This window comes from Ixodes scapularis, unplaced genomic scaffold (genome assembly GCF_016920785.2).
Source record: "Ixodes scapularis isolate PalLabHiFi unplaced genomic scaffold, ASM1692078v2 ptg001158l_1___fragment_3__unscaffolded, whole genome shotgun sequence".
In the NCBI taxonomy this organism is placed as follows: Eukaryota; Metazoa; Arthropoda; class Arachnida; order Ixodida; family Ixodidae; genus Ixodes; species Ixodes scapularis.
In genome coordinates this window covers 812,790-884,878 of record NW_024610108.1, presented here as the reverse complement: position 1 = coordinate 884,878, position 72,089 = coordinate 812,790, and the positions used below count along the sequence as shown (strand labels likewise).

Sequence of the window (72,089 nt, the reverse complement as noted above, 5' to 3'; positions counted from 1 at the left end):
ATAAACTAGGCATCGCCGAACACTCATTGTCCGCTCAAAGGTAGCGCTAGAGGTCACAACCAGATGCCAAACTTTCACCCCGATCCGATAACTTAATCAAAAGTTATGTGGTTTTCTGAAAATTTCAATGGGAAAATGGCGGCCGACGGAGTTTTCAAATACATGGGGCTCTATGGCACCAGAAACCGAAAACGGGAGAAAATGGGCTCCATTTTCCCATTGAAATTCTCAGAAAATCACGAATAGCTTTTGACTAAGTTATCAGATCGGGCTGAAACATTGGCATCTGGCTGCGACCTCTAGCTCTACCTCTGGGCGGAGAATAAGCGTTCGGCGATGCCTAGTTTATTTTTGCGGTAAAAAAGACCATGTAAAGTTTCTTTTGTGACACCCTGTATATAACTCTATCAAGGCATCTCTGTGGGTTGGCGCTTCGTTCTGACTGGTTGCATCTATTTCGACGTCGACTCTGAAAAACATTAAAAAAGAACTGTACATTGAAGCGCACATTCTCGTTTACCGTTGACTTGCGAAAGTGACGGTGCCCCATAAAATACTGCGGACCACAACTTCATTGCCGCCATTAGTACGGAAAAAGTCAAACTGCCATTTGAGTCACCAGATGGCACTGAATTCCGGAAAGGGTCTAGTGCCATTGCATAAAATCACATGGGAAAAACTCGTTCTAAGCACGCGACCGTTGGCTTGCAGTGAATACTCATGATCGGCGTCGAGATGATTGGTAGCTTTCAGCAGGTGGAGTTTCTCTATCGATGTTAACAATCAGGGGTGCTATTCTGGGGTGCTATTCTGGGGTGCTATTCTGGTCGCAAACGGGTACCTTTCGAGTTGTGACGTATCGAGAAAGAAGGGGCGGAGCCTCAAACTAGAATGATTCTTGTTTGAGGCTCCGCCCCAACGTTCGGGTTCACGCACGCGGTCAGCTAGAATCTGACGATCCCCCTTTCTTTCCTCCGGGAGTTAGAACGAGCAAATAACGGAGAAAAGGCGACCTTCCGGAAAATGGAAGGAAGCAGAAAAAAATAATATTATCCTTTGATAAAATTCAAAAGATTATTTCAATAATTATGACGTAAATATATATCACCTTGTTTTCTCGAAGTCTTTCGCTACGGTATTTGAAAACAAACATGGCGAAAACCGCGGTAACGACCTTGTGGTGTTTGTGTCTCGTTTGCGTCGTTGCTTTCCCTGCTTCTGCACGATACGGATGGAATTACGAGAAAAAAATATTACGTGAAGGTGCGCTGCGACACCGATCATCCTTTGTGAAGCCGCCGTGAACATAAGCTGCTAATGAAATTTCCTGTTTGCGTGTGAAGCAGACTTCAAATGGATACAGAGCTGACGACGACTCTGTGGGAGTATATGACAAGTCATGAGATCGACGCAGAGTGAAACGGTTGTGAGCATTCTGTGGATGATGCAGGAAAGTTTCTTCGGGCAGTTTTAATAATGCTTTGCTTCTTTGCTCACTGCAGTGATTATGCCGGTATAGTCTCCATAAGCCATGCTCTTCTCTTTCGGCGCTGAAGAAATGCACGCGACGGCATAATCTCGGGCAGTCTTTTTTACTTATTTTTATTTGCAGAATAGCTCGTGCCAAAAAGAAAAAACGGCTTTTACGTTTTTACACGTCCCTACATAGGTACCTCGCTTTCCCTTTGGCTTCATTGCGCGTGACGATTCAACGCCATTTGCCATGGAAACGTTCGTGAAACTAGAAAGCCTCTGTTTGCCGCTAACAGTCATTTTTCGAGTTCGGGTTGTGACGACAAAATGACGTGAGAACAAGAATGCACGGGACTATTTGCATCGTTTTAACTCGAAAACCGTACCCTTGGCGAGTTAAACTCGAAAGAACATGACCGCGATGCTCCTCGGATCGTCCGCGGCTGGGGTTCGACATCCGAACAGTCACTTGATCAACGCGCACACGAATACTTTCGTGCTGTTGGATGAGCCCATTCGGCGGCAGGACCGGGTCGAAGAGCACAGTGAGGTGGCGTTTGACGTCTCCGATGTAACGCTTGGCGAGATGCAAGACTTGGCTTCTATTTGTGCCGGTGTTATGAAGCTTGAAAGTGGTGGTGTTCTTGTGGCTCGTACGGTAGCGGTGCTGAGATAACGAAGACGGTAATAGACCTTTATTCAGCGTTGCCGTGCATTAAGATTCAAAACCTCACCTTGACACAAAGGGAACCACGTTTCCGCGAGCACGGAGGCAGCAGCCAACGGTCTGAGAAAGAATTGTGCCGCCGCCAGGACCGCCAGCGATCGCCCCAACGGCAAAAAAACAAACGACAAGGTCATTGAGGTTTGTGTAGTGCTGACTACTGATTCATCGGACGACAAAGGTGAATGATGTAAAAGGCAACGTAAGTTTGCCAGCGTTTTGCAAAACGAATTCGTTTCGTTAAAAATTTAATTTGTGGAATTCGTTAACGCCTTGAAAGTTTGACGGGGACCGCATTGTGAACGCAGGCTTCCCACAAGTGTTTTCTACAGTGTGTGCTTTGGCTGCATACATATAAAGACAAAAACACTGCGTATATGGTGCATAAAATAAAAGAAATTTCGTTTACCTTGATAATGTTGACTATCTATTGAGTGCTGTTGATAGTAGTGGCGTAGCCAGGAACTTCTAAGGGGATGAAGATGGAGGGGGGTTGAGGTGGCTGGGATGTTCATGACTTGGGTTGCGGGGGGGAGGGTGTCGGAATTTGTGTGTATATTCTAGGGCCCGCCGGATTTGGGGAGGGAAGGAGCGAAGCCCCATAAACCCCCCCCCCCCCTCGCCGCCCCCCCCCCCCCCCTGGCTTTGCCACATAAGGGGAGCATCTTACATTCACTGGCTGCTATAAGCATGTGCATAGCCACTGAGCTCGTACCACAATGGCAAGATAGTTGCTGACATTCTTCACGTTCCGTAGCAGTTTTCTTTAGTACATATGCTCGCTTTTCCTTCGCACATCTACTCTGCCTCCGCTTGTCGTTTATGCTTGATGGTGATAAGCCAACAGTGCGTATTTGCTCTGCATCACAGGCATATTTCAAAAATCCAGCTCACACTACTCTTTAATTTCAATGAGTTTCTGTCACTTTTGAAACGACAATCTATTTAATTGCTATAATAACCTTTACATTAAACACACGTGTGTTGAATGTAGGACAATTCTATTTTTATTGTTTTCTTGGTCACGAAGATGACAACTATCCACAAGACACTGGCTAAATTTCTTGTCTACAGTGGGTAACAATGTTACCAATGTTACCATACTCTGTCAGACTAAACTGCTGCTGTCTAGACAAGTAACGATTTATTTTAGGACAGACCTGTTCGTAGTTTATTGCAGGGCATCGAAAAGTGTTCTTTTGACTTTCCGATGACTGACTTGCAATTCCAGCAGCTTGGCGTGAAAAGGTAAAATATCTAATTGATACAACAAAATGCCATCACCAACCCATCCAGATTTTATTGCGTGATTGACAGTAGCTACAGACCGCAACAAATTGTCAACAGAAGACATAGGAACTAAGCGTGCAGTAACTTCGAAGCGATAGAAACCCTGAAGTTTAAATGTCAACTTACCACCATATTGTTAATGGCAAAGTGGTGTTTGCGGCAAAGTGTTGGAGTCCTTCAGAATGGTGACGGTCTCCTTCAGACCGATGATGACGGTGACGAAGGTTTAGTTAGAGTCTAAGTTTAGTCAACGCACCAGACGACGTTGGTGTGCTTGTCATGGTGGCAACGAAAGCCTTTTTTCGCACATGCCTCAGCTGCCTCGGTCCGGCGTTTTGTCGACCCAACCGTCTCTTCCCAGCCGATTGACAGCGATACTCACGACGGCCGTCACGGCTCTGATCACCATCCACTGGGCATTAGCTAAGTGATCATCGGGGGCAACCGCGCCCTTGTAGTTCCCCGTTGCAAAAAATCTCAGTGCGATTCAATTAGTAGCTGCTGCTCGACGGTCATCATCTCTCATCGTCGCCGTCTCTCGTTGTCACACTGCGATCACACGGTGCTTTTCGACAAGCGGTATTGTCGTCAGAAACAGTCGTCGTGCATCGCGAAGGCAACCGGGAGCTCGCGGAAAACCCGTCATTGTACGCGTTGGTCGAGCCATCGTTGAGCAACAAGCATCGCCGCCATTTTCTACGCACTAGAATCCTGCCCAAAGCTTGTTCCCCTTCGTGCAATAGAAAGAGAGGTTAAAAGCACGACCGCATCACCCCGAACGATCTTGCACGAACGTTGGCTTGCATTGCGCAAGCGCGCCTGCTCGACAGGGGCGTTGAAAGCCCGGAGCACATTCTTGTAGCTCCTACACCCGCACTAGCCCGTACTCATAGTGAAACAGAGAGTAGGGTTTGTCGAGTAATACCGCAGTTAATCTAGTGACGCGACTTCCGCTATGTGCTACGTAGGTCGGATGTGGTCATACGTCACTTTGTCGTCACGGTCCGAACTCGAAGTGCGACAGTTAAGGCAAACGGTTGCTTTCGTGTTTCCCGAACGTTCCCATGGAAACCGCGTAAAATTATCACGCGGGCTGTGGCCAATAGGAGCGCGCGGTTCGTAGGGGGGAGGAGTTTTCGAAAAACACGAACGTGACCGTTTGTGACCAGAATAGCACCCCTGGGGTGCTATTCTGGTCGCAAACGGGTACCTTTCGAGTTGTGACGTATCGAGAAAGAAGGGGCGGAGCCTCAAACTAGAATGATTCTTGTTTGAGGCTCCACCCCAACGTTCGGGTTCACGCACGCGGTCAGCTAGAATCTGACGATGCCCTACGTCGCGGTGACGAGTCCATCCAGTTGGGGCGAAGAAATCCCTGCATTTCCCTCTGTTCTTTTTGTTATATTCTTCCTTTCCTCCGGGACTTAGAACAAGCGAATAACGGAGAAAAAGCTACCTTCCGGAAAATGGAAGGAAACAGAGAAAAATAATATTATCCTTTTATAAAATACGAAAGAAGTTTTCAATAATCATGACGTAAAGTAAATTTAGCTAAGATATCTCAGCTTTTTTCTCGAAGTCTTTCGCTACGGTCTTTGAAAACAAACATGGCGAAAACCGCGGTAACGACCTTGTGGTGTTTGTGTCTCGTTTGCGTCGTTGCTTTCCCTGCTTCTGCACGATACGGATGGCATTTCGAGAAAGAAAATATTACGTGAAGGTGCGCTGCGACACCGATCATCCTTTGTGAAGCCGCCGTGAACATAAGCTGCAAATTAAATTTCCTGTTTGCCTGTGAAGGAGACTTCAAATGGATGCAGAGCTGACGACGACTCTGTGGTAGTATATGACAAGTCATGAGATCAACGCAGAGTGCAACGGTTTTGAGCATCCTGTGGATGATGCAGGAAAGTTTCTTCGGGCAGTTTTAATAATGCTTTGCTCCTTTGCTCACTGCAGTGATTATGCCGGTATAGTCTCCATAAGCCATGCTCTTCTCTTTCGGCACTGAAGAAATGCACGCGACGGCATAATCTCGGGCAGTCTTTTTTATTTATTTTTAGTTGCAGAATAGCTCGTGCAAAAAAAAAAACGGCTTTTAAGTTTTTAGACGTCCCTACATAGGTACCTCGCTTTCCCATTGGCTTCATTGCGCGTGACGATTCAACGCCATTTGCCATGGAAACGTTCGTGAAACTAGAAAGCCTCTGTTTGCAGCTAACAGTCATTTTTCGAGTTCGGGTTGTGACGACAAAATGACGTAAGAACAAGAATGCACGGGACTATCTGCATTGTTTTAACTCGACAACCGTACCCTTGGCGAGTTAAACTCGAAAGAACATGGCCGCGATGCTCGTTAGATCGACCGCGGCTGGGGTTTGACATGCGATCGGTCACTTGATCAACGCGCACACGAATACTTTGGTTGCTGTTGAATGAGCCCATTCGGCGGCAGGACCGGGTCGAAGAGCACAGTGAGCTGGCGTTTAACGTCTCCGATGTAACGCTTGGCGAGATGCAAGACTTGGCTTCTATTTGTGCCGGTGTTATGAAGCTTGAAAGTGGTGGTGTTGTTGTGGCTCGTACGGTAGCGTTGCTGAGATTATGGAGACGGTAATAGACCTTTATTCAGCGTTGCCGTGCATTAAGATTCAAAACCTCACCTTGACACAAAGGGAACCACGTTTCCGCGAGCACGGAGGCAGCAGCCAACGGTCTGACAAAGAATTGTGCCGCCGCCACGACCGCCAGCGATCGCCTCAACGGCAAGAAAACAAACGACAAGCTCATGGAGGTTTGTGTAGTGCCGACTACTGATTCATCGGACGACAAAGGTGAATGATGTAAAACGCAACGTAAGTTTTCCAGCGTTTTGCAAAACGAATTCGTTTTGTTGAAAATTTAATTTGTGGAATTCGTTAACGCCTTGAAAGTTTGACGGGGACCGCATTGTGAACGCAGGCTTCACACAAGTGTTTTCTACAGTGTGTGCTTTGGCTGCATGCATATGAAGACAAAAACACTGCCTATATGGTTCATAAAATTAAAGAAAGTTCGTTTATCTTGATAATGTTGACTATCTATTGAGTGCTGTTGATAGTAGTGGCGTAGCCAGGAACTTCTAAGGGGGTGAGGATGGAGGGGGGTTGAGGTGGCTGGGATCTTCATGACTTGGGGTACGGGGGGGAAGGTGTCGGAATTTATGTGTATATTCTAGGGCCCGCCGGATTTGGGGAGGGAAGGAGCGAAGCCCCATAAGCCCCCCCCTCGCCCCCCCCCCCCTCTCCCCCCCCCCCCTGGCTTTGCCACATAAGTTGAGCATCTTACATTCACAGGCTGCTATAAGCATGTGCATAGCCACTGAGCTCGTACCACAATGGCAAGATAGTTGCTGACATTCTTCACGTTACGTAGCAGTTCTTTCTTTAGTATATATGCTCGCTTTTCCTTCACAGATCTACTCTGCCTCCGCTTGTCGTTTATGCTTGATGGTGATAAGCCAACAGTGCGTATTTGCTCTGCATCACAGGCAAATTTCAAAAATCCAGCTCACACTACTCTTTAATTTCAATGAGTTACTGTCGCTTTTGAAACGACAATCTATTTAATTGTTATATGATGTTCTGTTCATCATGTCATCATACCAACTCGCCCAACTTACTACACTTCTTTAATTGCTATAATAACCTTTACATTAAACACACGTGTGTTGAATGTAGGACAATTCTGTTTTTATTGTTTTTCTTGGTCACGAAGATGACAACCATGCATCCACAAGACACTAGCTAAATTTCTCGTCTACAGTGGGTAACAATGTTACCATACTCTGTCAGACTAAACTCCTGCTGTCTAAACAAGTAACGATTCATTTTAGGACACACCTGTTCGTAGTTCATTGCAAGGCATCGAAAAGTGTTCTTATGACTGTCCGATGACTGACATGCAATTCCAGAAGCTTGGCTTGAAAAGGTAAAATATCTAGTTGATACAATAAAATGCCATCAGCAACCCATCCAGATTTTATTGCGTGATTGACAGTAGCTACAAACCGCAACAAATGGTCAACCGAAGACATAGGTACTAAGCGTGCACTAACTTCGAAGTGGTAGAAACCCTGAAGTTTTAACGTCAACTTACAACCATGTTGTTAATGGCAAAGTGGTGTTTGCGAATTTGCGGCAAAGTGTTGGAGTCCTTCAGAATGGTGACGGTCTCCTTCAGACCGATGACGACGGTGACGAAGGTTCAGTTAGAGTCTAAGTTCAGTCAACGCACCCCACGACGTCGGTGTGCTTGTCCTGGTGGGGACGAAAGCCTTCTTTCGCACATGCCTCAGCTGCCTCGGTCCGGGGTTTTGTCGACCCATCCGTCTCTTCCCAGCCGGTTGACAGCGACACTCGCGACGGCCGTCACGGCTCTGATCACCATCCACTGGGCATTCGCTATGTGATCATCGGTGGCACCCGCGCCCTTGTAGTTCTCCGCTGCGAAAAATCTCAGTGCAATTCAATTAGAAGCCGCTGCTCGACGGTCATCATCTCTCATCGTCGCCGTCTCTCGTTGCGCAGCTGGTCACTCTGCGATCACACGGTGCTTTTTGACAAGCGGTATTGTCGTCAGAAACAGTCGTCGTGCATCGCGAACGCAACCGGGTGCTCGCGGAAAACCCGTCATTGTACGCGTCGGTCGAGCCATCGTTGAGCAACAAGCATCGCCGCCATTTTCTAAGCTCTAGAATCCTGCCCAAAGCTTGTTCCCCTTCGTGCAATAGAAAGAGAGGTTAAAAGCACGAGCGCATCACCCCGAACGATCTTGCACGAACGTTTGCTTGCACTGCGCAAGCGCGCCTGCTCGACAGGGACGTTGAAAACCCGGAGCACGTTCTTGTAGCTCCTACACCCGCACTAGCTCGCACTCATAGTGAAACAGAGAGTAGGGTGTGTCGAGTAATACCGCAGTTAATCTAGTGACGCGACTTCCGCTATGTGCTACGTAGGTCGGACGTGGTCATACGTCACTTTGTCGTCACGGTCCGAACTCGAAGAGCGACAGTTACGGCAAACGGTTGCTTTCGTGTTTCGCGAACGTTCCCATGGGAACCGCGTGGAATTATCACGCGGGCTGTGGCCAATAGGAGCGCGCGGTTCGTAGGGGGGAGGAGTTTTCGAGAAACACGAACATGACCGTTTGTGACCAGAATAGCACCCCTGGTCACAAACGGTCACGTTCGTGTTTCTCGAAAACTCCTCCCCACTACGAACCGCGCGCTCCTATTGGCCACAGCCCGCGTGATAATTCCACGCGGTTCCCATGGGAACGTTCGCGAAACACGAAACCAACCGTTTGCCGTAACTGTCGCTCTTCGAGTTCGGACCGGGAGGACAAAGTGACGTATGACCACGTCCGACCTACCTAGCACATAGCGGAAGTCGCGTCACTAGATTAACAGCGGCATTACTCGACACACCCTACTCTCTGTTTCACTATGAGTGCGAGCTAGTGCGGGTGTAGGAGCTACAAAAACGTGCTCCGGGCTTTCAACGTCCCTGTCGAGCAGGCGCGCTTGCGCAGTGCAAGCCAACGTTCGTGCAGGATTGTTCGGGGTGATGCGCTCGTGCTTTTAACCTCTCTTTCTATTGCACGAAGGGGAACAAGCTTTGGGCAGGATTCTAGAGCGTAGAAAATGGCGGCGATGCTTGTTGCTCAACGATGGCTCGACAAACGCGTACAATGACGGGTTTTCCGCGAGCACCCGGTTGCCTTCGCGATACACGACGACTGTTTCTGACGACAATACCGCTTGTCGAAAAGCACCGTGTGATCGCAGTGTGACAACGAGAGACGGCGACGATGAGAGATGATGACCGTCGAGCAGCAGCTACTAATTGAATAGCACTGAGATTTTTCGCAACGGGGAACTACAAGGGCGCGGTTGCCCCCGATGATCACATAGCTAATGCCCAGTGGATGGTGATCGCAGCTGTGACGGCCGTCGTGAGTATCGCTGTCAACCGGCTGGGAAGAGACGGTTGGGTCGACAAAACTCCGGACCAAGGCAGCTGAGGCATGTACGAAAGAAGGCTTTCGTCGCCACCATGACAAGCACACCGACGTCGTCGGGTGCGTTGACTAAACTTGGACTCTAACTAAACCTTCGTCACCGTCATCATCGGTCTGAAGGAGACCGTTACCATTCTGAAGGACTCCAACACTTTGCCGCAAACACCATTTTGCCATTAACAACATGTTGGTAAGTTGACGTTTAAACTTACGGGTTTCTACTACTTCGAAGTTAGTGCACGCTTAGTACCTATGTCTTCAGTTAACAATTTGTTGCGGTCTGTAGCTACTGTCAATCACGCAATAAAATTTGGATGGGTTGCTGATGGCATTTTGTTGTATCAATTAGATATTTTACCTTTTCACGCCAACCTGCTGGAATTGCAAGTCAGTCATCAGAAAGCCATAAGAACACTTTTCGATGCCCTGCAATAAACTACCAACAGGTCTGTCCTGAAATGAATCGTTACTTGTCGAGACAGCAGCAGTTTAGTCTGACAGAGTATGGTAACATTGTTACCCACTGTAGACGAGAAATTTAGCCAGTGTCTTGTAGATGGTTGTTATCTTCGTGACCAAGAAAAACGATAAAAATATAATTGTCCTACATTCAACACACGTGTGTTTAATGTAAAGGTTATTATAGCAATTAAATAGATTGTCGTTTCAAAAGTGACAGTAACTCATTGAAATTAAAGAGTAGTGTGAGCTGGATTTTTGAAATTTGCCTGTGATGCAGAGCAAATAGGCACTGTTGGCTTATCACCATCAAGCATAAACGACAAGCAGAGGCAGAGTAGATGTGTGTAGGAAAAGCGAGCATATGTACTAAAGAAAGAACTGCTATGTTACGTGAAGAATGTCAGCAACTATCTTGCCATTGTGGTACGAGCTCAGTGGCTATGCACATGCTTATAGCAGCCTGTGAATGTAGGATGCTCCCCTTATGTGGCAAAGCCAGGGGTGGGGGTGGGGGTTTATGGGGCTTCGCTCCTTCCCTCCCCGAATCCGGCGGGCCCTAGAATATACACACAAATTCCGACACCATACCCCCCGCACCCCAAGTCATGAACATCCCAGCCACCTCAACCCCCCTCCATCCTCACCCCCTTAGAAGTTCCTGGCTACGCCACTACTATCAACAGCACTCAATTCATAGTCAACATTATCAAGATAAGCGAAATTTCTTTTATATTATGCACCATATTGGCAGTGTTTTTGTCTTTATATGCATGCAGCCAAAGCACACACTGTAGAAAACACTTGTGTGAAGCCTGCGTTCACAATGCGGTCCCCGTCAAACTTTCAAGGCGTTAACGAATTCCACAAATTAAATTTTCAACGAAACGAATTCGTTTTGAAAAACGCTGGCAAACTTACGTTGCGTTTTACATCATTCACCTTTTTCGTCCGATGAATCAGTAGTCAGCACACCTCAACGAGAAGCTCCTTGAGGTTTGTGTACAAACCTCAATGAGCTTGTCGTTTGTTTTCTTGCCGTTGGGGCGATCGCTGGTGGTCGAGGCGGCGGCACAATTCTTTCTCAGACCGTTGGCTGCTGCCTCCGTGCTCGCGGAAACGTGGTTCTCTTTGTGTCAAGGTGAGGTTTTGAATCTTGATGCATAACAACGCTGGGTGAAGGTCTATTACCGTCTTCATAATCTCAGCGAGGCTACCGTACGAGCGACAAGAACACCACCACTTTCAAGCTTCATAACACCGGCACCAATAGAAGCCAAGTCTTACATCTTGCCAAGCGTTACATCGGAGACGTTAAACGCCATCTCACTGTGCTCTTTGACCCGGTCCTGCCGCCGAATAGGCTCATCCAACAGCACGAAAGTATTCTTGTGCGCGTTGATCAAGTGACCGACCGCATGTCAAACCCCAGCCGCGGTCGATCCGACGAGCATCGCGGCCATGTTCTTTCGAGTTTAACTCACCATGGGTACGGTTGTCGAGTTAAAACAATGCAAACAGTCCCGTGCATTCTTGTTCTTACGTCATTTTGTCGCCACAACCCGAACTCGAAAAATGACTGTTAGCGGCAAACAGAGGCTTTCTACTTAGAATGGATGCTTGGGCGAGTTGGATATTCTAGTTTCACGAACGTTTCCATGGCAAATGGCGTTGAATCGTCACGCGCAATGAAGCCAATGGGAAAGCGAGGTACCTATGTAGGGACGTGTAAAAACGTTAAAGCCGTTTTTTTTGTTTTTTTTTTTTTGCACGAGCTATTCTGCAAATAAAAATAAGTAAAAAAGACTGCCCGAGATTATGCCGTCGCGTGCATTTCTTCAGCGCCGAAAGAGAAGAGCATGGCTTATGGAGATTATACCGGCATAATCACTGCAGTGAGCAAAGGAGCAAAGCATTATTAAAACTGCCCGAAGAAACTTTCCCACATCATCCACAGAATGCTCACAACCGTTGCACTCTGCGTCGATCTCATGACTTGTCATATACTACCATAGAGTCGTCGTCAGCTCTGTATCCATTTGAAGTCTCCTTCGCAGGCAGACAGGAAAGTTCATTTGCAGCTTATGTTCACGTCGGCTTCACAAAGGATGATCGGAGTCGCAGCGCACCTTCACGTAATATTTTTTTTCTCGTAATGCCATCCGTATCGTGCAGAAGCAGGGAAAGCAACGACGCAAACGAGACACAAACACCACAAGGTCGTTACCGCGGTTTTCGCCATGTTTGTTTTCAAAGACCGTAGCGAAAGACTTCGATAAAACAAGCTGAGATATCTTAGCTAAATTTACTTTACGTCATAATTATTCAAATAATATTTTGTATTTTATAAAAATATAATATTATTTTTCTCTGTTTCCTTCCATTTTCCGGAAGGTAGTCTTTTCTCCGTTATTCGCTTGTTTTAACTCCCGGAGGAAAGAAAGAAGAGAACAAAAAGAACAGGGGGAAATGCGGGGATTTCTGCGCCCCAACTGCGTGGACACGTCATCGCGACGTAGGGGGATCGTCAGATTCTAGCTGACCGCGTGCGTGAACCTGAACGTTGGGGCGGAGCCTCAAACAAGAATCATTCTTGTTTGATGCTCCGCCCCTTCTTTCTCGATACGTCACCACTCAAAAGGTTCTGTTTGCGACCAGAATAGCACCCCTGGTCGCAAACGAATACCTTTTGAGTTGTGACGTATCGAGAAAGAATGGGCGGAGCCTCAGACTAGAATGATTCTTGTTTGAGGCTCCCCCAAGGTTCGGGTTCACGCACGCGGTCAACTAGAATCTGACGAGCCGCCTACGTCATGGTGACGTGTCGACGCAGTTGGAACGCAGAAATCCCCGCATTTCCCCTTGTTCTTTTTGTTCTCTTCTTTCTTTCCTCCGGGAGTTAGAACGAGCGAATAACGGAGAAAAGGCTACCTTCCGGAAAATGGAAGTAAACAGAGAAAAACAATATTATCATTTTATAAAATACGAGAAAACAAACGGCAAGCTCATTGAGGTTTGTGTAGTGCTGACTGCTGATTCATCGGACCACAAAGATGATTGATGTAAAACGCAACTTAAGTTTGCCAGCGTTTTGCAAAACGAAGGCGTTTCGTTGAAAATTTAATTTGTGAAATTGGTTAACGCCTTGAAAGCTTGGCGGGGACTGCATTGTGAACGCAGGCTTCGCACAAGTGTTTTCTACAGTGTGTGCTTTGACTGCATGCATATAAATACAGAAATACTGCGTATATCGTGTATAAAATAAAAACAAAATTCGCTTATCTTGATAATGTTGACTATCGAGTGCTATTGATAGTAATGGCGTAGCCAGGAACTTTTGAGGGGGTGAGGGTAGAGGGGGGTTGAGGTGGCAGGGATGTTCATGACTTGGGGTGCGGGGGGATGGTGTCGAAATTTGTGTGTATATTCTAGGGCCCGCCGGATTTGGGGAGGAAAAGGGCAAAGATAAGCCCCCCCCCCCCCACCCCCTGCCTTTGCCACTGGATGATACCATAAGGGGAGCATCTTACATTTTCAGACTGTTATAAGCATGTACATAGCCACTGAGATCGTACCTCAATGGCAAGATAGTTGCTGACATTCTTCACGTTACGTAGCAGTTCTTTCCTTAGTACATATGTTCGCTTTTCCTTCACACTTCACACATCTAGTCTGCTTCCGCTTGTCGGTGGAAGTGATCTGGGCCGGACGCATCTCGCATCGGCTCCGTGAACTTTTCAAGCTTTCAGCGAACCTCTGCAGTATAGTTCCAAATCTTCACCACCAACATGCGGTGGAACGCGAGAGAAACCCCCGGACACCGAATTCTTGGGTGAGCGGGCCGTTTTTTTCTCAAGTTTTCACCGTTTTTCTCGACGAAACAAGGCGCCGCCGTACTCGGCCTCACGCGCCATTAAAAGACAAATGGAGGGCGGCCGTAGCCGCCGCACCGACGACAAGATGGACACTCGAAGCTTCGAAATACCTCTTTTGACTCCCGGAAACGGAGTCGTCGAGGTAGAAGGAGAAGAAATCACTCCGGAGGAGTTTTACTCTGCCGGGGGAGGTTGGATGCCGGTCTTACTCAAGGCCCGAGCAGAAAAGAAAGCTCTAAGCCTAACGGCCGGTTCTTAGCCAAACCGCACTCTTGGTGGGAACAACGGGCGGGACCGCTGAGCTCGAATAAAGAAGGCGCCAAGGCCTCCGAAGCTTCCGGAAAACGATGCGAAAATCGTTTTTCGACTTCGGAGAGGACTAAACGTGCGTCCTCTCCGAAGTCTTGGTCCAACGCAGCATTCAACGCGCGGCGCAGCTCTCATCGGAGAACGCAGGACACGACGCTTTTCGCTTCAACGAGGAACAAAATACGCTCATCGTGAGCACCCCGGCACTCGAAAACGCCGTCAAATACAAAGGAGTGCACTCTATAAGCCTCAAGGGACAAACCTACGAAGTTGTAGCGTACGCAATACCGCCAGACGACACCATAAAGGGCGTAATTCACGGGATACCGGACGAAGACTCCGAGCAAGACGTTCTAAACAGCCTAGTCACGGCGAGGAACCCAAACGTGCTCCACGCCAGACGGATGGGCCGTTCCAAGTCGGCGGTGGTACTTTTCAAGGGCCAGAAGGTGCCGTTCTGGATCATGTACGGCAACGTGGAGTACAAGTGCAACCTGTACAAAAAAAGATCGAAGTATGCGGTACGTGCGGCGGAGTCGGACATCGGTCCGACGTGTGTCCGCGACCGAAAGAGCAGCGGTGCAAGATTTGCAACGCTCTAAACCCGACAGATGGCCACGCGTGCTCCCCGTCGTGCGGCCTCTGCGGCAAGCCTCACCCCACGGGTGACACACGATGCAAGCAGCGTTTCAAGACGCCGTACATCCTGCAACAGCGGCAGTGGGAGAAGAAGAAGAAACAAGAGGAGAGCAGGTTCAAGGAAGAAGACTTCCCGCCGTTACCCAAAGGACGGTCGCGGTCGCGTTCGCGGTCACGGAGCCGAGCTTCCGTGCGGTCAACCTCGCGGCAACGGTCCGGCTCGCGGCGGAGATCGAAGTCCAGGAAGAGGTCCAGCTCCCGACAGCGAGTCAGCTTGGCCGGGGTGACCGACCACAAGGCCTCGGAGAAGAAGAGCAAGGAGGCCAAGACGCAGAACGACAGGTTAGACGAGATCCTTGTCATGATGCGACAACTTCAGGAAGAAAACAAGGCTCTACGCGTGATGGTAGAGAAGTCCGAGAAGGAGAACGCGTGGCTGAGGACACAGCTTCAGCAGAAAAGCAACGAGACGGAGAAGGAACCGGAGAAGGCTTCACCACCCGCGAAGAGGAAGATGGTCGTAAGACCGGGGCAAGAGACGGTCGCATTGGATAAGGCCGAGGCGCCGCTGCAACAGGAAGTTAACAAGCAGGTGGTCGAGCTGATGTGCAACCCCGAATGGCTGACGCAGCTGGCTAGGCACATGGAACAACTACGTACGGCACAAGTCGTTAGAAACCAAGGTGGTGAACAGTAAAAAGTACATAATTTGGCAGTGGAATTGCCGCGGGTTTGGCAAAAAGAGGGGCAACCTACAGCAATACGTGAATAACAAAGAAGAAAAGGAACGACCGGATTTGATTGCTTTGCAAGAGGCGAAACAACTGGCCAAACTGTCGGGTTACAAGTCCTACGGCATGGATACCAAGGAAAAGACGCAAGTGGTCACGTTGGTCAAAAGGAACATACCGGTCGTCGTTCATGACACAGGCGTTTCAACAGTAGAACATGTGCTAATCGAGATAATCTCGGGGAAGAAGAAAGACCAGCGCAGCCTCTTCGTGCTGAACATCTACAGCAGCCCGGCGAAACGGCACAGATTCGCTTCCCTCTTCCAAGCGACCCTGAACATCGCCAGACAACAGACACTGGTCGTGGTTGGGGACTTCAACGCGCAACATCCGGACTGGGGATACAAGATCGAACCACCCAAGGGCCGAAAACTGTGGATCGACTCTCACGAATGCGGACTATCCCTGATCACCGATCCGGATCATCCGACGAGGAGAGGAGCCGCCCGACAACAGGACACTACGCCAGACCTTACGTTTGTGCGCTATGCAAAAGATGCAGAGTGGACAAACACGTGGGAAGACCTGGGTAGCGACCACTATGTGCTAAAGATAACGATCCGCGCGGGCCCTGGAAAGCCGCGGGGCAGAAAGTGCAAGATCATGGAATAGGACAAGTTCCGAGAGCTGATAGGCGAATACGAGACGGAAGACGTCACGAACATTGGCGAGTCGATGGAATGCCTGCTGGCGATCGCCGAGCGGACGACCAAGGTGATTGCGGAAGAAGCGGACGTGGCCGCTGCGGATAGCCGACACTTACACTTACGGGAGGCTAAGGCTAGTCTGCAGGAGCGGCAGGGCATGCAACGTAACAATCGGAACCTTCGAAGAAAGATCGCTCAACTCAGCAGAACGATCGAGACATACGCTGACCAGGTTACGCGTCAACAGTGGCAGGATACCTGCGAATGGTTCGACGGTCAGCCCATTGTGCCCAAAACTTGGAACATACTGCAGCACCTACAGGATCCGGACGGTTGTAAGACGGCTCAGCGTAGCAAGATGTGCGAGATCATTCGAAGTCACAAGGGTGACGAGGACGACCTAGTAGAGGAGATCCGTAAGCGATATATTGGTGACAACCCGCCGAGAACACCCACGACATACGGCGGTGCAGACAACGAGGTGCTAGACGCGGACATTTCTGAGTTTGAAGTTGCCGAGGCACTGCGCAACTTGAAGACCAAGTCTGCTCCGGGACCGGACGGCGTCACGAACAAGATGCTGCGGAACCTGAGCAACGAAGCCATAACCGGCATCACAAAGTACATCAACGAGTGCTGGAGACAAGGCCAGCTACCACGGCAGTGGAAAACGGTCAAAGTGGTCCTGATCCCGAAACCAGGCAAGAAGCCTCAGCTCGACGCTCTGCGCCCAATCTCGCTCACGTCCTGCGTGGGCAAGATAATGGAGCACGTCGTTCTACGGAGGATCAACGACTTCATGGAGAGGAACCAATTGTTCCCTCACACCATGGTTGGATTCCGGCCACACTTGTCTACCCAAGACGTGATGCTGATGCTCAAGCACCAAATCATAGATGGCGAAAAAAGCTCTCATCTCGACACTAGGGTGATCCTGGGCCTCGACCTTACGAAGGCCTTTGACACTATCAGGCATGATGCGGTCCTTGAGAACCTGGAGAAGCTGGGCGTGGAGCGACGCATGTTCAACTATATTCAAGACTTCCTCAGCGATCGGACGGCGCAAATCTCTATCGGTGGCGTCACGTCCGACGACATCAATCTAGGCGGACGAGGCACACCTCAGGGCTCGGTCCTGTCGCCATATCTATTTAACGTGCCGATGATTGAGTTGCCTGCGAAGCTCAGCAAGATCGAGGGGCTGCACCACAGTATATACGCAGATGACATCACGCTCTGAATGACCGGCGGCTGTGACGGGTTCATCCAAGACACGCTACAAGAAGCGATACGGACGATTGAGGAGTACGTCACTCCGAGGGGCCTAACTTGCTCTCCACAAAAGTCGGAGCTCTTCCTCCTCAAACCTGTTCGGTCCCGCCAGCTGCCGTCGGACATCGCGCTCTACTCGCAAGGACTGCGTATCCCGTCGGTGAAGAGCATTCGCATCCTGGGTCTGCGGGTCTAGGCGGATGGCAACAACTATGAGATGATCGAATCGCTCAAAGCGTCAACTTACCAGATCACCCGGCTTATTTCATGCATCTCAGGCCGTCACTTCGGAATGAAGGAAGGGAATCTTGTACGCCTCGTCCGCGCTTTCGTCGTGAGCCGGCTGGCATACGTCCTTCCCTTCCTACGGCTCGGGATGGCGGAGAAAGCCAAACTTGACTGCTTGATAAGGAAGGCCTACAAGCGAGCACTTGCCATCCCGGACTCTACGTCAAACGAAAAGCTGGCGGCGCTGGGCCTACACAACACCGTGGAAGAGATCGTCGAGGCTCATCGGACGTCTCAGCTCGAACGGCTAACAAAGAGCGCGACCGGGCGTCACATTCTCGAAAACCGGGGCATCCGCTACGAAAGACAAACGGGCGAGAAGATAGACGTGCCGAGGCGGGTCCGGGAGAAGCTTACCATCCCAAACCTGCCACGTCACATGCACCCCGTGCACCATGTGGAGCGACGAACGGCGAGAGCCAAGGCCCTTCGAAGACTACAAGAGAAGGAAGAGGGCGTCTACTACACGGACGCTGCGAGGTACGACAGGGATGCCATGGCCGCAGCCGTGGTTGACAAGCAAGGGAAGATCGTTGCGAGCTGCAGTGTCCGGACGACAGAACCGGACGTAGCCGAGGAAGTGGCCATCGCTCTGGCACTCAAACTGCAAGACGCTAAAATCATTGTCAGCGATTCACAGATGGCGATTCGCCATTACGCCAAGGGACGGATCTCGCCGGTTACGCTTCGAGTACTAGGTGATCCTGAAAAGACTGCGAAGGTGAAGCTGATCTGGACTCCAGCACACTCGTCGCTCCCCGGCAACGAGGAGGCTCACGACGCGGCCCGAGGTCTCACTCGCCGGGCCGGAGCAACGTCGGACCCCTCCATCAAATCGTTGACGATGGGCGACAGACTGGTTACGTTCCGAGACATCCTCGATCATTACGCCGGCGAAAGGATGCGCTACCCTCCGGCGCATCCATCGCTGGACAAAAGACAAGCGGTAGCTTGGCGCGACTACAGACAGGCACCTACCCTAGTCCTGCCCAGCTCAGCCGATGGTGTCCGGATCGCTACAAGGGAGACTGCCAGCTATGCGGTGCAAGGGCGACTCTTCGCCACATTGTTTGGGAATGCAGCCGGCTCGACCGCAAAGCCCAGCCACTACTAAAAAAGATCACCAACCAAGAGAGCTGGGAAGCTCTTCTTCTCTGCACCGACCTTAAGGTGCAGGAACAAGTCGTCCCACTGGCCGAGGACGCCGCTGGAGTCCAAGGGATTCTGGCCGTCGCCTAAGAGGTGATTGAAAGGGGACTCCTAGATGGGCCTCCGACCAATCGCTTAGTCTTTCTGGGCGCAATTAAAGGTTGCCTGCTGCTGCTGCTGCTTGTCGGTTATGCTTGATGGTGATAAGCCAACAGTGCGTATTTGCTGTGCATCACAGGCAAATTTCAAAAATCCAGCTCACACTACTCTTTAATTTCAATGAGTTACTGTCACTTTTGAAACGACAATCTATTTAATTGGTATCATAACCTTTACAATAAACACACGTGTGTTGATTGTATCTTTATTGCTTCTCTTGGGTCACAAAAATGACAACCATCCACAAGATCGCACTGGCTAAATTTCTCGTCTACAGTGGGTAACAATGTTACCATACTCTGTCAGACTAAACGCCTGCTGTCTAAACAAGTAACGATTCATTGCAGGGCATCGAAAAGTGTTCTTATGACTGTCCGATGACTGACATGCAATTCTAGAAACTTGGTGTGAAAAGGTAAAATATCTAATTGATACAACAAAATGCTATCAGCAACCCATCCAGATTTTATTGCGTGATTGACAGTAGCTACAAACCGCAACTAATTGTCAACTAAAGACATAGGTACTAAGCGTGCACTAACTTCGAAGCGGTAGAAACCCTGAAGTTTTAACGTCAACTCACCACCATGTTGTTAATGGCAAAGTGGTGTTTGCGGCAAAGGCAGAGTATTGGAGTCCTTCAGAATGGTGACGGTCTCCTTCAGACCGATGTTGACGGTGACGAAGGTTCATTTAGAGTCTAAGTTTAGTCAACGCACCCCAGGACGTCGGTGTGCTTGTCGTGGTGGCGACGAAAGCCTTCTTTCGCACATGCCTCAGCTGCCTCGGTCCGGCGTTTTGTGGACCCAGACGTCTCTTCCCAGCCCGGTTGACAGCGACACTCGCAACGGCCTTCACGGCTCGTTATGGGCATTCGTTATGTGATCATGGGTGGCAACCACGCCCTTGTAGTTCTCCGCTCCGAAAAATCTCAGTGCGATTGAATTATAAGCTGCTGCTCGACGGTCACCATCTCTCATCGTCGCTGTCTCTCGTTGCGCAGCTGGTCGCACTGCGATCACACGGTGCTTTTCTACAAGCGGTATTGTCGTCAGAAACAGTCGTCGTGAATCGCGAAGGCAAACCGGGTGCTCGCAGAAAACCCGTCATTGTACGCGTTGGTCGACCCATCGTTGAGTAACAAGCATCGCCGCCATTTTCTACGCTCTAGAATTTTTCCGAAAGCTTGTTCCTCTTCGTGCAATAGAAACAGAAGTTAAAAGCACGAGCGCATCACCCCGAACGATCTTGCACGAACGTTGGCTTGCACTGCGCAAGCGCGCCTGCTCGACAGGGACGTTGAAAGCCCGGAGCACGTTTTTGTAGCTCCTACACCCGCACTAGCTCGCACTTATAGTGAAACAGAAAGTAGGGTGTGTCGAGTAATACCGCAGTTAATCTAGTGACGCGACTTCCGCTATGTGCTACGTAGGTCGGATGTGGTCATACGTCACTTTGTCGTCACGGTCCGAACTCGAAGAGCGACAGTTACGGCAAACGGTTGATTTCGTGTTTCTCGAACGTTCCCATGGGAACCGCGGGGAATTATCACGCGGGCTGTGGCCAATAGGAGCGCGCGGATCGTAGGGTGGAGGAGTTTTCGAGAAACACGAACGTGAATGTTTGTGACCAGAATAGCACCCCAATAGGAACTTACACCAAATCTGAGGGTAATAAAGTACTTTGAGCATTCAAACAGAACTAGCTGAGCAGTATATGTGTAGTACAAGCTTTAGCTTTTGATGCACCCTTAACTTTCGATACGCTCAACGCTAGTGTACCGAATTTTGCGCTCGATTTAAAGAGCCTGGCCACTCCTTGAATCACCTAGTATACACGTTTGCAAGAAAGGCTCCTGTGCGCTGCCATTTTGAGCAATGCTGGCGCCCTGTACCGTTTCCGCCAAGCTGGGGTGCGCCAGGGGCACGTCATGGGGTGCGCGATGACAAGATGGTGCCGTTTGCTGCATCGCCGATGACTTACGTTAGCGGCACACTTACTGTCTCGGAACGCAGGAGGAGGTATCCACACAGAATCTTAGCGTCACATATTGTAGGACGGGGCGGGGCATCTTTCAGGGTTGGAGCTGACTTTTTAACGATCGCAGCTTCTGTTCCTGCATGTTGTGGAAGCCAGAGCTGCCGCGAGCGCAGCCATCGTTGATGCAAAGGCCATGCGACTTTTGGCGCATTCTGAAGAGAGCGCCTTGAGACTTTAGATCTTTTTAAAATTTTCGATTTGTTACCGCTTTAGGCATTTTATTTAATTCTCCTTGCTATTCCGCTGTCGAAGACGACACTTGTACGTTTTATAATTATTTTTTAAAATTTCTTTCTGCGCTCAGTGGTCTACGCTTCGGCGAGAGACGCTTGGCAACATTGTACGACAACCAGCGAACATCCTGGCTGGTGAGTAAATCCGCCTCACCTTGGCGCGCGGTTCGAGGTTAAGCCGGGATCCCACTTGCAAAGGTGTATACGCACCTTCGTACTTAGATCGAATCTGGCGTAATATAGTGAGTACCTAGGTGAACATTTTCGGCATAACTTGGCTTTTTAGATTTGTACTTGTAAATATCTTAGTTATTTCAATTTGCGAACATGCATCACCCTTGCTAATTGGCGATTTCTCAGTGAATATGACAAAGTAGTATTTTATACTCTACTCGCCGTTGTCCAGCTACTCTATTGGTCTTTTTCTGACGCTCTGCGTGCTTACTCATAATAGTTCCCCCACGCGCCCCTGCGTACTGTTTTCTTGTCCAGACTAGAGACACATAAAATTGTTCATCACATAAAAGAAGGAATAACAAACTTGTATGTGTTCGAGAAAAAAAATATGTCAGGAACATGGTGTGTGTGTGTGTTTTTTTAAAATCAGCTTTAAAATCGATTTTTTTAACACTCTCCCAAATCAATTATACGTAGACATGGCTTGGAGAAAAACTTGAGGACGACGCTCTTGTGAGATAGAGCGGCTGCCAAAGTTCGGCTGTCTCTCTGAGGCCACTACGATCTTTCTTTTAAGGTACAATCTTGTAGTTATATTTATCATCAGAAAAAAGGTCACATTTAGTCATTTCGATCGTTCTATTCTCGAGGGCTACTTTTTGAAACAGTTCAACAACAGCGAAAACATGCTTGGGTGTCTCAGTGATGCGTCAACGTAAAAAAGGTCCTGCAACATTTTTTTTAACTTTCTGTAAATACCGTAAAGAGCCAATCCTTGATGTTGATAACTTGTACAATCACCCATAACTTTTCCTATCCGCTCAATTTCAGACGCAGAAAAATAAAGGAATGAAACAACTTTCCCCTTCTGAACTCGCTATAGGAAGAATGGTCACTTGATCTGACGCTAACTATAATCCTTCAGTGTTCATCGCAGTCATGCGCTCGAGTTGCCAAAGAATAAAGCATGGTTGCGTTTCAGACATTGTTAGAGTTCCGATATTCTCATCTTTAAGGGAACCCGAGTCATGATCCGAATGTTTGGCGATGCTGATTGTCACGAACCCGAGCACTCAGCTCGGACTTATCACATTCGAGTACGTCACGGCACCACGTGACTCGCGATGAGAAGTCATGATGTCATGTGACGTCACGGTGTCAACAGCTAATAAATCTAGTGATTTTCTTTATTTTAGTATACTTGACGCAGAGAGTCACGTCACTACGCCACAGAGCCAGGTAACGTGACATTTTCTGACAGCATGGCGACACCACGACGTCAAGTGACCATGTGACAAATGATTAATCGTAGTGCTAATAAAAAACACAAGGAAAACCCACAATTTCTCATACATTGGAATTCTGTATACCGCAATTGTAAAAAAATACCTAGCTGCCAATATTTATTTCTAAAACATTGTTTTGTAATAAAAACAAATATATCCGTGAACCGTTTGAACCGGTTACTGTTATATTTCTTTCGGTTCAGTTCCGCTTTAGTTCAATGATTTCGCCGAAGATCTGGATCGGTTCGGTTCCGTCTCGGCCCTCTGATTTCAGCTGTGAGGCGACACGACTCCCACAGAAGTCGTGCGGCAATCCGACTTCGTCTGTTTTTTGTTTTTCTTTTTTTGCCGGAGGGAAAGTTTTTTTTGTCAAATTTCGGCCGTGTCCTCCACGGGGCCATGAGCATGCTCACCACGTGGGTTCGGACAGCCACTCACAGCTCTGTTGGCTGTCGGTCAATCGCTCAAGGCCTCCGCTGCTCTTCAGGTCCCAAAAATGGGAAAGGGAAGGGCTCTGGTTCAAACTTTTACCTGATTAGATCTGACTAGTCTGGCGGGTTGCGTCACAAAATAACACAGGGTGACGGTGGGCGCGGGCAGGTCTCAAAACACAAAGGTACTGTACAAAGCCCTTACCCTGGTGTAAGATCGAATAGATTTTGGAGCCCATCGAAGGATGTTAGGGCCCGGGTGACAGCATCGGCAGGTGGAAAGGGGCGTGAAAACTGAAAAGCACCAAGGTCATCAAAAAATCGGAGGAAGCCAGGAGGAAAATCGTGATGTTGGCTTGGTGGTGTTCAAGCACACATCCGACTACCGGACGATTCACTTCCAAAATTTATGCCGGGGTCGTTTCGCCTCACGATTTCCAAGGTGTCCTGTTTGGACAGGCCTTTAGTAGAGGAGAGCGTGTTTTCGTGAGTCAGCGCAGTGCAAGTAGCCCCACGTGCTAAACGAAAATCGCCGAATAAACAAGGACAACGAAGTATACAAGACGAACTGCATGCTCAAATAAGGGTTTATTGAAACAAAGGCAGTTTATTAATGTCATTTTTCTGGCTATTTCTTTAGAAAGTAAAACTATGTATCTCTCAGGTAGATTGACGTGGCACTAACGCACTTGCTTTCTTCATGTTTCCGGACACAAAAGGGATCCTAATATCCTAAAGCACGTTTATGTGCGTATCTCCCGAGAATTGTTGTTTGTGCCATATCTAGGTCACATTGGCCCTTATACCGATGCGCTGCCAGAATTCCCTGCAGGGAGGATGTTACTGACCATGCATTTTATCTTGCTTCCTTGTTATCTTGTTATTCGCGGCCCGTGGAATGTCTTAACGGACTGCCGAATATGGCCTTCGTCGATATGTCGTGCGGTGGACGGCGCAAAGCCACCGATTGTCCCGCGAACAGTCATCGCTGTAATATCAAGTTTCAAGTTTCAAATTTCTTTATTCCTCTTCATACAAGAAGAGAGGGAGGAGGGAAAAAAGCAGTACAAAACTGCTTGACAGTGCCCTCTCCTCCCCCAACAGCAACAGCAGAAGAGGCACTCAAAACAAAAAAAAAAACGCTCTCAAGAGTACACAGTCAGATTTCTCACGAAACTAGTAAAGATAATATGCGTTTGTTAGAAGAGTTTTCAATTGTAATATTACGCGACAAAAAATAGTTTAACATTTTGGGCAGCTGGTTTCTGATTTCCATAGTTTGTTCTCGAGCGCGGGACCGTCCAGGCGTCGGCATGGCGGGTGGCATACGAAGTGTTTTGTGAGTGAAGGCAGGAAAGAGAAAGAAGACTGTTTCCCGGGTGGTTTATCGCAGTTTTATATGCCAGGGCAAGTTTATACTCATAATGATTCGTGATTGGAACAATTCCTAATTTCTTGAATAGTGGTGCCGCGTGGCTATCATGTGCTTCGTTGCACAAAATACGAACTACTTTTTTCTGAAGTATATGAATACGACGAATATTTGCAGAAGTAGTATTTCCCCATACCAAGAAACAATAATTAAAACAAGAGTAGATTAAAGAGTTATAAAGAAGTCGTAGTACAGACTGGGGTAAGGTTTTTCTATGCTTATAAATTATACCCACCACCTTCGATAGTTTTTTCGCTATCATCTGAACTGTTTCATCCCATCGCATGTATTCATTAAACATGACACCAAGAACTTTGACGTTCTGCACAATTTCTATACCACGTGAATCTAATGAGAGAATCTGACTTCCGCTCATTTTTACCCCCTTTGACCTGAAAACAACAGCTTTTGTTTTATTACTATTTATCACTAAAGAGTTCTGGACTGTCCACGTATAAAGTTTTTCTAGAAATGTATTACCTGTCTTCATAATGTCCGAAATATCGGACCCTGCAAAAAATATACTAGCATCATCTGCATAGATTATCATGTTTGCTTCATCGTCAATGTTAGCTATGTCGTTAATATACAGGTTAAATAAAAGAGGCCCTGAAATACTACCTTGTGGAACACCTGCATTAAGTTTTCTAGACTCAGAACGTTGGCAATTTATTACAACTCTTTGAAAGCGAAACTGTAAGTAACTCTCGAGTATTTTCAGGGCTATTCCCCGAATACCAGAAAGTTCTAGTTCTTGAAGAAGAGTTTTATGATTAATGCGATCAAAAGCTTTTGAAAAATCGATAAAGATTCCCAATGTGAGAAGTTTATTTTCAATGTTGTTTAGAATTCTCTCTTTTTGGTTAACTAACGCTAACTCTGTCGAGTACCCTTTCCGAAACCCGTACTGCCGGGGACTGAGAATTGAGTGTTTGTCGAAAAAAGTGTAAAGTCTTTTATGTATGATTTTTTCCAATCCTTTTGAAAATATTGGTAAAATGGACACTGGCCTGTAATTACTAAGATCGTTCCTATCACCTTCTTTATATATGACAGAAACTTTTGCTATCTGCATTTTACGCGGAAAAACACCAGTCTCGAGACATACATTAAATATATGAGTTAAATCGCTGTCATATCGATATAATAACGACCACAGACCGTTGCGTTGGAGTGCGTTGGACTGTGTTGCGTCGACAAACAGCCGCGAGTCGCCGGGTCACCCGTGCTTCGTGTTCCGCGTGCCAAGTCGAGGAGTAGCTCGGCAAGCAATCGCAGCGCGGTACACCGCTCTCACACCACAAAGCGCCGCTGCTGCTGCAGCTCGCCTCGTCACTCGCCTTCGTGACCACTAATATCTACGCAAACCGAGGGTCCCATCGTTCACAGCCTGTCCTTTTCAGGAGAGCAGGTATGGCGGGAAACTAAAACATCAGTTTCGGTTTCGTAGTTCTATTTTACACGAAATAATAAGCTTCATATAATTGTATGAAATGATTGAGCATATTGCTAGGTCACTATAAAATCGAAAAAAAAAATTTTTCTTTTTTTTTTAAGGAAGAAAAGTTTAAACGCGCACTTATGGTCCATTTAGAAAAAAGAAAAAAAAACGAATATGTAATGCAATACTCGCGACGCACGGGCCTTTGCTTCGTTCCTTTCTGCTTTCCGAGGCAAATGGCGGCTGACTCGCTTGACAGGAAAGCCCCGGCTATGGAGGCAAGGAAGGAGCCACCTGCGGCTCGACTGCCGCAGTCGTCGCACAAGTTATCCTTGCGGCAGCCCTTGGGTTCGCTCTTGGCCAAGTCTCTGCGGGTCACAAAGATGCTCAAGGACCGGGTACGTGAGCTACGAACGATCCTACGAACTAACCTAACCTAACCTAACCTCGCCGGACCTTTCTGGCTCGTGTTCGTCAGATTGCATGCTGTCGAAGGGCCATGTTGCGCCTTGATGTCATCCCATGATGTTAAGCAGTTACATGACGTCTTAATATCATGTGGCGTTAAGGTGTCTTGTGACGCAAAAGTCTCACTTGATATCATGGTGTTACGTGGCGTGACGTTGAAATTTCAACGTTAAATTTAGAGGGTAAATATCTGAGCTAAATTTAGAGATAAATAGGCTGCTCGTTACAATTTTCATCATGTGCTATCGCATCGTCCTAGGGTTCGATAAAACGTCGAGGCAATCTTTTACTTTAATCCCGACTCGCCGAGCGTCACGCGATGCCAAATACCAACACACAGTGCCTGCGATCTTTGACCAAGTTCCATATGATGCCGTCGTTCCCAGAAGGGTCACACATAACTTACTCCAGTCGTCCGCACTTTTGAAATTGTATCTTGGGGAACTAGTGGTCGACATCGGTGCTCCCGTTTGTAAATTCGGTCATCGTGGCAGGCGAGACGAATGTTTTTGTTGGGCCAGGATTAGAACAGTCCCTGCCAGCTAAAGCCTCTCCAGATTTGGTGTACGTACTCGCCGCTGGAGCGAATAACACCTTTGTTATTATTATTATTATTATTATTGTTATTATGTGCACCAAAGCGTTTTAAGAGTTCGTCTCTTAACGAAAAGCAGCATATGTCTAGGATGCTTATCCTCAACAAACTACGCATACTTTTTCATCATGGTGACTTAAATTGACCGATGTCGACTATACTCCCAGCAGAGCTTTGACGCACTCCCGATGTATTTCTAAGCCATCTTTTCGCTGAGCTCTTAATCCTAGATCTCTAAAAATGAGTCATTTTGACGTCTACGCGGACTTTTAAAGCATGCGTTGATTTAGAATCGACGAAAACACGGAACTATTTTAGGCTAGTATAAATCAACGCAAGATAATAAACCAGGAATTATAAAAATAAGAGCGCCCACACCGCTTTTACTGAAAACTGGGCTCATGTAGGCATGGGCGCTTGGTCGCTCAAACCGTGCGATTAACGTATAATTTGCGAAATTCTCGAGTTTTGAAAAAGATAATAGGGGGCGGCTGAACGAAATGAGCGCTTCCGCGGCATTTTGCGGTAAATACTAGATAGTGAACAGTTCCTGTTCTACTCGCAAGTTGTTTTACTGGAGCTTCTAATTTTAGTGTTATACTAACACTAGCAATCCCATTATTGATACGTTTTATTGCTGCGAACGAGGTGTAGAGTCCGAGGTGTCATCCTCAAAATGCTAAGATGTCACTTCCTTGCATGTGTCTAAGTTACTTGAACATGCACGTTTACAAGAGAAAGCTTAAGTTTCACCTCTAAGAGTGGAACGCGACAGCTAAACATGGCAACCCCCGCTCGTCCCCTAACCCTAAAAGCCTGTCTGCGTGGCTCATAATAAAACAAAAAGTGTCTGCGTGGAATATTCGGAAGCGTGTCTGTTTCGCAACCGAAGGGTCGTGGGTTCAAATCCCACCTCCAGTTAAAATTAATCAAAGTTTTCTTTAAAGGGGTGATGCAAAAATTTTTGTACTTTGCGCGAAAACCGCTTAAAACGGATCCCTGACGTTAATGACCTATAAATCACGCATTCGTTTTTCATCCCACGCAATCGAAGTTCCAGAAAAAAATTAAATAAAAGCGAGCACCGTTCACCCCCTCAACTCGCAGCCAGAACAAGCGGCCACGTGATCTTGAGCAGATTATATGCTGGGAATGTTGATCATAGCCACGCGCTGGGGTTGACAAAGCAGAGGACACGCGCTGAGTTCCAGACATTGTTATGGCTCGGCTATTGCCGCCGTTGCAGCGATTGGACGCGGGCCACTACCCGAATGCATGTCGGGCCATCGATTGTCAACAGCCCGGATCGTATTCGTACGCAGTCTTCGCGTCCACTGTGTGATGAGCGTTTGAATATCGTCACCACAAAGCTCGATTGCGCATTCCCGGGGATCGTACTGTTGCCATTATCCCCACAGCTCCGTCATCAAATTTCGCGAAGGAGCAAAAGGCGGCTTTGGAAGGAGAGACTGAAAGAAAAGCTCCGCTTTCATTCCTTTGAATTCCGCGGCGACGAAGACGCTTCTTGGTCAGTGGTGTTGTGTGCGAGTATTCTTGGGTCCCACTAGTGCCAGGAAGCTGGAGTAAAGTGAGGAATATTCCTACCCAATGTCGTTGCACAGCCCCTTTAAAGGCCGACGTTCACTTCGCGATTTCCACTTTTGCCCGCCTCCTTTTTTTCTATATCGTCCCCAGTTTCTAACTTGCCCAAAATACTTTACTAGGGGGAACACATTCCACTCCTCTCAAATACAATAGCCTCGGCGCGGGCAGGTTTTCTGGGCCTGGCGAGAACCATCTATTGTCGGGGAGGTCTCGGCTATCGGGCAATAAATGATGATGATGATGATGGTTGTTCTACATTCCAAATTCATCGTTGTGGAAATGCTCGTGACACGTGCCGCGCGCCACTTCTAGCAAGAACATGGCGTCTAATGACAAAGTCCACTGGGCGTTTTGGAGCGCGCCTGGATCAGTTGACCAGATCCGGACTAAAGCACGCGATCCGAACGGGGTCGCGCCGCCTACGGATCCCCTGTGGAACATGAGCACTGCTCCGGGATCGGCGGATGCCTTCCCGTGATTCAACTGCCCGGGAATTCCCTTTCCGCGGCCGCCGTGGTGGTTTGAAGACGTTTTCGCAATCTTGGCGCTAACACGTGTTCGACGCACGAGCGGCAGGAATGGCTCAGGCGCTTCTAGCAAAGATTGCCGGAATACCTGCAGCGCGGCAAATACCTTCTCTTCTCCTTCCTGGAAAAAGAACCGGCTGTCGAGCCAAGGGCTAAGCAAGCGGCCATTACGAATTCTTTTGATGTCGAGACAATCTAGCGACGTGCTTCTTCTTGTTCTGAGACAAGATAGGCGAGATCAGGCGAGATGCCCCACGAGAGAGGAAGTCACGTGTGTGCGCCAAGGGCTGGCCCGGCTGGCTTCCGCTTGAATCCCCCGAAATCGTGGTAGCGACTTTTCTCGGATCCAGATCGAGATCTGGAGCGGGAGCTAATCCAAAACGACCAGTGAAACACGTCGGTCTCGATCCCGATCGCCCAGTGAAATAGGCTCGCTCCAGAAAAGTCGATCCCGGCGCGCTCCAAAACGACCAGTGGAATTCGCCATAAAATCTAGCTCAGTGCTGGGCCAAATACTTCGCTGCGCAGTGCCGCCACGATCTTCCCAAGGGTTGCACATTGCACGTGCCTGGTGCATTGACGCACCTTGCGCTATTTTTGAAACATGAAGCGGCTTTAGAAGGAAGAGGAGACGACACAGCCGCGGCCGCCGCGAACATGCACGTGCACATGCGCGTGCACTGACGCGGACCTCCCCTCCGTCAGGGATGGGCTCGACGCTGTAGGCGTTCTGTCTAATGCAAATGAGCGGAGTGGAATCTATTCCCCCTAGTAAAGTATTTGCATGCCTCAACTTGGCTCCCCTCACAACTTAGGTGAGGGGGGCGCTGAAAGGATATCCGTTTTGTAGAAAACCGAGGTTAAACGCCGGCCTACATTTGAGACATGCAGCGGCCTTTAATTCTCATTTTCCGTCACGTTGTAATCACTTTCATTCCACTCATGATGTCACGTTTCACGTGAGCGGTGCGGGTTGTTTGAAATTCCCACGCGAGGTCACGTGGCTCTGACGTCATGACCCTATTGACCAATCAAGATGTTGATTGACCAATCAAGAGTGCTGAGACAAAAACAATTCTGCCTGTATGTCAATAACAAAAAATAAAAATATTTTCCGTCATGAATATAGCATAACTATTCCGTGCTTAACTGAGTGAAATAATATAAATACTTAGGTTTAACACTTACACCTGATCTACGATGGCATACCCAAAGTGAATATCTTTCGAAGGTGATACCAAAACATAGTGGTGCCGAGGCAAAGCATGGCCAGGTCAACACACGAAATGAAAATATCTCATCATAAAACTCTAGTTAGGCCTATTAATCAATATCCCAAAATCGCACGGGACCCTTACACCATAACGTATTGTTCCAAACTTGAGAAAATCCAGAAACGAACCGCCCGTTTTATCTTTAATAAATATCGCCGCATTAACTCGCCTACTGAAAGATGCGAGCCTGCCAACCTTCCACCACTTGAATCTAGAATTAAGTTTGATGGGTTAGTATTTATTTTCCAAATTATTCATAATAACGTTAAAATTAATAAATCCGACCACTTTAAAATCCGCAAGAGCGAATCATCAAGGCATCGCCATTAAAATGTTTATTTTACACCCATTTTTCATAATGACCGCTTTAAATGAAATTTGTTTTCCCTTTAACAAAGCAAAGGCCAGAATGATTTTTGCAATAGAGCGGTGTCATGTGCATCTCCCAGGAATTTTATTAAACTTTTCCAAAATATTGTTTGATGCCCATTATATGTCGGGATTTCTCAGTGACATTTCCCTTTTGTGTCTTGTGGTCGGTTTGCCTTGCTGCATACCCGACCCGGAGGGTTAACACGAAGCCAACGGTTTGAACAACAAGAAACTAGATTTAATAGGACATGAACGAGACGATTAACATGGTTACCACCAGTGCGTGAATCCAGGCAGCGACTCCCTGTGCACCGCCTCTGATGCGCCGTATCAAGGCGGCGCACGCGATGTGCGCGTGGCTGGCGTGACGTCGCAGCCACGCGGGAAACGTTCGGCACCTTTGCCTCGCAGTCGGGCTACTGGGATGGGGAGCCGCCAGGGTGCCCACACTTCCCCGCCCGCCCCCCCCCCCCCCCCCTCCCTCAAGCTTCGTCCGGCATGTCGATGACGAAGACGTTGTTGTGGGCGTCACGGGGGGTAGGCGCTGCTGGGCGGACTGACGTTTAAGTCCGGCCGGCGCCAGCTGGACGAGCGCGGCGGCTGCTGCCGAGCGCGGCGGCTCGGTCAGCTCCACCTTGTCGCTTGAGCTTGTTCTGGATCAGGGCTCCACGTCGTTGCTCTGGACCGCCTCCAGCAGGTGGCTGCTCTGCACGTGGTCCCTGATCCAAGCCAGCTGCCGTTCCATCCTGTAGAGGGTGGTCGCGGTCCATGGTTCCCTGGGCCGTCCCTGGCGCGCCAACGTCCTTGGTGGCCCGATCCACCATGAGACCGGCCGTCGTGTCGTTACGATGACGGCTGTGGTGACGGTTTTGTCCATGAGCCAGCTTCGTAGAAAAACAAGGAAGCAGACAACATGGGGCTCAGTTGAGGGTTGAGCCTGACGTTATCTTCGCATGCACCCCTTCCAGAAAGTTTGAAATAATGGATCTGAGGTGGGTACACAATCTTCTCCCCCCTCTCTTGAAAAGGGGGCAGATCCGTGGAAGTAGAAAAATACCCCCAAAATGCGAGAGGCGAAGCCAAGGAGACAAAAACAAGGTCCCTCTCTCTTTGGTGTCACCGACGTCACAGGTTATACCGCCGCCTTGGTACCCAAGCAGCACATAAACGTGAAGAAAACGTCGAAAGAACGTCGAAGACGTCTGTAACGTGACGTCGTACAACGTCGAAGGTCCGGACGTTACCTTCCTTCGACGTCAATGAAACCTTTAAATGTCCGCGATGAAAGGTGCACAGGAGGTCGAGGGGACGTTCCAAATGACGTTTGTTGCACGTCACATGCACGTCTCAGTGGGCCGTTGCGTCCTCCCTCGACGTCGATGATAGGTGTGTTTAGGACCTCCGGACTACCAATGACGTTCACAGAACTTCGAGAAACCTTTCCAAATTACGTTCCATTGCCGTTGTGGGAAAACGCTGTGGCTTTATTTTAACTTTGAAGACACGCGAGTGTTCGACGTTGCTAAAACGTCTTATCGTGACGTCGTGGTGACGATGACGACGTTAAAGTTGAAACATGACGTCGCCAGCACGTCACGGACAGGACGATAATGGGACGCCATTTATGAACTTCAGTTCAACGTCAAAGAAACGTGAGCGTTGGACGTTGTGAGAACGTCGTGCATCGACGTCGTGGGAAGTTGACGACGTTTGAGTTGAAATACAACGTCGTCACAACGTCACTGATTGGACTCTAATGGAACGTTATATAAGGACGTCACCTCAACATCGAAAAAACGTGATCGAAGTCATGCGGGACGTCACGGACGTCCGGGACTTTTTCTCGACGTTTCCACGACGTTTTGTGCTGCCTGGGTAGAGACGAGGGGGGTTCCGGAACGGGAATGCCGTCAGTGCCGTTCCGGTATTGCGAGGAATGTTCGTCTTCTGCTCGAAGAAATCGTTTAAGGTCGGTGACATGAACAGGTCCGGTTTCCTCACTAGACTCAGAGTTAACTAGTTTCTAAGTGAGTGGCGAGCACTTTTCATGCACGCGAAACGGACCTTCCCACCTGTTGGCGAGGGAGGCTGCAAAGCCTCGAGCGGCGTCACTTAGTGGGTGAGTACACCGGAGTACAAAATCTCCCACTTCGAACTGCAAGTCACGTCGCCCCTGGTTGTACTGTTCTGCCTGCTGTACTCGGGCGACGTCGAGATTTTCTCGGGCCTCTCGAAGGTTATCGGAGAAGCGCTTTCGCAGGTCCTCTGCGAACTTCACGTAGGGGCGAAGCCTTCTTTCAGACTCTGTAGAAAGGAGACTGTTAAAAAGCGGGAACGCAAGCTCCTTGCCGAAATTCAATTGAGCAGGAGTGAGACCCGTTGACCGATTAGTGGTTGTACGGGTTGCGAATGCCAGCTCGGGCAGTTTCGCGTCCCAGTCCTTGCGGCGCTCGGTGTAGGCCACTAGCATCATCTTAAAAATTGCGATTTACCCTTTCCGTGATGTTTGCTTGCGGGTGGTACGGGGAAGTTCTTTTGTGCTTGATTCCCAGTACCGCACATGCGTCCACAAACACCTTACTCGTGAGATGGGAGGCATTATCGCTTACAAGCTGTGCAGGAAAGCCAAACCTAGCGAATGTTTCCAGTAGACACTCCCAGATTTTTTGCGAATCTAGCTTCCGCAAAGGGAATAACTCGACCCACTTCGTGCAGTGGTCGGTTACCACGAATAGGTACTGATTGCCACGGGTACTACGTGGGAAGGGGCCCATGACGTCACAGCAACAAATCTGCCAAGGACTCTGATTCGCGATTGGTTGCATGAGACCGGGGGGCTGGCCACGACGTGGTTTTGCCTTCTGGCACACCGAGCAGCTACGAGCATATCGGAGCACATCCTGCCTCATGCCTGGCCAGGTAGCAATTTGGGATAACTTTTCGTAAGCTTTTCTCTCACTACTGTGTCCTGCCAAGGCAGAGTCATGCATGTATCGGATGAAAAGCTTACGTAGCTTGCGGGGTATCACGGTCCAGAATGCCGAGCCATCCGGATCGTCGTCGGCCTGGCAGATGTAGCGCAGCAGGAGGCCGTCGTCGCTCATCAAGTAGGAGTCGAACTCCTCGTCACTTGGGCGGTCGACTGGACCTTTTGCTGCCAGTCAAGCGGACACGCGTTGGCAGAGTCCGTCATTCAGCTGCGCCTCGCGAAGCTCCTCGCGGTTCACCAATGTACCCCACCGTGAATCTGGGGATCCTCGTGTCGTGGCCGCGACGGTCACCAAGCCATGGGTATCCTGCGAGTGTTCCTCGGGAAGTGGAGCACGAGAAGGCGCATCAGCAATTTTGTTAGTTGACCCCGGGCGGTATACAATGGAGTAGTCGTACTGTTCTAGCTTAAGCGCCCAACGAGCAAGACGTCCAGCTGGATTCTTAAGGCCCCTTAGCCATGATAGCGCTAAGTGATCAGAGTAAATCTGGAACGTTGCGCCATCTAGGTACATATCGAAGCGCTTCAAAGCATGAATAATGGCGAGACATTCACGTTCTGCGACACTGTAGTTGCGCTCGGCTGGAGTTAGCGTGTGGCTCGTGAAAGCAACTGGCCGAAGCACACCGCCATACTCCTGCAGCAAGACAGCACCCAGGCCACAGTCGCTTGCATCTGTCTGCAGAACGAACCGCTTGTTCAAGTCTGGGAGCTGTAAACAAGCGTTGTCAGTCACGGCTTTTGAAAGGGCTGCGAACGCGCATTGTTGTTGTTCGGCCCAACACCACTTGACGCCTTTTTTTTAGAAGGTGATTGAGCGGTTGCGATATCTCGAAACAGTGTAGAATGAAATCCCTGTAGAACGCAATCATTCCGAGGTATCTTTGTAGGCTCTTTACGTCATGTGGGCTTGGGTATTCCGTTAGCGCGCGTAACATATCTTCGTTGGGGCGGAGCCTGCCGTTATCCACAACGAATCCAAGGAGGTTAATCCTGGGCGCGGCTAACTGAACCTTTCCAGGATGAATCGTGAGCCCAGCATTACGCATTCGCTCAAGTACAATGCTCGAAGGTGCTCGACATGCTCTTAGATAGTTCTCGAGAAAACACTCACGTCATTCATGTATGCCATGGCAAATTCGTACTTCGAGTTCCCAAGTACAACATCCATCAGGCGTTGAAAACTGGCTGGAGAGTTAGACAAGCCAAACGGCAGTCGGGTGAACTCGAACAACCCTCTGTGGCAGATGAAAGCCATTTTTGAAACGTCTGATGGGTGAATCTTGATCTGAAGGAGCCCGCGACTGGAATCCAGCGTTGTAAACACGGTCGCGTTACCGAGCGCGTACATCGCAGAGGAAATGCTGGGGAAAGGGTAGATGTCTCGTACGGCCACATCGTTAAGCCGCCTGTAATCCACACAGAGTCTGGCTGTTCCGTCTTTTTTCGGGGTAAGAACAACGGGGAATGCCCAGGGGCTCTTCGACTCACGTACTGAACCGGTGTCGATCATTTCCTCGAGCGCCGCATCAAGGAATGCCCTTTTGTGGACGCTGATCGGTCGAGGGTTGCACCTCCGAGGCGGCGCGTCACCGGTTTCAATGCGGTGCAGCAGAATGTCAGTCATTCCAGGTGTTTTCGTGAACATCGGTGAGAAAGACTCCAGGACGGCTTGCAGCTCCTGCTTCTGCTGGCTGCTTGCGGGGCACTTTCGCAACGATTCTCGAACGCCGGCAGGCAAGACGTCTGGCACCGTGGTGAAATCTGCTGCGGTAGTCGAGTTAGGGATGCAGTCCTCCCTTTTGGTAAACGGAGTCAGCTCCGGTCGTTGTCCGAGCCGGTATTCACCACCAGAAAAGTCGAGTGTCATGCTTTCGCCTGTAATGAAGCTCGGCCCAAGATCACGGGTACCACAAGTCCTGGCATATAAAGAAATATGCTGACGCCGCCTCTTTCCATTAAACCGAATCTGCAGCCTCACGGCTCCGTCAGCTGTTATCGCTGTACCAGAAGCCAGCTGCAAACGGGTTTCGCACTCCCGGAGGCTTATCCTTTTTGCTTTGCAGAGTTCGAAAACGAAATCCCCTATGAGCGAGATAGCGGCCCCGGAATCCAAAAGTGCGGCAATGGGAAAATCCAGCAGTGAAATCGTCATGCGCGGTTCAATGATATTAGGCTCGGGCTGGATTCAACATACCGATGGAATCTGTGCCACGGCTTCACTGCTCCCAGGGACTGCAACGGCCGTCGGCGAGTGGCTGTCTGGTTTCAGCGTCGCCGGCCGTAGTATACTTTCCCTGGTTCTGGTTCCGGCCCTTTGCCGCCGTCTCGTGCCACCTCTTCTTTGTAGTGTCCAGAAGTCTTGGACACTGGTTTCGGTGATGGCCGGGCTGCTCGCAGTGGTAGCAGCAGTCCGACGACAGTTGCCTGCTTAGGTCACCCGCACCGAGGTGCCCGTCGGACTGCCTCCAGTGATTGGGTAAAGAAGCACTATGGGAGGGTCTCCACCAGGCTTGCGACTGGCTGTTGTGGGGAGGGCTTGTTCCGTTGCGGCGGGAGTCAATGCTGCTGGGCTGCGGGTTTGCGACCGCACCGTGCCAGTTTTCGACAGCACTTGCAGGAGCAGACTGATGAAGATGGTTCGCTTGGGTGGTGATCTCCATTGGGCCCCAGCTTACGATAGGGCACGGCCAACGACCTCCCATCTGTCGTGGCGACCCCCGCCCCAAACCCTCACGGGCCTCGCTGTGACCTCCGGGGACCTCTCGGGGAGAGTTAGGCGAACATACGCTTATCCCGCACGGGAGATCATCATGCATGCCACGCCAACTCTCCTGGTTGACGTGGTGGGGAAGGGAGGTCTCGTTCGGACAGTCCACTTGCGTGGAGACCTCGGGGCCCCGCCATGCGCATGCCGGTTCGAGCGCGTACTTGGCTGGTGGTGGCGGCACGTAGTTCCGCTCGGCATGAAGAGCTTCCTCGATGAGGCGGGCGCCCCGGGCTAGCCCTTCAAGGGTCTCAAAGGTGCGGTTGATCAGGTAGACGTGGTACCTGGGGTGACACTGTCTTCTGACCCGAGCTACTCTGTCTGACTCCGGTGACTTCGGGTCCGCCCTCTTGAAGAGCTCTTGCATGACCCGAACGTACCGGACCAGACTTTCATCCGGGTGCTGCGTCCTTGCCTCGAGCTCTCGGAGAATCTGCGTCGCGTAGCCTGCAGGCAGGAACTCTTCGCGAAGCCTTGTCTGCAAGTCCGCCAGGCTGGTGAAGGGGGCCTGTGACCCCAACCAGCACCTGGCGCTAGCTTGCGACGCAAGCGGGACAATCCGCTCCACGATGAAGGCTTCCGAGGCACCGGAGGCAAGGTGGTACGTCTGCAGCTCGCCCAGGAAGTCTGCCACAGACTTGACGTCGTCGTACCCCATGTAGACCGGAACAGTCAAGTGTGGTCGGGGCTCTCGCGGTGGGGTCTCCTGCTGGCCAGGCGTGTGGGCCGGGCGCTGCATCACGGAGTCGCACATCTCCGTGACCTTCGTGAGCAGGTTCATTTGTGCCGCTGCGGCCATCGTGGCTTCCTGCTCCCGCGTGAGCATTCCCGCAAGCACAAAAAAAGAAACGCCCCCCAAAACCCAATACAAGCGCGCAAAACGATTGCCGCGCTCACAAAAACACAGTCAGAAACACGCCAATACACCAAACACGGACGTGACGGAAGCACGGAACGACGGTAGGAAACACGGGGTATGGGAAAAAAATCTTACCGAAAGAAGAAACCAAGCCCCGTGAAATTCCTGCGAGTGGTAGCATACCACGGTTGGGCGCCATTGTAGTCGGTTTGCCTTGCTGCATACCCGACCCGGAGGAATAACACGGAGCCAACGGTTTCAACAACAAGAAACTACATCTAATAGGACATGGACGAGACGATTAACATTGTTACCGACGGCGCCGGAGTCCAGGCAGCGACTCCCTGCGCGCCGCCTCTGATGCGCCTTATCAAGCGGCGCATCCGATGTGCGCGTGGCTGGCGTGACGTCGCCGCCACGCGGGAAAAGTTCGGCACCTTTGCCTCGCAGTCGGGCAACTGGGGTGGGAAGCCGCCAGGGTGCCCACAGTCTTCAAACATGAATGTGTTACTCGCGTTTTTTTTTGGGTGTCTGATATTTAAATGTTCTCATTTTAGTACATGCTTTTACTATTCATGGCATCAAGAAAGAAAAAAAAAGATTATTCATGGCATGAATTTCGCGTCTCTTTTTTTTGGCGGCTGTTTAGTTGTAAATTTATTTATTCATGTTAAAGTATATGTTGTGGTTTTTACGTTCTGAAATACACCCCTGACAATATTATTAATCGGAATAAAATAAAATAAATGAAATGCGTGAAATTGAAAAAAAAAGCTGATTTGCACACTCCTATATTTTTCGAAAACCCAGATTTAAAATTCATGCCAGAATAAATATTGGAGGGCTGTTTTGGATGACTTCAAAATCAAAAGTGTATTTAAAAACTTTCTTTCCGTCTCGTCGATGATGGCAACAACAGGCGCGAGGGCCCGTAACCGGTCAATCGGACTCTTATGGCTAAGTCGGGTGGTCATTTCTTGGCAAAATATTTTCCCATATATTCAGCAAGGGTGTTCGCGTGATCAAAAGCTGGAGAGGGAGCTTCGTTTGGGTGGCACTTCTGAAAAAAATTGTGGCAGAAAATTGCTAGCCCAATTTTCGTCCGTTCCGTCAGAGGTCGGGCAGGTTATATGCCAAATGGTATTCATTACCGTCATATCCGAATCGGTAATGGGAACCAAAGAAAAGAATGCTCGTTAATAGTGAGTTCGAGTCTCACACGAAGACATCGAGACAGACACTTTTCTTGTGTGTTCTGAAAAAAGGCAGCAAAAGCAACAATATAAAGATAAAATGTTGCAAAAAAAGTTACAAGATTTCTTTATTTTGTTTAAATAATTCCTCCAGTTTGCGCATGTTTTACCGTATTTTCCGGTGTATAAGACGCGGCTTTTTTCAAAAGTTCTTGCTGGTGCGTCTTATACAACGATGCGTCTTATACGCAAATTTTTTTTTGCGAGTTCACGCTTCTTGCCAAGACAAGCCAGGACAAGCCAGGACAAGCCGCCTCTCTTTTTCAGTCGCCATTTTCATCTTTGTTCGCTCTGCGTACGTGCGTCGTCGTGTTTTCCTGCCATCTGCCCGGTCTTGCTACAATATGCCACCGCAGTCGCGCAAGAGCTACACAGCGAAGTTTAAATTATCTGCGGTCGAGTACGCTACCGAACACGGTAACCGGGCTGCAGGTCGCCGTTTCGACGTCACCGAGAAGATGATTCGCACATGGATGATTCGCACAGAGTTGCCGCCAGAAATTGCCGAACTTTTTGACAGCGCATCCGAAGATGAAGACTTCGCAGGTTTTGAGTAGAAATAAAATGTTATGGGCGTATGAGAGAGTTCTTTCGTCGTTATTTATTTATTTTTTTTTGCAAAGGGGTGGGTGGTTGGGGCGTGTGGTGGCTTTTTCGATCACTTCACGCCGCATAAAGGCCCAACCACATGCCGCGTCGGCGTTTCCCGGTTAACGCCGAGGTCTGTCCTGTCCAGATATGCGCGTCGCTTTTTTTCGGATGGCCTTCGGGCGATGCGAGCAGGCGCCGGGAAACGCCGACTCGTCTCAGACGCGCCCGTGTGGTTGGGTCTTACGGACTTCTCACAGGTAAGGTGCATTTCGCAATGGTCGCGCAAGCGTGCTTAATTAGTTTCGTTAGCCTACGTGGATAAATTCGGGTGCGTCTTATACACGGGTGCGTCTTATATAACAACTTTTTCAATGAAAGCCTGCATATAGGGTGGGTGCGTCTTATACAAAGGTGCGTCTTATATACCGGAAAATACGGAAAGTACTTACTTTGGAACACGGCATGTAATCACACTGCTCTAAAGAAGAAAAACGTTATGAATAGTGCTGCAGAACTGGAAGACAGCGCAAAATAAATAAAGGACAAGAACGAGAAGTGAACGGAAAGAACGCTGGATGGCAACTGAAATTTATTCTTGAGAAGAACAGAAAGGAAGACATAAAATATGCAAAATATATAAAACATAATCAACCCCCTGAAGGCACACCTCTAAACACTTAAATCAATTTTCCGAATTTCTTGATAAAAGACACTTCATTTTGCCAAAGCCATGGACGGCCCACTAACACACGTGTTTGGTCTGTCGCTAGCAATAAATAACGCCTCGTCAATTTCTCGAGTCACCTTGTTGTGTTGACGAGCCAGAATCTTATTCTCCGTGAAAACCGGGGAACACGAACACCTATCACAGTGAACTGCAAGGTGTCCCGACGGTGAAGAACGGAGGGAAAGGGAATGCTCCCTGGTTCTAACCTTCACACATCTCCCCGTCTGACCTATGTACACCCTGGCACACGACAAAGGGATCAGTCACACGACGCCCGTAGCGCACGCAACATACCGGGTGCGGTGGCTAACCACACCCCAAGACCCAGATAACCCAACACGATTAACTGCGGCACAAAGACGGGTCAACTTTGAAGGAGCTGTGAACACAACGGGCACATCAAACTTTTCAGCCACCTTTCTGAGCCTATGTGAATGGGTGTGTACATACGGCAGAACAACCGGCCTAAAGGGCCATCCTCCTCCTTTTCCTCAAACTCGAAGGGCCTCTAAAAACTTTGAGAAGTGATTCCGCAACACCCACGACCACGGCCAATGTGAAGCCAGCAGAATGCAACCTGCTGGCCTGAGACTAAAAGCTCGCCTCGCAGCTATGGTGACAAGATTTCACCAAAGAGGAGAGTGGACATGACAAGGCAATGGCTCTTTTGACAAGTTTGGAATGGGCAGAATCATATCCCAACTTCTTTGAAGGTGGTTCATACGAACAACCAACATGTGAGGCCTGAATATTGCCGCCCGCAGAGCCGAGGAAGCAACGCTTGGTAAAGGTGTTCTTGAAGATTCCCGTTAATTCTCGTAACAGACGTAACTTTCCTTCTGCTTTGTTATTCTCGAAAGTGCTAGTTCATCCTCGCCTCGAGCGCGCGACACTCGAGCCTTCTTTGCCGAACTTTCGAGATAGTGACGCACGGTAGATAAGCAGCTACCCGCGACATTGTCGAGTCAGTCTCGCTCGCGCTCTGTAGTGCCGCCGAATCGTCGCCCGCTTTTCTGCTGCCTCGACGCTCTTCCGTTACTTGTTTTTGTTTGGCACAAGTTCGCCAATTAAACCTTTATGTTTCAGTTCACTCTTCGTCTTCTCGTCGGCTTAATTCGTGAAAATATTAAGGGACAGGTCCAAAAATTTCATAACACATTCTGGCTTGAACATCAGGCCCGGGGAGTATTGATTTTGACCTATCCGAGTTTTCTAACAAAATACTGGTGTTGGAGCTGGGGCGGTTCTTCGAAACAATGTATTGTCCTGCACACTAAAGTTATCCTTTGTTGTACTACATATACATCCTAGACACGGCGTCTACTTTTGTCGGTGAATACATTATGGACACACGTTTCCTAGTTTGTATCTAGTGGCGTCTCATCGCAACGGCTGGCTTTCCTAATCATAACAGGCTCGACCCGTCATTCATGTTTGAGAGACAAAACCGCAATGTCCATCGCACACACACAAGAAAAATCTCTCGGGTGAGTTTGTTTTCTGCTGCTCGCTTACTGCATTCGAGGGCAGAGCACCCGGCGTTTCAGCGTAATCTTGCTATCCACAGCAACACAGAACCTGCCACTTTTTCACTAAACTCATGGGACACAAGAGCTTTCTTGCGTCATGACGTAGCAGGGGGAGACACCAAGAGAGCGCTGCAAAGTTCTCTTTTCTCACAAACCAGCAGATCCTTTTATCTTAGAGACGTATTTCGATTGAAGGGAAGAAAATCCCTACCACTTCCACGGAGCCGAACAAGAGCAGCACGAGAGAGCGCGCGAAGACGACCGTGGTTCATACATGTGACGTAACAACAAAGATAACCAGGTGCGACCAACATGTTTGATGGTCTCTAAAAGGCACGGCGCAGGCTTGGGGTAATTGCAGTCTACAATCAACACCGTCAAAGCTGACAGTCTGGTATCCTTATCATTTCCGCCGATAAAGCAATATTTGATGAAAAATGTTCTTGCCACTACTTTCCTTTCTCTCGTCCTTCTGAATAAATTCAAATTCAAATTCGTTTATTTTGTTACAAACAGTACATTTGTAACAGGCCAGCTGGAAAAAAAGCGTCAGACCTGCAGCTTGACGAGTGCCAGCGCCCCAGTACAAGGTAAGAGTGGCACTGGCACACACAGACAAAAAAGAGAGAATATGCGACACATACATAGGCATACACCTATACAAAGGATAAACACAAGAAAAACATCAAGAATTGAACTTAGCAATCAAGAGTATACAAAAGAGCTGACAGTCTGATATCTTGATGATATCCTGATGAATATGATCAAAGTTTATCCCGGCGGCGCTGGGTCAAAACCAGCCGGGAAGTGCTGCCCGCCAAAGGCCGGAGTTCGCCTCTGGGCAGTATTTGTAGAATATTTTTACGTTATTGTTTTGTTCGGCCAGACTCGGCGGCCCCGCGTTTCGAAAACGAAGTGAACGTCGCAAAACACAAACAGGCCTTCGTTCGGGTATCTGCGGTTCCCAGGCCCCGGAATGTGAGGGGGGTCATAAACGGAGGGGCGCTCCTGGCCTTCGGCTCGGACACATCTGGAACGCATCGCACCACCCCGCCTCTCTCTCCCCCCTTTGCTGTTGTTCTCTCTTTCCCTTGCCAGTGTCGGTGACTTTGTCCTTTGTATTTGTACAGAAATAAACCAGTGGTCTTTTCTCAACGAAACGTATCGGACGCTTCCTGACGTTCTCCTACGAACGCAACGAGTTTAAACTTAACGTAAATTCAGTCTTTTATATATAGAAGTTCCCACAATTTTGGTGCCGAAACCCGGGAGAACGTCAGGGAACTCACTCTGGCAAACAGACACTCAACGGAAGCAGCGACAGCCTCACGCAGTGAAGCCAACGAACAACGTGAACGAGCGGCTGCAATGGAGAAACTGAAGAAAAAACGAGCGGTCGTCCGAGCTGCGGTCACCAGGATTATCAACGAGATGACTACAGCAATGAAAGGAGCTCCATCGCAGCAAGGTGAGCTTGACGAAAAACTTTCTCTCCTTGCTTTAAAAGAAAAATCGCTTCGTGAGCTTGACCAACAAGTAGCCGACCTGACCGACGTGAACGATATCGAGGAGGAAACGGAAGCTAGCCTCGGTTATGAAGATGCTATCAGCATAGCCAGGACTAGAGCCTTGAGGCAGCTACAAGAAGTCACGAACAACGAGACAACCTCCTCTACCTCTAGCAACGTGTCGCGTATGGAGGTACAAAGGGGTAACGGCGCAACTGTCCCAAACGTAAAGCTACCCAAATTGGAGTTACCGAAGTTCAACGGAGAGCTGGCGGAGTGGCAGACATTCTGGGATCAGTTTCAATCGTCAATCGACCAGAACCTAGCATTGTCTCCCGTAGACAAGTTCAAATATCTCAAAGTGTATCTGGTCGGCCGAGCGGAGTCTGTCATCAAAGGTATTCCGGTAACCGGGGACGACTATGGCACGGCCGTAGAACTACTGAGGAAGAGGTTCGGCCAACCCTCCGTCATCGTCAACGATCACCTCACGCACCTGTTGAACGTTAAACCAATCACTATGTCAGATGCGGCGAATGGGCTCCGCGGGCTCTATGACGATGTGCAGACACGCATGCGGAGCCTCAAAAGCTTGGGAGTTGACTCAGATTCGTATGGGGTACTGTTACACACTGTTCTCCAAAGATCTCTTCCTCCTGAGCTCATTCTCAGATACAATCGGAGTTTGATTGTCGAAAAGCGACCACAGACCGAAGGCAGAGACGACCTCGCGAGGTTGCTTGAGTTTATTGAAATCGAGGTGGAAACCAGAGAAAAATGCCGACAGCTCACTCCCCACGCGAACCAACGAACGGCGCCCGAATCGCGCCGCCGAGAGCTTCGCTCCGAAAAGGGAGGCTCTGCGGCGGCATTGACCAGCGCCGCGAAGTCAGAAATGAGGCGCTGCGTATTCTGCGGCTCTAACGAGCACATCTTGGAGAACTGTACGTCACCCCTTACGATCCAAGAAAAGAAGGAAAAACTGAAGGCGGAGTACAGGTGCTTTCGGTGCACAAAGCAGTTCCATCGCTCCCGAGAGTGCAGGTCCGCCCAGAAACTATCGTGCGCAAGGTGTTCTAGGAGACATCTAACCGTGATGTGCGACCCCGAGTGGGCAGGAGCAGGGCAGTCGACGAGCTCTGACTCAACCCCACCTCAGTTTATTGGCATCTCGAGCGCCTGTACAACCAACCACAATCAGGTGCTCCTTCAAACGGCCAGGATGCGAGCGAGGGGTAAGACCGAGACTTCCCTGCGAGCACTAATCGATGGAGGCAGTCAGCGAACCTTCATCCGTCGAGACACCTCCGAAAAACTTCGATGTAGACCAGTTGGAGAGGAGGAGTTAACGATATTCGCTTTCGGTGAGTCGGCGCGTGGTACGAAAAGAAGATGCCGCCGGGTGGAGCTTATACTTCGAAGCCACCACGGAGACGCCGAAATCGTCATCGAGGCCTTGGAGGTTCCGGAGATCTGCGGAGAGATTTTGGGCATCACTGATGGTGATCTGATCAACAGCCTACAAGGGCAAGGGATCACACTCGCTGATCTACCTGTGGGGGACTGTCAAAGGGAGCGTGGAGTGAGCATTCTAATAGGAGCGGATTACTATTGGAGGGTCACCACCGGGAACGTGCATCGCGTCAGCCCTTCACTGACCGCCGTGGAGACTATCTTCGGGTGGTCTCTGCAGGGCCCCCTGAAGGTGAACAACGCTGCCAACGTATGCGCAACGACAGCCGTCTTCAGAGTCAACGTTGACGAGACCCCAGGGTGCATCGCAACTGAACTGCGTGCATTCTGGGATCTTGAAAGCCTTGGCATTAAGGACACCTCCCAGAGTAGCGGAGGTAATGAGTCATCGAAAGAACTGGTGACTTCTTTCAACTCGTCCCTGATAATGACTGACGGCAGATACGAGACCCGCCTCCCTTGGAAGACCTCAGAGCGTCAGTTGACGAACAACAAGGAGGTTGCTTCTGTGCGCTTGACAGCCTTGCTGAAGAAACTTCGCCGAGACAACTGCCTGCTAACGCAGTATGACAAGTCGATAAGGGAATATATGAGCAACGGCTTTGCTGAAAAAGTTCCCCCTGAGGATGAAGACGGGCCCAGTGGCATGACGTATTATATGCCTCACCGGGCCGTGATCAAGGAGGACCGCGAAACCACAAAAATTCGCATCGTGTTTGACGCCTCGTCACATGCTCCAAACTCTGCCTCGCTTAATGATCATCTTCATGCTGGGCCCAACTTGAACCCAGAGCTGCTGCAAGTGCTTTTGAACTTCCGTGAGCACCCCATCGCTCTTTGCGCCGACATAGAAAAGGCGTTTCTGCAGGTCTCCCTCGCCCCGGAGGACAGAGACGCTCTTCGCTTTTTCTGGTTCAAAGATATGCCCAGGGGTGACGAATTGGCAAACCCGCCTGAGACATGGAGAATGACGCGACTGCCCTTTGGGGCGTCATGCAGCCCCTTTCTGCTTTCAGCCACGATTCGACATCATTTAGACACTGTAAGGGGAACGTACCCCGAGACTGCGGGGATCATCGACACGTGTCTGTATGTTGACGATTTGCTTACGGGCGCGGAGACAAATGTTCAAGCTCGTGTAATTTACGAAGAAGCCAGCGCCATCATGACAGGAGCGGGCATGAAACTATGCAAGTGGAACACAAACGACAACGACCTGCAGCGTGTCTTCAACTCAAACGAAGCGAACGACAGGTCAGAAACCACAGGCCAAAACGCAGAAGTCGTAAAGATCCTTGGCCTGCTCTGGAACAGAGTGGATGATCGGCTAACTGTCAACCTGGAAAATGTACTCGGGTTCGTGGACAACACCAAGCTCACCAAGCGCGGTCTTCTCCAGACATCTGCCCGAATATATGATCCGTTCGGGGTGATCGCCCCCGTCGTCGTCACAGTGAAGCTATTGTTTCAGACACTTTGGGAGCTGGCACTGGGATGGGACGAACATCTTCCTGACAACATCGCTGGGGAATGGTCGGACTGGTGTTCCCAACTTTCTGCGCTTCGGGAGATGTCGATTCCACGAAGATACACCAGCCTGAAGGGGGACAGCGACGTCACGACTGTCCAACTTCATCTGTTTTCCGACGCTAGTCCCAGGGCCTACGGTGCAGTGGCCTATCTCAGGACAGAGAGTGAAACCGACGTAACGATTACGCTTCTCATGTCCAAATCAAGAGTCGCTCCACTTAAAAGGCTGACTCTACCAAGGCTTGAACTCATGGGAGCCTTACTGGCGGCAAGGTTGCACCACTATCTCATCGGCACGCTGAGGACACCGCTGCAGGCTGTCTACCTTTGGACTGATTCGACCATCGCCATGCACTGGATCAAGGGGTCTGCCTTGAAGTGGAAGCCCTTTGTCGCGAACCGCGTAACGGAAATTCAGCAACTGACGAATCCTGTGCAATGGGGGCACTGTCCAGGCAACGAGAATCCTGCAGACCTGTTGATTAGGGGACTGACGGCTCCTACGTTGGTTACTAGCGGACTCTGGTGGAGAGGACCGGACTGGCTGCGGGGTTCCCAAACGGAATGGCCCCAACGGACTCCGAGAGAACGACTGGACGACACCGACATTCATCTGCAGGAGCAACGGGGATCGAGGCCATGTGTCACTCTTGTTGTTATGGAGCCTCTCATTCCATTGCAACGCTACAGCAGCCTGAATCGTCTCCTGCGGGTCACGGCGTGGATCCTGCGTTTTGTACGGAATTGCCGGCGAGTTCAGAGAAAGCAAGGATCATTGACAGCACAGGAAATGAGCGACGCGGAAGAATTCCTGGTGCGACAAACGCAACGTGAAGAGTTCGGGGAGGAACTGGCCGCAATACAAGACAAGGGGGAGTGCAGCAAGGGGTCTCCGTTAAGTTCGTTGGGGGCCTATCTTGACTCTAATGGCATCCTTCGCGTCGGGGGAAGGTTGCAGAAGACGCAACGTCAGCTGGAAGAAAAGCACCCAATCATCCTGCCTCCCAAGCACCTCTTCACTGAGCTGCTTATTCGCGCGACCCACGAACGTCTACTTCATGCGGGTCTTCGTGACACCGTAACGGAGATCAGGGAGAGGTATTGGGTCATAAGGGCTCGACAAGTGACGAAGCGAATGCTGAAACGGTGTGTGACTTGCAATCGGCTTCACTGCAAGCCGGCTTGTGAACCTACAGCACCCCTGCCGGGCCTGCGGGTGAACCCGGCCGATCCCTTCGAGGTCGTTGGCATGGACTTTGCAGGTCCTCTCTTCGCTAAGGAGTGTGGTGTTGTGAAAAAGTGCTACATCCTTGTGATAACGTGCGCCGTCACGAGAGCTGTGCACCTGGAACTTGTCAGTGACCTGACAACGGAGAGGTTCATCTTGGCCTTCAGACGCTTCATCTCTCGAAGAGGAGTGTGTCGTGTTGTGCTGACTGACAATGCTCAGACATTTCGCAGGGCCGACAAGGAACTCGGAGAACTTTGGGACTGCATACGGAGAGAGGAGGTTTCTGCTGTGTTCGCGTCCCTCCGTGTGCAGTGGAATTTTATTGTTGAGAGGGCTGCCTGGTGGGGCGGGTTTTGGGAACGGATGGTGCGATGCGTCAAGACTGTTCTAAAAAAGGTCTTGGGTCATGGGTTTCTGAAATTCGAAGAACTGAGCACAGTGTTGACGGAAGTCGAGGCTGTACTAAATTCCAGGCCTCTAACGTTCGTCTACGCTGAGACATCCGAACCAGACCCGCTCACACCAGCGCATTTTCTTGTAGGGAGACGACTTACGTCGATCCCTTCATGCGAACGTCGCCTCGTCTCTGAGTCCAGCGCCGCCGACATTCAGAGGCGCTGGAAACACAGGCAGGCGCTTGCTGACCAGTTCTGGAGAAGGTGGCGTCGGGAGTATTTAAACGAATTACGTTCTGCGCACCACTCCCGACCCACCAAGTCCACTGGACTTAAAGAAGGAGACTTTGTAATCGTATATGAACATTTACGGCCACGGCAGAATTGGTGCACGGGCCGTGTTGTCAAAACTTTCCCTGGGCGCGATGGACGCGTGCGTTCATGTACAATAAGGATCCCCCATGGAAAGGTCATTAAACGACCGGTCCAACTTCTGTATCCGTTAGAGTCTTTGAACTAATGAGCAATTGTATGCTCATTGCGGGGGGAGATGTTTGTAGAATATTTTTACGTTATTGTTTTGTTCGGCCAGATTCGGCGGCCCCGCGTTTCGAAAACGAAGTGAACGTCGCAAAACACAAACAGGCCTTCGTTCGGGTATCTGCGGTTCCCAGGCCCCGGAATGTGAGGGGGGTCATAAACGGAGGAGCGCTCCTGGCCTTCGGCTCGGACACATCTGGAACGCATCGCACCACCCCGCCTCTCTCTCCCCCCTTTGCTGTTGTTCTCTCTTTCCCTTGCCAGTGTCGGTGACTTTGTCCTTTGTATTTGTACAGAAATAAACCAGTGGTCTTTTCTCAACGAAACGTATCGGACGCTTCCTGACGTTCTCCTACGAACGCAACGAGTTTAAACTTAACGTAAATTCAGTCTTTTATATATAGAAGTTCCCACAGTATTACCGCCGTCGATGGTATGAAATCATTCTACTGTTTTAGTTTTCTAAGTACTCACTTTGATATAAGACTGTCAACTTTGACGGTGTTGATTTTAGAATGCAATTACTCCAATCCTACGCTGTGCTTTTTAGAGACAATCAAACATTTTGGTAGCAATTGATGATCTCTGTTGTGACGTCACACGTATGAACCACTGTCATCTCCACGCTCTCTCTGGTACTTCTCTTGTTCGGCGCCTAGGGAGTTGTAGTGATTTTTCCCCCCCTTCAACTGAAAAGTGTCACGACGATAAACAGATCTGCGGGTTCATGAAAAAAGACAACTTCCCGGTGTTCTTTCGACCACTCCTCGTTCTACGTCATAACGCAAAGAAGCTTTGTGTTCCACGAGTTTAGACGTTACAAATAAAAACCACAAGAATGTGCCACCGAAACAAGTCGTCATCAGTATTCGGTGACAGGTTAACGCCGCAGTAAATGCTTCGCCTTCAGAGCGAGTTCTCTGCTTCAAGGGGCAACTTCGCTCAATTCCGGAAATTTCCGGATAATGAGTGATTTCACGATAAACATTGGCTTCACGAAGAATGGAATATATTTTGCTCAAATCCTACTCAAAAATGAGCAGAAATCAAAACTCAAACTTCGGCTCCGTCGGGCAACATTGGAATCGGGCCTCGGAAAGGCACGGGAAAGGTACCACTCGATTCTTTTTGTTGACCAGCCATAAAAAGGGTGAAACTATACATCGTTCCCAAAAACACTCAACCCCAGGAGCAACAAACCGTTTTCGAGCCCAGTCACTGAGTTTGAGGGGGGATCGGTGGCCGAGTGGTCTAGCGCACACCAGCTCGGAGCACGTGGAGCGAAAGCTCGCGCTGCAGAACCCAGGGATCCTGGGTTCGAGCCCCACCCCTGCCCGTTTCGATCTGGATGAGCATCGTACCGGCGTGCGGTCGTGTATCACTACTGCGTGATGCACGTTAAAGACCCCAGGCTAGCGGCTGTACCGCACTAGTTAAATTTCTCATCTGCAGCTGGGAGACTCGTCGCCCCTGTGAGGCAGACCAAGTTCTAGGCTGTATAAACACACACACAACCCAATTTTTTTTTTCACTGAGTTTGAGGCTGGACTCTCACCGGCGTCCCTCCTAACCCTAACCGAGTGGGCTGTGATTAAAATAGCCGCAGCCTGCGTAGGCGCAGTTTCAAACGCTGCTGGCGGCTAAATTCTCGTCTTTTCCCGCTATATTTTGTGTTTCATGGTACATGTATTTTCCCGAGGATATTGAGAAAGCATTGTGCCACACTTAAAAAAAAAAAAGCAAAAAAAAAAAAAAGCTGTAAACTATTTTTGTTAGGTACGCGCGCGACTGAACGTATTCGACTGGAATGTATAGTTCTAGTTTTTTTTTACGTTAGGTTTTGACGGCGCCAGAGATTCGCCGGATGTAAAATGACAAAGTGCTTTGCTGTCAAAAATAAATTTAAATTAAATAAACCAAAAGGCTTGAATTTTTCACGCTCACAAATAACGTGTTTAGCGATGGACAGGAACATTCGAACAATAAACATATCGTACGTACCACAAGATGCTGCATTATCCGAAAAGAATTTATTTGAGAAAGATCTCAAATAACACGGTCACACTCGACGACAGTCACGTCTTGACAATCGGACGAAATCCTAGATGACTTCGTTTTGGGGCACGTTTTTGGGACAGCTTCCTTTTTTCACAACCGCACCGAGGCAAAGCAATGAACGCAACTGACCCGTTTCTCACCCCAACCCGGACAACTATTTTTGGAGCCAACTGAGGATTCTACGCGGATTATCTGTAAGAGGGGGGGAGAACACTTACCGGCCCTATTTCTCATAATGGAAGATAACACAAAAAGGGTACGCAGCACGCGTAAAAAAAATTAAGTGGAAACTTTCTAGAGGGGCGACAAAACGTCGAATGCAAAACCGCAAAAAAAAAAAAAACGTAGGTAGAGAACCGCGCTGAGCGGGTCTTCACAGTCCGAGAGAGTGACAGAAAATTTCTACCTGATAGAGGGCGCGAGAGTCGCACCAGCCGCATCAGCATCAGGAAAGGTGCATACTTGCACCTACGTGGGGAGCACGTGGCCCTGCCACATGTAAGTTGGATGTTTGATTGTATAGAATCTGGGCCGTAGCGTTCCGCTCGCTTCCGCCTGGCAATGTTAACATGAACGAAGAAAAGACGAGGTTGGCGAGGCCGAGGCAGCGAGGCCCCGACGGCCCCGAGGATCAGAGAACGGACCGCGATCATCAGCTCATCGCTCTTCATTGTGCGTCCGGAAACGTTTACCACACAACACTCGAGGAGCGGGCGCGGTGCGCGATGCGCCAGCGTTGCGCGTCTGTAGAAGTGCGTCCTCGACCGGTGAGACATGCAAGACCTTGATGAGCGGCGATGGACCACGACGAGAGGACGAGCGGAGCCGCTGTGCGCTTTGGGCAAGCGAGAGTGCATGGCATGGGTGAGACCACGAAATGGCTTGCAGTATGAACGCCTGCAGAAACCTTCCGGCGGGAAGCTTGTTTCACCGGCACGCCCTTGTTGTATTACGTCCTGAACTTCGCCTTGACGTGAGCATATATGCGGTTGTCTTAGCTGGCCGAGAATTACCGAGCTGCTCAGACGATGAATTTCAGTCCTTGGTTGGACCAGTAAGTGGACTTCATCGAAGTAGAGTTTCCTTCGCTTTAAATCTGATGGATTCGACAGTCATGTCAGGTGTGCCCCTGGAAGGCGCTCTTGGTGCTGCTTCAGTGGCTTCATCAACCCGTAGCGTTGGCTGCGCTCTGAAGTAACCTGAAACGAAGCAAATATTCTGATCTTGGGGTTTTATAAGCGAAACCAACCTAGGTCATTTGGCCCACCCCAGCGAAAAAACCGTGGGTTCTTTTCAAATTGAGTTGATCCCACGTTGGTCAGAGTACATATTAATAAAACACCCTCGTCAAACTAAGCTGCATGACTCCCAATGTTGGTTCTCTTGCATACTAAGAACATGTCCAATCGTATTGTGAACGTGTGTGAACGTTCAACAAAAAAATTGACTCGGGCGTTCACCAAATAATCGCTCTAAGAATTCGCAAGTATTTTACTTTCTGTTGATGCAGAACGCATTTATAATGTAGAATAAGGTTACGCACATTGTTGAACGCTAGTATCCGAATGCACGATGGTAACAGAGTGTAAAAAAACACGATTTCTTGAATTCATTGTTACACAACCATATAAAAGCCACCAGGCGCAGTCATAGTGCAGTCAGCTGCAGCACTCATGAATAGAACCGTGGTCGAACCTGGTGCGACTCAGTGCATACACGCAACCATGTACCATTTAATGGTCCCGTGTGGTTCATGTTTAAAAGTGAAATCGGCGAGGAGGATGAGAAAGAGGGGAGAGCGACATGAGGGGATAGAGTTGTAAATCAACGTGGCTGACGTCATGCCCTCCGCGTTGCGAAAGGCATGGCCATGAGGTGGTACGAGATGTCGCGTGATCCTCTACGCAAAGACGGGCGGGGTCGGGGCGGGCTACCGATGGGGGGGGGGGGGGGGGGGGGGGGGGGCGTGTGCCAGGCGCAAATGTCGTCTGCACCGCAGTCCTCATGACGTTGTCGTGTCTACGATTTCGGACGGCGTCTGCACAACTGCGACATCAATCTGCTCATGTAGTGCGAACGAAACATTGAGAGACAATCATCACAAACTGTGAGACGACGGCGGCGGTTATGACGCGGGGACGACGGTAAAGGCCGGACGGCTCTCAAGAAGCGCGGTGCGCAAGCGCGTTACGCCAATCACGTGGACACCGCTGAGCGCCGAGAAGAAAACCTTGCTCACATCAGCTGTATCGCTTGCCCGGAGAAGTAAAAAATGAAAGACGTTTCCAACTCCCTGTAATGCGGAATTAAAGCGCAGCTCTCTCGAGGAGGAGGGGAGGGTACGCAGAGGAGAGTACTCTCCTCCGTACTCTCTCCTCTTCCTCTCCTTCTCCCCTCCTCCCTTCCTCCTTCCCCTCCCTCGCCCTCCCTCTGTCCTCTCTCGCGACGTCACACGTAACGTCACGTGTGACGTAATTATGGGAAACGTCCCATAATGCAAAGTGCGCTTACGCCGACGGCGACGGCGACGCCGCTCAAGCCGGAAACGGGCGCCTAAGAGCAGCGGTCTAAAACAAAGTGACAAGATTGATGACGTGTAGCTCAAGGTTGGCCACAACAACGCCATGACCTTGGCTGCGCTGTTGATTGAGCCTTAATTCGCCACATAGAGTCTGCCGATTTGTTCAACTTGGCCCGTACCAAAGTTTGCCGGATCGTTTAAGAAACGTTGAGGCCGATCTAATTAACAATATTTGACGCGCGGTTTTCCGAGGTGATACAAAAAAAGCATTGCATTTTTTTTTTTCAAGAACAAAAACGAAGCGGAGTTGGGAGCCGTGTGCAGCTATAGAATCCACCGTGGTAACGAAAAACTAGCGACACGAATCGTTGCGGCACAATGGGGAACTAGGCCCGGGCACGAGACAAGATCTGCACAGAGCTGCCGACAGATCGCACTGGCGGCCCCGATCGCGTATAGGGAGGCTCTAGTGAGGGTGGGTGCAACTAAAATTCTAGAGAGCGTTTGCAATTTAATTGCGGCGCCTAAGGGAGAGGATTGGGAAAGGATATGCGCCAATGTTGTCTGCACGAGAGCAGGCGCCCGCTCTGTTGCAACTCTGTTGCTCCATGCGGCTTTCCTTCTCTCGCCTCCCATTACAAGAAACGAACGCCTTGTCGTAGCCTTTCTCGCTTCCTTCTCAACCCGGGAATCGCAAACGTCAAGAGGAGAAAGCAGGGTCGCTTGACAGGCAGCAACGTCCAAGACGGCGGAATTTACCATTTTTCGCATTACACAAATACTTAACCTATTGGAACACAACTGGTGGTCATGGAAAAGTAATCAATTATAACTTGCGTAAATTATTCAAGCATGTTAATAGACTCTTATGACCTGAGTTAAAAAATAAAACGTCCCTTCGCCCCATTTACTTCCAGCAAAATTTAGCAACTACATGGGGTCCATATCCCATGATCCCTGATCTAGCGGTTTCACCCAACCTCACTTGAGCCTCCCCAATCGCGTGTGCTGCAACAGCCTCCCCCCCCCCCCCCCCCCAAACCCTCTCTCCCCCTCTTCTGGGTATTCTATATTCTGGCCGTTTGTTACTATGACTCTTCTGGTTCAATTGCGATTTAAAAGGAATGCTTGTTTGAGCCCGGAACATTTGAATGCAGTTCTGTGCTGAACAGCTATCTTCGAAAAACGCACGACCCCGAAGAGTTGCAAGCACGCGACATATCAAACTGAAAAGAAATCATGCAATTTTTTTATTGTATCTTCAGGCGAACAACACAGTTTTGCAGGAACTTGTTCATGTGGGCTCCACGACTGGATTGCGGACTTTAAGAGTATCTTGATGAAGTCTGGCTTCACTGGGAAAGGTGAACTTCTTCCGATAAGGAGATGACCGCCTCGTTCTGCAAATATGTAAAAGAAACAAAGCCTATATCCACTCCATGTGCGGTTGCTTCGGGGCACATTTCGATCGGTTCCACGTTCAGCGAGAATAATTTGCGAAGTCTTCGGGGAGGTTAAAACTTAAGTCAAGTAATATACGTCTTTATATATATATATATATATATATATATATATATATATATATATATATATATATATATATAACGGGCATGGTGGCGGGAGGCCGAAGGCGTGGGTATATAACTGAGAAGAAAAAACCCTTAGTGAAAACAGCAACAACGGACGATTTAATCTTCGACGTTTCGGCCGGAGTCCGGCCTTCGTCAGGAAGAACTTTTACAGATGAACGCGGGTGGTATTTATACAATGCTATGGTCGAGTCCAAATTTCGGAGGGGTGACGGTTGAAGCTTTCGAGAGAGGGAAGCGTAGGGCAGTTCTTATCCGGGTGAAGAAGCTTGACGGTCGGTGCCAAGTTTCAACGATGGCGGGATGAAGGTTGTAGCTTCTTGGGAGGGGGCGCAGGGTGACTTTGTGTCCGGGCCGGCAGCGGTGACCTCTATAGACGATAGCGTACAATAGACGAAAGTTACACGCGCAATAATGTGCTGTCTCCAAAAAAAAAAAGAAAAAGGGGCGGCACGGTCACTTGTGTGGATGCAGGCATGCGTGAGTCAAACCTGGAACGGAACAATGTTAAACCTAGAAGTAAAAAGAAATACAATGGATATCAGAACCTGGAAATAAAAGAAAAGTTAATGGTCCAGTTACGGCCCCAAACACAGTACCACTGTTAACAACAAAATCTAAAAAAAAAAAAAAAGTGTTTTCTGATCGCTGGTGCTATTCGTCTTTTAGCATTTTAATCGATGCCAGAGTACCGGGGCTTTCATTTATTCCTTGTTTAATAGTGTTAAATCGGTAAATTAGGTAGAATTCACGCTGTTGAAGTTCGCGATTTGATTTAAATCCAGATTCTAGGAGCGTGACTGACAATTTATCAAATGAATGCTTTGGGAGAGCGAGATGTTTGGATAAAGGCAGTGCCGGAAGATTTATGGCGTGAGATTTGTGATTATTAAAGCGCAGTCTAAATGCCGTTCTAGTCTGCCCTATGTATTGCATTTTGCATACCGTACTCTCGAATAAGTAAATGACACTCGACGATTCACATGTTAAGTTCCCTTTAATTTTGATCGAGAACTGCGAGTGCGTGCTGCTGGCCGTGCTTGTGTGCTGCATCTGTTTACAGATTAGACATCCTGGGTGCCTGCAAGGCCTACATTCGTTGCGTGGTGGCGATGAATTTATCCGAGAGTTTACTAGCGCGTCTTTGAGGTTACGCGATCGTCTGTGGACTACCCCCGGGGCGGATGGAAACGCGCGTTTAAGGCGCTCGCTTTGTTCGAGAATGTTATAATGTCGTCTCAAGACATTATTTACATTAGGATGGTTTATGCTATAAGTTAGACATAGATTTGTGCGTTGTGTGTCGCTTTGCGTGGGGCGCGGGCTGATGAGGTCTGCGCGGTTCAGTTGTTTGGCTTTTCTGATTGCATCGTCGATTATACAGTGTGGATACTTTTGTTTCTCTAGCACTGATTTTAAATTTTGACTGCTCGGATCGAAATCTGTATCTTTTGAACAAATTCGTTTGAAACGATGAGCTTGGCTATAGGGAATGCTGTTCTTGCAATGGTGTGGGTGGTCGCTTTGATAATGAAGGTATTGCTGCCGATCTGTTGGCTTACGGTACAGGCTCGTGGCGAGTTTACTTTCGTCTATCTTAACGTTGACGTCTAGGAAGTTTATTTCGGTTTGAGAGTACGAATGTGTAAAGCGGATGCTCGGATGAGCAGCATTGTATCGACCTATGAAGTCCACCAGCTCCTCCTCAGTGTACGACCATACAATAAATATATCATCTATAAACCTTTTGTATATTAGCGGCTTTACGGGACATTCAGAAAGGAGCTGAGATTCTAATTTCCCCATGAATATGTTGGCATAGTTTGGGGCCATTTTGGTGCCCATCGCGGTTCCGCTAACCTGCCTAAAGTATTTATTGTTAAATTCGAACGTGTTTAGTTCTAAGACAAGCCTCGCTAGAGTAGCGACGACGTGTCCATCTAGGGGTAACCGGACAAAAGCTCACCGGACAAAAGCTCACCGGACAGAAGCTCACCGGACAAAAGCTCACTGGACAAAAGCTCACCCGTTTTTTGACAGACCCGGACAAAAGGTCACCCGTTTTTTGACAGACCCGGGCAAAAGCTCACCTCGATTTCCTTTTTTTTTTTCCTACCCGGGCGAAACACGGGCTGAAATAAAGTGCGGACGCAATGGACCCCTACCACAAAACAAAGGTGACATATTGAGCTTCCGGCTCAGCAACACTTCCTTTGATTTCCTCCTCCCAATACTCTGACTGACTGATTGGACCATTTTTAGCAGAACTCGTACCTCATCTACCATTGAGTTGCGAATTTTTTTAAAAAATACTTTGAAAGAACGGGAGTTTGGCCTATTGGAAAAGTACAAGACAGATGACCAATTTAGAAAATTGTGCGGGATTTTAGATAGGCTCGGGTTCCTTCCACCACAGCTTGTTCCACAAGAACTAACCACCAGAGAAAAGTCTACCGGTGACATCGGCTACCTGCTGGACTACTTTGATTGCACGTATGTCAAAGGCCGCTTCCGTTATGCTTCTGTTCCATCTGCGGCGGCACCCAGAGCAAATTCTTCCCTTCGCCTGACTCTGCGCCAAAGGCGACCGGAGTTTCCCCCGGTACGGTGGAATATGTACGACGCCACTCTTCAAGATAAAAACCGGATGAACACCTGCGAAAGATAGAGTACCGGGTTCCAGAAGCTCGTCGGCCACGCCCATCCAAGCCTCTTGAGGCTGATTGAATGCCTACAGCAAAATCAGGCGCTCGTTCCCACGTCATTGACAAAAGCCCGGAGAGGTGAGCCCACTGTAAAGCGTTTGTGAAAAATTACTCTGCACCTGCAGAATCGTCTTAGAAATATTTGCGAGGGCTTGCATGTACATCGAGATCTACCAAGACTGATGGAGCTAGTGGGGGACTGCATTCGCTTCTAACCAATCGATAAATAAACTTGTTTCTATTAAAATCAACAAACCATGCGCCTGTCATATTTAATCTATCGTTGCCTTTTTGTGTCGCACGCATGCACCTAAGTTTTCCGCACTCGTGTTAAGATCAACATGAAATTTTCTCGTGGTGAGCATTTGTCCGGGTCTCCGAAAATATGGGTGAGCTTTTGTCCGGGTCTGTGAAAGAATGGGTGAGCTTTTGTCCGGTGAGCTTCTGTCCGGTGAGCTTTTGTCCGGTGAGCTTTTGTCCGGGATTGCCATCTGGGGTATCCGGTTGTTTGTGGAACTCCACAAACAAGCGGATAGCACGAATAGCACCAGCGATCAGAAAACACTTTTTTTTTTTAATTTTGTTGTTAACAGTGGTATTGTGTTTGGGGCCGGAACTGTACCATTAACTTTTCTTTTATTTCCAGGTTCTGATATCCACTTTATTTCTTTTTACTTCTAGGTTTAACATTGTTCCGTTCCAGGTTTGACTCATGCATGCCTGCATCCACACAAGTGACCGTGCCGCCCCTTCTTTTTTTTTTTTTTTCGGAGACAGCACATTAGTTTGCGCGTGTAACTTTCGTCTATTGTACGTTATCGTCTATAGAGGTCACCGCTGCCGGCCCGGACACAAAGTCACCCTGCGCCCCCTCCCAAGAAGCTACAACCGTCATCCCGCCGTCGTTGAAACTTGGCACCGACCGTCAAGCTTCTTCACCCGGATAAGAACTGCCCTACGCTTCCCTCTCTCCAAAGCTTCAACCGTCACCCCTCCGAAATTTGGACTCGACCGTAGCATTGAATAAATACCACCCGCGTTCATCTGTAAAAGTTCTTCCTGACGAAGGCCGGACTCCGGCCGAAACGTCGAAGATTAAATCGTCCGTTGTTGCTGTATTCACTAATGGTTTTTTTCTTCTCAATTTTATATATATATATGGCCCTTCGTTTTGAAATATCAAAAATACCGAAAACCCAAAAGAGTCCGGCGTGGTGGCGCCTCCTGGATTTTTATCCTCGGAGAACATGGCGGCTCTCCAAACCTGTAGCAGAGGATAATCGGTCAGTCAGAAAATCGGACGGTCTTTTTTAGGTGCCCAACGGCCTCTCAGACTTTGAAAGGGAAATCGTCAAACGGCAGAAACAGCTGGGTTTGGTGTCTGTATCGTAGTTTTGGTTGTGACTCCTGCGGGGCAGCGTTTCAGGCGGAACCGGCGCGACGTGGCCCCTCACGTCGCTCAAAAAAGTCCACAGCTCGTAGTCTTCAACTTCGCGCCGTTTCAAAGAACTTGAGATCGCTGAAAGGGCCCTAAAATAACTTCAAACTCGAAAGTCAAGCGTCGTCTTCTCGCAGCTGGCCATTCGCGGGACGCCGGCGAGCACGACACCTCGGAGGCGTCAGAGAAACTCGACTCGCAGGACGGCTCAATATTTGACGTCACTGCAGTGGCGCGGATCGCGCGGAAACTTTAAGTTCGCCATTTGGAAATTGCTTTTTTCACTTCGCAAATACTGAATTCTCAAGTTTCGAGTTTTCGAGGGTAATGTGCAGGCATCTTTTCAGTCGTTTCGAATAAAAACTAAAACAAAAGAAGAGACTGACGTGTCAGTGCCCCTTCGACGTTCGAGGGCAACTTCATTGATCTCGTTTTTTCTACCTTAGGATTAAACATATCCACAGACAAATAAAAGTCACAGAATGCAGCTAAACCGCACCTACAGTTAACGCAAATCCGGGGTGCCACTCCTCCGCATATTTCTGATCACTGAAATCCTAAATGAATGTGCGTGCTTCGAGCGAAAACCACAACGTTGCTTGGACCTATAGCATGCTCCGATTGAACGGCCTTGTAGGACACGTGGACGGCAAAAAAGATCCCCCAGATCTGACGTGTCGACTTTGCCAACTTGGCGTCGGCGCCGTCGGCGGTCCGAGAGTCCGAGCCATCCGCGCCTTCCCGCTTCCACGTAGCGCGCCACGAGAGCAGGGAGCAGAGGAAACCGTTTCGGCAGGCACGGGCAGAAATTCATACGCTGGCGCTGCGGAATACGCAATCCCTTCGGGCGAGGGGCTTTACGATTGGCTCAGGGGCACAGGAAATGTTAACCGTATGCTGACTGAGGTCGTCTTCTACAGCAGCGCGTTGGAATATGGCGGTAAAAACAACCAGGAACATGTCGTAAGTTTTGAATTTATGTAGAAGATGAGATGCTGCGGCTCCTCACTTTGGTGAACGTAGGAACTTCGGCACTATATCCGGCTGGAGTCGTCCTTTAAGTAACACTTTTTTGAGAGCGCAGCCAATTAGAGTTGTAAGGCAGGGAGCGCGTGGTGAAGGCGGACCATCTACTGGGTTCTTAACCTGACCAAGACTAAAAGTGCGTACCGGTGTATAGAAATAACATTGGCACGTTGGGATATGTTGTGCCGCAATGCGTTCATGTTTTGCGTTCTAGCTCCCGAAACAAATCAGCATTTATCGGCTCAAACTCCTAGCTTTGACGGCAATCTGCTTTGTTCTACAATGAACCGGAGCGGATGCTACAAGCCATCGGATTCACTCTAGGGCTCTCTGAGTGTGCCATGGCCTCCGGAAGGTATGCAGCGATTCCCGGATCGCGCAGTCACTTGAGAAGCTGAAGGAGCCGAATTCGCTGGAGTTGCTGGTAGCATCCGCTGGGGTTCATTTAGTGGCGAAAAGGAGTGAAGCTCTGACTGGGCACTCTGACTTTGAACATTGCAAAGAATTCCTTGAGGTTGACACCCTGTTTTTGTACCCTCCTTGTGCTCCTTTGGTGTCGAAGTCAGGTACTACAATGCGAGGGACCTCCTTGGGAGTAGCCCTTAGGCACCTCCATTGGCAAGCTAAATTTTTGTGTCGGTCTTGGTTGTAGATTAATGAAGACGGTAGCTTAGTAAACGTAACCGCCTCGCCATGATTTTTTCTCTCTCTTAGTTTGTGCGATTGAAACGGTTTCGTAGCCGATGACTGCCATTTCAAGATGCACCAGGTAGACATAACGGAAGTATCCGCCCGAACTTTTCTTCTTTTATTTTAAGCGTCACATTTGCTCCACAAAATACAGCTTTGAACTCACACGAAATGTCGTGCCATTAAGTAATAGATAAAAATTCTGAAAACTCAGTTTCTCTTTTCTGTTTCGATTAGCTTTCTGGTTTGTTTCAACAACACTAGGCTATTTTTTTGTATTTTGAGCTCGGGTTTAGTTGTGCTTATATTGACAACCAATGTTTGTAGAGTGTTTTTAGTTGCTTTTATAGTTGAATTAATTTAGGACTTTAGCTGAATTGGCGACGCGTTAAATTTATATCTGCAGAAGCCAAAGCTCAATGCGAAGAAATTACAAGGAGGCGAATACCGTGACCAACCAGGCGCAATCACAGCTCCATCCGGAACCAGCTTAGAAGTTCCCGGAGGACACGATCAGGCGGATACCAAAGAAGCAGCCGAAGGGCAGCAAATCCTCACACCAGACGTCCAGCAGATTGCCTCGAAAGCTCGGAGTTCACGATCGGCGAGAGTCACCAAGAAACAGGAGGACATCGGAGACATCCGACATCTCGTAAGCAAGGCATGACCTAGAACCTTCTCTATGAAACAGCCTTTGAAACGGCACTATACCATGGGGAATGTGTTCCTTGTATTTGTTCGGATTTTTCCCGCGTTCCTTGACTAAGATAAGCTCTGAAGTGAGATCAAACACACTGATGGCGCGTGTAGATGTCTGCGCACAGAGTGCATAAAAGGTATCATCAAATATTAGCGCCGCACTGGCGTTGATCTAGGACACGAACTCAGTACGCGGTGATTTGTAACCGCGGTGCAGTGGCTTTTAGTATTCGAGCTCTCACTCTCACAAGCCTTGCCTTTGCATTTATATTACATTATAAAGTACTGAAATAGCTAGCCAGAGAAAAAAAAAAAGAAACAGCCAAATAAAATGTGGTTTTTATTTCAGAAATCCAACCTCCAACTTGCCAATATTTTGAAATGGTCTTGATTACGAGAATGCACTGCGTTTTTTTTTCCTTTACACGCAACGCTAAATTTGTTATCAACGGAAAGTGTATACTCTTAGCCTTTTGAAAATACTAAATATGTTGTGATATCTCAAATAGGTTACACGGAAGAATTTATCAAACTTTGACAAATATTGTCGCAGGGACACACTTTGACACTATTCATAACAAAAGTGAATATAAATAATCACAATAAAATGATTGATCATAAATAATCTCTATTTTGAGAGTGGCCTTAAAAGTTAGAATGCAATTCCAAAAAAATTCAAAACGTAGAAAGGATGTGACACATAACTTCTCCGATAGGCGAGAAAAAAGGTGAGTTTGCACCTCGGCTGCTTAAAATGTCCATAAATTAGAGAAAACAAATCGCCCGAACTTGCAGCTTGCACTCCCTGTAACAGAAGGGGTCTTTCCCAAAACATATATTTTATTCATCAAAATTTAAAATTCGACCCCAAGTCCGTGCCTGAGTTGAGATGAAACCACCCTTGTATAGTTCTCTCTCAAATTCTCTACCACACTGTATCACAAAATCAACGTAACTCGTAACGCGCCGTAACGTGTCATACTAGGACGTCTATTAGGCCAGGCACGAAGGTGCACATTTCTTTGAAGGAAATCCCGAGGCAGCAACCATCGATTTGCAAAACAGAGAGTACACAATCTCGTGACGACTGCTCTTTTGTCTCTTCAATGAGTTACTACATCTCGTAGTTTTGCTGAAGTCCGGGGGTTCAAATATCACTTTTGATGTACTTTGCCTGTATTTAACAAATACAAATATAAACGTCAAATGTAAATTAAAAACGTATTTTGCTTACACAGGCATGTATATTGAAGCAGAAACTAATGCTACATAGCTGTATACTTTGCCACCTTGTTCACTTCTGTATGCCGAAGGGGGTAGATACCTAGTCAGGCAGAAATGCCTTTTGCCACTACGTCCCTACCGTTCTTGGCCCGTGAAAATCCCAATAAACTTTAAACTTCAAATCGTTCGATTTGCTAAGTCATTTGATGCGATAAGATATAATAATCTTATTAATACGTTTACTTAAAAAAAGTTTTAGACGGTAGATTTTAGTTATTATGCTACTCACAATTTTTACCCGTCCCTAGTTGCAATCTTAATTAGGGTCGTATGCCCGAAGGAATACGGCTACAAAATAATTTCTTAATTAATCACAAAGTTGTCCACAGTAATGAGGTGTGCCAGCTAATTCAGTAATGTTTTTCTTCTCGTTTCAATTTCAAAGGTGGACTCCCCGCAGGCGGCAAGATCACCGAACAAACTGTCATGGCACGAAATGCTGATTACTAGAATTATGTTTTTCTTAACTCTGGTTGCCTTAACTTTAATCATCATGGTACTTATCTTCAGACTCCACCAATCACGCTCAGTCTCGCACTCTGATGTGTGTGACACCGAAGACTGCCTCGATTATGCCTACAGAATCACCCAGATGCTAAATCGCAACCTGAATCCTTGCAAGAACTTCAGCGCTTTTGTCTGCTCGGCCTGGACAGAAAATAATCAGAATATCGCCGCAGGAAGCGTAACAGATGGTGTCATCCAAAAATGGTTGAAAGAAATCACCAGCGCACTACAAAGCGATAACTTCAACGCTTCAGTCATCGAGGCCGGCAACAAGGCAAAAGCAGAATTCGCATCGTGCATGAATAGGACACACGAGGACCAAAGGGAGGTGCTGTCATCTTTGCGGAACTTTATGACTCAGAGAGGGCTGTCCTGGCCCGACAAATCTCCGGCGAACGTCAGCGCTCTTCACGTGCTTATAGACCTTGATGTCAACTGGCTCGTTCCCTTTTGGTTCAGGGTTCATATCTTGCCGACTTATGATTCCCGTCCCAGGGCTATACAGATCAGTCCATCAGCGCTTACGCGCATTTGGCACCTGCAACATCGAAGTGTGGCCCATTACAGCGTGACAGCCTACGCCATCTACTGGAGCTTCGTGTTCAGCCTGCTTGCGCAAGAAAAGGATGCCTCACTTTACGCAATCCAAGCCAAGCACGATTTCCATCTGCAAGAGCAGGTTGTGAGCGAGCTCCAAAGAGAACCGATTACATGGGAGCCTCACGTGACGTCAATAAAAGATTTGCTGCGATATCAAGACTGGCTGACAGGATTAAGAAAGGTGTTTGAAACCGCCCTTCCACTGCACGCGGACGTAACGGTCTATATCACCGATAAAAGGCACTTCGACAGAATGAGCAGAATTTTGGAACGCTTCAGTAACGATCAGTTAATAGCCCACATAAGCTGGTGGTTCGCTCAGTTCGGTGGCATTATTGCAATATCGGAAGCGCTGGTGGGCTTCTATGGCAGCCGAGGCGAGGCGGCCCAGAAGAGAGTTGACTTGTGCGCGAGAGGTGTGGAGTCTGTGTACTACCCCCTTTTAACGAGTACCTTCGCAAGAAAGTATTGGAAGAGAAACGACGAGAAGCGTGAACAATTTGCTCGGAAAAATAGAGGAGGCATCCATTGCCAGGGTTTCGTCTTCGAAGTGGATAGAGGAGGACGTGCGAAAAAAGATCATAACAAAAATCAAGAATGTGGTTACAGAAGTGTGGCTCGAAAAAGGTTTAAGTTCGGAGAGTGTCACGGAAATGTACAAGGAATTTCCGAACAAGGCAAATTCATTTCTCGATTTCTGGATCAAAACCCGTATCGCAATGCGACGTTACCTGTCAAGAACAAGATATCGGCTATCATCTTTCTCGAAACTGGAGAGTCACCGCTTATTTGAGTATAATTATTACCTGAACTCCATCTTGATGCACCTGACAATCTTAACACCGCCACTGTACTACTTGAAGGGCACAAAATCAATGTTATACGGAGGGCTTGGATTTTGGTACTCGGACTTGCTCGTCCGTTCTTTTGACCCGCACGGTGTTTGCATCGACGCACACGATTTGCTCGCCAACGCGTCCCAGTCGTCCCACACGGAACGGACCTACGTTGAAAAGGCGTTCTGTGGGTCTTTAAGAAAAAGCAAGGCATGTCCTCCTCCTCATATCAAGAACAGCGTCTTTCCACACTTACCTGCTCTGGATATTACACATGCGGCTTATGAAAAAGCCGTCGCAGTGCGGAACGACGTTCGTTTGAAATTTCTAGAGCACTACAGCCCGGAACAGGTCTTTTTTATTACGGTCTGCCCCAACACATGCCAAACCGATATTCAGGACCGGTGCAATGAATTTATGAAAAACTTTCAGCCGTTCGCGGATGCCTTCAACTGTCCTTTGGGGTCTGAGATGAACCCAGCCAAGAAATGTGATTTTTTCTGAAGCCTAAGCGACACCTATGGATGTTAGGACGAACTTGTTTTTCCCCTACGGTGAATCCACGTCACAACGAGGAAATTTGAAAAATTTGGAAGCAGTACAGACGTTTTCTATTCTCCATTTTTCTAAAATGTTCGCACAATATTTTTGTCACATTTTATAAAATAAACACGAAATATACTAGATGTTTAAATTTTCATTTAGGAGAAAAAAAAAACGAATGCTTCCAGGTGACATTTACTGCGCTGACACTGAAGTTGTGCATGACTGTACGCGTGCAAAAATATGCAATATATTATAATGCTATTAAATGCAAAGTTGCAAGCGAGCTGGACCAGAATGACGAAAATAATCCCTGGAGAAGACGAACAAGAGGGACAAAGTACAAACACAAATCTCCAAACACAGCTAGGTGACTTGTGCGCGAACAAAAAAATCCGCCTGGTCCGGGTATCGAACCAAGGACCTCTCCATTGCAGGGGGAGCGCTGTACCAACAAAGGTAACCAAGTTTTTTTTTTTTTTAACTGCTTGGCAGAAAAACATACAATACTGGACACAAGTTAACGAACGATCAAAAGTGTCCGGCAAGCACTATCCGGCGCGATTAGGTTAAAAAGCCCTCAGTGCGACCAGTCTGTCCAGAGCTGGCAGCCAGTCAGGCTGCTTGCTGAGCGCTCTGTACACTTCCCGTAGGTTAACAATACTCTCAATAAAGTAATCTCGAACTGGGCGAGCGTCCAAGTTAGCATGGCGAACGGCCATCTTCCATTTGCACATTTTATACAGGGCCAAGATCATTATCGTGTCATAGGACACGCCCCCGTCCCGTTACACACAGAGAAACCGGGTGCCATACGCCGACACTGGGAGGCTCTTTTTTAAAGTACGCAGCATGATATCCCAGTGAAACACTGTGTCCCAGCAGTCGAGAAAAATATGTTCTACAGATTCGGGCTTCCTGCAAAAAAGATAATGGACCGACCAGTGCACAAATATACTCCTTTCTTGAAGCCAGGGCTGAACAGGTAGCGCCCCACGATGAAGTTGAAAAAAGAAGGATTTCACTGTTATGGTCTGTTCACACGAGGAATCTTTTAGGCGCGCAACAGTTTCGCGACACTCCAGTTTCGCGAAATGTGCTCGTTCACACGTACCGCTTCACGTGCAACAACGATGACGTTTAAACTCGCGAAAATAGTTTGGGTGTTGACCATAAAGTGGCGCTTCAGTTGAAAGTCAACATCATCACCATCACCATTAGCAATTCAGCGTCGAGTTTTCCATCTCCCGCCACATTCTAAAAACCGAAGCACCTAAGGGGGCACAGCCGCCAGCATCGCCGGCAGCTCCGCCCGCCGCTGGTCCGAACATTCCTCCGTCCCCGCACCGTCCCGTTTTTGGCACGGCGCCCACGGCGCTTTCGCCGGGACGGGGCGAGACGCCGGCTGTGTGAATGAGGCCTAATTGTCTGCGTCCATCGCTGGATTTTTTTCCGATATGCTACTCACTTTTCCTTCAGTGGTGCTTGACGTGCTAGCGGAAGCGCCGGCAGTATCCATCGTTCGTGGATTCGTTTTTTTTTTCGGATTTGGCTCGGCTACAAAGTCCGAACTCGTCGACCCGCATGGACGTCAGGACATCAATTTGACATTGACAAGGCATCGACCCTGGAGGGGGATAAAAGGTGGGGACCGAGGAAGCTGCTGGAATCTTGGTTCATCCAGAACGACAAACGCGGAAGTGATTCATCGCTGGTAAACAAGAACCGTGGCCCCCTTGCCGGACGGGGAATGGCAGAAAAACATACAATACTGGACACAAGTTAACGAACGCTACCGGAGGTCGAAACCACGCCCCTGCAACAGTGTCCAATAACGTAAACATCGTCATCGACGGCCACGACGCATCAGCGCTCGTCGACACTGGAGCAGACTACTCAGTCTTGAGTGGGAGGCTCTCCCGCCGCCTTCGGAAAGTCACGACGCCGTGGGATGGACCTCAGATACGAACCGCCGGAGGGCACCTCATCACACCGGTCGGGAGATGCACTGCTCGCGTCGAGATCCACGGTGAGACGTGCCCTGTCAAGTTCGTCGTTCTGCAAGACTGTTCGAGGGACATTATCCTCGGAATGGACTTTCTCTGCGAGTATGGCGCCGTCATCGACCTCGGAGCAAATCGGCTGACGCTTCGAAAACCTGCTCCACCACAGGAGGACCCCAAAATGACGTCATCCGCGGTACGAGTTCTCGCAAACCACGTGAACCTACCGCCGCAGTCAAGTGTTTTCGTACCCGTCGGGGTCGATGAGACTTTCTGTGGCGACGTTTTGCTCGAAGGAAGCCTCCAGTTGCTTCTAGGAAGAGGGATCGGCATCGCAAGCTATCGCATGCTATCGTCTTCACATGAGGTGCTGTGTAAACTTAACACGCTACACCGTGTCTGCCTTCCGCAAAACGACGAGCCCAGCGAGCCGCGCGCCTTTCAGCCGAATTGAAAGCACACAGGGCGCGTTAGTTCTCGTTCGATGTTTTTTATACACAGTAAAGTCTCCAAGCGGCGGACGTCGCTTCTTGCAAAGGTACGTACGTGCGTTGTCGGCGGTCGGCTGTGTCGGTAGCTTCAACAAACCGCTAAACAAAAAAAAAAAAAAACGAATGCCGAACTTACATGGCTAATTAACTTCAGCAAACTATTTAGAATCGGGCGGTAACTTGCGCCACCTATCGAGATTTCTAGCGGCCTGTTTTTAAAAAAAGGCGAGTCTGTTTGCACTGCGAACGACCACGACCACACAGCAACCCTACATACAACGCAGGCAACACAGCGCACAGCTACACAGCACCGACATGTACACAAACACAACAACCGACACTACGCCTGACACTTCCTACTCGATATCCATTTCTCCCCGCGGCGCATATAAGCTTGACATGTGAGGGTAAGCTCTTTGGTCGCTGACCATTACAGATTTATAGAAGAATACACAAAACACGGCGCAATGGACAGCCGTGTGTTAGAACTGTTTGCATTTAAAAAGTATGGAGGCAAAATCTATAATGTTAGTCCGTTGCAATAAATAACGATATGTTAACAATAAATCTCAAACCGGTTATGAAAAAGTTCAAATTTTTGTTATTTTCTTGCTTGACCAGTGTTATGAGCAGTCCGACTAGCTTGAATCACATAGGAAAACAAATTATTGGGATTTTGTCATTACGTATACAATAATAAATGAAAATGATCCTTGCGCAAAGCATTTTTTTATATATTTTTGTGAACGACATCCGGACATCCCCCAACACTTCACTTCCGCTAGTTGCAGCAGTTGCAGTACGGGAGCAGACGCCTTCACTTTTGGGGCGTTTTGATGCAGCTTGTTGTCGTATGTCGTGTCGGTGTCGAGAAGAGCGGTGGGGCTTCGGAGTTTGTGACCGGTGTTATTCGTGAACACTGGTGTGGGGCGCTGATGCGTCTTTTTTTTATACTGCCACCACCCCGAACTTTGAAGATACACGGGCCCGTAGCAGTGCATTACGCTGAATCGCGAGCTCCTTCCCTGTTGACGTCGCTTTCCTGGTACCACTTGTGGATACTGCAAGCGTTTAAACAGTGTGCACCGTCTCGCCTACATCCCCGGTGACGTACTCGACCTGTTGAAACTTATTGCTTCCGTCATTTTAGAGTACGCAAGGCAGTTATCTCGTTGGTCTGGTTTCGGTTATAAAAGCAAGGCAAAACGCTCGTAGTTCCCGCCCTCAGTACACGTTGGACATCTTCCACACTTTGACACCGGACAACTGAATGAACGAGGATTTACATTCACTTCCGAGGTTACTCTCGCCGCTTCCTCACCGTTGAGCAGCAGGATGAGCTGGCGACAAGCCGCGGATGAAAGGCTGGAGCATCAACAGCCCAAGCGCACTCGGTGCCGATGCGGGCGACGCGGGTTTCTGTCAACCGGGAGGCCAGCACAAACCGTGACCGTTCCAGCTCTTCGTCATGACACGATGTTGCAGAGAGCAGGGTAAAATACAGCTACACGGATCACCGAAGCAAACGACTGCTATCTTAAATCTTGGCTTGTGATTGCGCCTTTGTAGTAGATAATCTTATTCGTTTTGCTGGAGAGACGCAAACGACGGGCATAACAAAATCGCTTGCATATTCCGCATATCTCACAAAAGCATTTACCCTGTCACCTTGCGAAAAGCGCGAAACACGGAGTCCGCACCGTCCTAAGCTTCCAGTTTTTTACCTGCTTTAGAGCAGTTTGTACCTGCTAGTATATATGCCTACTGAAATTGAAACAGGGCAGTGCCAGAGAGAAAGAGACAAAGTTGAGAAAGCTTGCTCGCTTTGCAATTTCTCAACTCTCAAGTGATTGTACCATAATAAATACACCAACGCGTCTTCCAAAATAAAAAAAGAGCACTACGTTCACAACATAAAGAATGGTCTCAGTACATGCATCTGTGGGCAGGTAGGAAACCTTGCCCTAATTTATTCACGCCGCATGATTGGCGCAACAAACTCGTTGCAGGACCGAATCATCTACTCGAGTGGTGTGCGTCGCTATGCAAACGCAGTCCAACACGAAGCATAAAAAACGGCAGATTTAAGACAACAATCCGGAGTCATTATTCAATTAAAACAACGTAATTTTGTTGAAAACGCCCGCTGCTTCTTACTCACGGTATGTGTCGGGATACTTCCACAGTTTGAAACGGAACGAAGGAAGATTTACTTTTAAAAACGCTCGCTGCGTCCTCCCGGACCAGCTGGACCGGATCAGCTGACGACGACGGGACTGTACCCGTTTAACCTCCACCACGCAACAAACAATTTGCGCTCCGTGTTAAAAACGTGGTTCAAACAGACCCGGAATACAAAGCACCGCACCACACACGACGAATGTTTCAGCTCTTTTTCGCATCGCCGGGTTGCACCAAACAGAACGAGATCGCCGAAGTCAACGCCGCGCTGTCGTGAACCTTGGCTTGTGGTTGCGAACTCGTGGACCCTGTGACTCCCTTCGCTTTGAAAGCACACACGCCGATTACGAATGCTACTTTCCGTCTTCCAGGAACATCACAGGGGCACTTCTCCGGTCACGTCTTCAACTCTCCGAAACTCTATGCGAAGCTCCTCGCGTCCCGTCAAACCAAAACAGTAGCGGCGCCATGCGTACTTGCCAGATTTTCTCCGGTCAAACAAAAACAACGAAAGCCAACCGGCGCTTGCTTCCAGCGTGCATCGGCGTTGCGCTTGCGCCGTGGCCAGATCGCTTGCAGTTGAAGGTTAAAGCAAAAACGAAACCAACTGCAATGTCACGTGTTCACATCGAGGACACGCTTTTTATATCCATTTTAACTGTTTGGAACGAATAATTAGACCCATAACTTTATTTGTGGTGTCTAAGAAACTGTTATCAGGACCCCTAAACTAAATACAAACATGGGCGACATGAGGGAACCCGCATTGCCATCGACCAGAAGATGGGGGCGAGCACGATAAGCGTCGTAAGCGTGGGTTTCGCGAACGTCCTGCGACATGGCGCAATTGCTTTTGGTGCATATCTGTCTCCGAGACATGTTTCTTTCCGCGGCATTTGTCTCGACGGTCCTTTCCAAGTGTTTCCCCAAGCATTCCGGTGCTTCAATAGCCGGCAATGCCGAGGTCGTCGCCGGGGGCGATGCGTGTTATCGAGGTCGGCTACATGGTCATGCGTGTACGACCGAACCAAAACACGTTTTTTACAACCTCGCATGATTTCTGAACGAATTATCCGTTACTCATCGTGTAAATTTATGGTAATTTGTGTAAATAGCGTGTTTTTCACCCCAAATATTCGCCAAATACACGGGACTTGCTAACAGTGTAGGAAGGTTCGCTTTTGTTCTTCGTTCAATATAACAATGGTACAACACCACCTGAGTGGGTTCAAACCTCAGACCGCAGACAAACGAAACCATCCACTTACAAACAATGCTTGTTCCGGGTCGACATCTCACATGGCTATATAAAGGACTGCTATTTCGCCACCTCCCTCTGTCAGAACCCTGAGCTTCGTCTTGTCCAAATCACTGACACGCAAATACGGTGAGTGTTGTTTTTATCGGTCGATTATTAATATGTATCTACTGCGACACCAAAGTACTGTAATTGCATTTAAAATATTGTAGTTATTACGCCTATGTACTTTGAGCTGTATACAAATAATCACTGTTAGCTATTTATGCAGAGAAGTAAGGTCTTGGAATTTGAAAATTTCAAGACACATGAGAGGCTCAAGTTTCTCAAGTGTAATTCGAAGTTTCAAGTGCCCCTCGTCTGATTGTATGTGTCGCGTTTTGATTACAGGCTGCAGCGTACTCGCGGAGCCAGCGAGATGAATCCTGGGCACCTGGGTGTCCCAACGTTAGTGCCTTCTCACAAGCGCTCAAGCAAGCCAGTCATACAGTAGAAAAGCCCTCGCTGGCCCAACGGGGTTCTTGAATTTTCGTCCAAGAGTACCAACCTAAAAAATCCTAGCATCGAGTACTATCGAAGCATCAAATGCTTTCATCTCAGCAAGCACACGGTGGCCGGGGAAAAATGTCCAGTAGCGCACCTCACGCTTAACAGCGGAGTTATGGTGTCCGATCCTGATAATCCCATGACTCCGCACAGCTGCAGCCCAGAGAAGGACTCCGATGCGACGGCAGTGCTTGCGAAGCGATTCATGTACGAAGTCTGTACGGATGTACGTACCAGCCGCAAGAGGCCCCGTGAGGCATTCGACGAGGCTGTGACGTCCATCCAGGAAAGGTTTCGTGAGTACGGAGATGAAGTCCAAGATGGCATACAAGCCAACATGAACAGTGCATATGGATTTACGTCCAAGAGGAGCCCTCTCACGCAATCGCCATCACAACAGACTAAAGGGCAACGCATTGAACGCTATTCTCCCGGAGCTTCGCGTCACCAACGACTTCCAAGAGTTCTTGCAACTGGAAGTGAAGACGGAAAGGAGACGGCTCCTGCTTTTTTATGCTGAAAAAGACCTGGAAGTGATTCTCAATGTTGAATTCATTCTTGCGGACGGCAATTTTAAATATAACCCCAGTGAATTTCACAGCCCATGGCAATTCTACACTGCACATGCCATTGTTAAACGGGAAGCGCATCCCATCGTTTACGCTCTGATGCAGTCATGCGACGTTCAGGCCTACGAGGTTGTTTT

General features: G+C 48.8%; 2 protein-coding genes across 2 annotated transcripts in view; both read left to right on the top strand.

Annotated features, from left to right (window-relative positions):
- The first annotated feature begins 19,055 nt into the window (after window positions 1-19,055).
- On the top strand, window positions 19,056-64,403 carry LOC121048119 (endothelin-converting enzyme 2-like). The gene is made up of 4 exons (XM_040504042.1): window positions 19,056-19,069; window positions 26,435-26,573; window positions 60,842-61,087; window positions 62,804-64,403. Exons 2-4 carry the CDS (start codon window positions 26,448-26,450, stop codon window positions 64,316-64,318), a joined length of 1,887 nt encoding a protein of 628 aa, XP_040359976.1. The 5' UTR covers window positions 19,056-19,069; window positions 26,435-26,447; the 3' UTR covers window positions 64,319-64,403.
- A 7,648-nt stretch (window positions 64,404-72,051) lies between these two features.
- LOC115324047 overlaps window positions 72,052-72,089 on the top strand; it is a 985-nt gene continuing 947 nt past the window's right edge. Inside the window, exon 1 of the mRNA XM_029984540.2 lies at window positions 72,052-72,089. This exon is cut by the window's right edge and continues 142 nt beyond it. Within this exon, the coding sequence (XP_029840400.2) occupies window positions 72,052-72,089 (38 nt within the window).

Excerpts from the sequence above, each read along its gene's own strand:
- LOC121048119 (XM_040504042.1), top strand. The coding sequence starts at position 26,448 with ATGGAGGCAAGGAAGGAGCCACCTGCGGCTCGACTGCCGCAGTCGTCG. Across the intron at positions 26,574-60,841 it reads CAAAGATGCTCAAGGACCGG|AAGCCAAAGCTCAATGCGAA; the intron begins GTACGTGAGCTA and ends TTATATCTGCAG. Across the intron at positions 61,088-62,803 it reads TCGGAGACATCCGACATCTC|GTGGACTCCCCGCAGGCGGC; the intron begins GTAAGCAAGGCA and ends TCAATTTCAAAG.